The sequence below is a fragment of the Pinus tabuliformis genome, chromosome 8, assembly GCF_031772625.1.
Source record: "Pinus tabuliformis cultivar Carrire ecotype Pingquan chromosome 8, CPIR1, whole genome shotgun sequence".
Lineage (NCBI taxonomy): Eukaryota > Viridiplantae > Streptophyta > Pinopsida > Pinales > Pinaceae > Pinus > Pinus tabuliformis.
In genome coordinates, this window is record NC_142294.1 from 229,798,936 (window position 1) to 229,871,024 (window position 72,089).

Consider the following 72,089-nt stretch of genomic DNA (forward strand, 5'->3'; position numbering starts at 1 on the left):
TTATCCCCTTCATTTCGCTTCATTTCGACAAATCTCTTGTTCCACACATCGGGATAGGTTTTACTCCAATGATTTTTCTGAGCAATAAAAGATGAATTTGGGAAAACTGAGAGAGGTTTTTGTCCAAAATAAGCCAAGGAAGAAAAACCTCCTTCACTTTTTACACAGGTTTCATGGGTTTAGAGAATGTCAAAAATACAATTGCCTCGGGAGAATTGATGCACCTCTGAAGTGACCTTGGGAAAATCAAGTTTTCTCCTAGCTCGGTTGGCCAAATGACTTGCTTGATGAGTCAAATGATAACTAGACACAAATATATTTCCAATGAGCTATCATGAGCTCAATTTGGAGTTGCGAAAGGCATTCAAACTTTGACTATAACAGAACTCTGCCTTGAGTCAACCTCATTTGGCACATTTTGACCAGTCTTGGGAGATTTGATTTTTGATAGGGAAAATGAACTCAAAATTAAAACATTCCAGTTGGGTTGGAAAGTAGACTCAAATACATTTCCAACGAGCTATCTTGTACCCAATTTGGACACCAGGAAGGCCTCCAAAAGTCACCTGGAAAAAGGCACGGCGCACAGGGGAGGCGCGGCGCACTGGGAGAAAATTTCCAGTGTAAATTTACACTGGCGCGGCGCACTGGGAAGGCGCGGCGCATAGAGCTGCCAAGGCTGATTTTTTTAAAAAATTTGCTCCAAGATTGCCCCAAAATGCATGGATTTCCATTGGTACAAGTAGGTTGAACTTCTCTCATGGTTTTTCATCCAAGATTGATGGTTGTTGATGGTGTTTGATGAATGGTGAAGTGTGTTAAAGAAAACAAACCCTATCTCTTCAAAATTTTCCAAGGAGATTGCTGCTAGGGTTTTTTGTTGCAACTAAGTATCCCCTCACCTCATCACTCCCTAATCCCATACTCTCCTTACTTCCCTTATTCCCCAAGTTAACATACCCCCAAAATTCACTAAGCCCATGCTCCCAATTCCCAAATCACTTATTCCTAAGTTCTATTATCCCTATTCCTAAACCCTACCATTCCCTATCACTCTCCTTCTCTCATTTCACTTGTAAAATCCTCAAATCCCAATTCCCAAACATAGTCAAGTGACTGTCCTCACCTTCACTTGATTGAACCACATTTTTCCCACACTCCACTATACCCACTGTCCCTATTCATCACAGTCCCTTCCTACTTGGCACATATTTGGCATTGAAATAAAGGGTACCAAATTCTCTTTTTCAACAAGTTGCTAAACATACACCTTGCATGGACATTATGGAGACAGACACTAAAACATCATATGAACAAGACAGTCATTTCCACCACTGAACTGCATGCACCAAGAAGGCATCAAAAAGGAAAAAGAGGAAAAAAGAGCATGATCGACTCCGGATATTGGCCGAGGCAATCCTTGGCCCACCATAACACTTAATGAAGAAGCTCCAGCCCAAATTTCAAGAAATTTGGGGCAGTTTTGGTATTTTTGTAAATTTTTGTGCAAAAAACAGGGTTTTTCTCCCTGTGCGCCGCGCCACATGGCGCGCGCTTACAATAGGAGGCTCCAAATGCAAAAAAGTTTATAGTTTTGGATTTTCCATGGAAAATCATGACTTTTGGTGCATGGCCAAGAAGTTTGGGCCAATTTTGAGTCCTCAGGAGGTCAAAAACACCCAAAAAATGACCTCTCTGCCCCTAATTTCACACACAGGAAGCAGTCTTGGGAGATTGAAGTTTTGGAGGGGAAAATGGGCACCAAATTTAGAAATTCCAGGAAAGTAGACAGGCAGGGCTTTCCAACAAGCACACTTGGGCTCAATTTGGACTTCAGAAGGTGCCTCAAAACTAGCTCCAAAGTAGCGCGATGCATACAGTTTTGGGCGCGGCGCACAGAGACCCAAAGGCAAAAATCACTCCCGCTTCGGGAAATTTCGATTCGCAATTTTCTCCAAGTGGGCCCACTCATTTACGATATATTTTTCCCGGCATCAAAGGCAAAGTTTAAAAAACATTTTTGGCTTCTATCGAACAGCCACCCACAAAATCTACGCTCATATTTGCTTTTTTCTAATTGGTCGTCATAGAAAATTAAATGTAATTGCTGATGGTTGGCTCTTCACTTCCTGGGTTGATCGACCTTCTCATGGAAAATCTTATTTATTGTATTGAGAGTCATTTTGTAAAGGGTTGGAGTTTCTAGGAGCAGTGTGGAGGAAAAACCCAGCACTTGCATTGTACAGTTTTGGCAGAGATTTTAATGAAATAATGCAGCTCTGATTCCTGAGATTCCTATGGTATGAGTTTAGCAATTTGTTCTTCCTTCTGTTTCATATGTACCTTGTTATGTTTTACCATCCATTCATGATCATTTCTAATTGAATGCTTTTAAGTATGAGAGGTAGAATCCATGTTATTTGCTCTGCCTTGTGAAAGCATTCATGTTCTGTGTGTTTTCTTCTGTCTGAAAAGGATTTCATTTCATATGCCCTTTTCAGCCTCTCAACAGTCTTTCCACTCCATAATATTTCAAATTTGATTGCTAAACCTCCTGCCTATCTTGCCTCACGAAATATTCTGTATCGTTGATTTAATTTCTCAGCCCCTGTTATCCTTTGGTCCCATACAGCCCAGAAAATTCAGTCATTCAATCAATTACCTCTCTTTCATATCTATTTACTAGCCTAAAATCAGTTCTCATTTTAAATCATCTCAGACCATATTGTTTATTTTTTACTGAGTTGACCCAGAGAGAGCCCTCTCCTGTCCTCGTAGGGCTAGCTACGAGGCTGAGCGTGGTATGGTGTTATCCTGAATCTTGCTTTCCTTCAGCCTAAGGCAGATTTAGGCCCTAACACTTTCCACATAGTTAACAGGGGGTTTGAGGGGCACCTGTAACCCCACTTTATGGGGTCCAGGGTAGCGCCCCAGAAAATTTTGGTTTTGGACCCTATGTTAGGTTGGGCAGACCCACCTATGGTCTTGTGCATGATTTTTGCACATGTTTTTTTGGACGCGATGGTTTTCGGTCCATGGTATTGGATGCGATGGTTTTCAGTCCATAGTATTGGATGCTTTGGCATGTATAAATTTGTATTATAACATTGAAAGGAACATAATGATAAATCAAGCTCGTAGTCCCGGTTTTGGGATCTAGGGGAAAATCTCTGTGTATATGTGTTTTATGTGTTCTGCTCTTGCATTATTTATTTTCTGTGTTTTAGAATTCATATGTAGGTAATTTCTATACAGGGTTAAAACCTACATTTGGTATCGGAGCAGATTTGGCTTCAAGGGGACACCTTTGTTGCTGAGGGGTTTCGCTCGAGCCTGTGGTAGACCCTATTCAGTGGGAGATCTGCGAGATCGATTCTGGTGGTGAAAGAAGATGGCGAGCAGTGGAAAGATAGATATCGAGAAATTTAATGGTCAGAGTTTTGAGTTGTGGAAACTCAAGATGGAGGATCTGTTGGTGGATAAAGACCAATGGATCGCAGTAGATCCGGGTACTAAACCAACGGGAGTGTCCGATGAAGAATGGAAGAAGTTGGATCAGAAGGCAAAGAGCACAATACGATTGTGTTTCTCAGATTCAGTATTGCTGAATGTATCAGGGGAAGCTACAGCAAAGGCTTTCTAGGACAAGTTAGGGACTTTGTACCAATCTAAGTCTCTGGTGAATAAACTGTTCCTACGGAAAAAGCTATATAATCTGAGGATCAAATATGGAGACTTGGTGACAGAGCATCTGAACGCATTTAATATTGTGGTAATTCAGTTAGCATATATTGATATTAAAATTTTAGATGAAGATAAGTGCATCAGTTTGTTGTGTTCTCTACTAGATTCGTGGGATAGCCTGGTTATTGCAATAGGTAGCAATGCAACTGCCTTGCAGTTTGATGAAATAGTCTCAGCCTTGCTGACGGAGGAGATGAGAAGGAAAAATATGGAGAGCCAAAATGGTGATGCCTTGTCTGTACAAGGACAGTCCGAGAACAAAAACAAAAATAAGTCATCGAGTGGGAGATCTAAATCTAGAGGGAAATCTAAATCTCCAGGAAAACCTGTAAAGGTGGTGTGCTAGAAATGCGGAAAGGAAGGCCACTTCAAAAGGGACTGTAAATCTAAAGCTCCTGAAAAAGGAAATGGATCTAATGAGGCTCCTTCTGCAGAGGTGAAAACCACCTCAGATGAAGGTGGGGATGTGTACTTGGCTTCTTCAAGTACACATGTAGATCATGAGGCATGGTTGATTGACTCAGGTGCATCCTTTCACTTCACTCCCCATAGAGAGTGGTTCTGTGAGTATGAGAAATATGATGGTGGTGATGTCTTCTTGGGGGATGACAGGAAGGCTAGAATCATTGGTCATGGAAAAGTAAAGTTGAAGCTGCAAGGTGGAAGGGTTAGAACACTTCTGGGTGTTATGCATATTCCTGCATTAGCCAGAAATCTGATTTCTGTTAGTAAGTTGGATGATGTAGGTGTAAAAACAGTGTTCGAGAAGGATACCTACGAGATGGTTCGGGGAGCACTAGTATTGATGTGGGGAGTTCGGATTGGAACTCTATACAAGCTGCAAGGTAGCATTGTTGTTGATGGGTGCAACAGTTCCGTGGTTCCTGAAAGTGGAGCAGAAAATCTAGTGGTCTCTGGAGAAAAGACCATGTTGTGGCATCAAAGGCTTGGAAATATTGCAAAGAAGGTTCTTCGAATACTTCATAGTAAAGGTATGAGTAGTAGCTCTCCGGATTTTGATTTTTGTGAAAATTGTGTATACGGGAAGCAGAATCGGGTGAGTTTCCCTTGTGGTGGTAAGAGGGCGAAACATATATTAGAGCTTGTGCACAGTGATGTGTTTGGACCTATGAAGGTTCTATCACTGGGTAAGTCTGTGTACTATGTATCATTTATAGATGACTTCTCAAGGAATACATGGATATATTTCCTTAAGAAGAAATCTGAAGTCTTTGATAGGTTTAAAGAATTTAAAGCTCTAGTGGAAAACTAGACAAAGAAGAAGATAAAGGTGCTGAGGACAGATAATGGTGGAGAGTTTTGCAGTAAGGAATTTGAAAAATTCTGCAAGAAGTGTGGTATTGCACGGTAGAAGACTACTCCATATACACCTCAGCAAAATGGAGTTGCAGAAAGAATGAACAAGACATTGATGGAAAGGGCAAGAAGCATGCTCAGTGGTGCCGAGTTAGGACAGGAATTCTGGGCAGAGGCGGTGGATACTGTATGTTACCTGGTCAACAGGTCACCTTCATCAGCGTTGGAGGATAAGACTCCACAAGAGGTATGGACTAGTAAAAAACCCTCTCTTTCACATCTGAGGGTATTTGGATGTGATGCATATGTACATGTTCCAAAGGAGAAAATAACAAAGTTGGATAGTAAATCTGAAAAGTGCATCTTTATTGGATATAAGGATGGTTTAAAGGGTTATAAGCTTTGGAACCCAGTAACAAGGAAGGTTATGTACAGCCGAGATGTGGTGTTCAGAGAGGTGAAAGATGTTAATAAACATGAAGTCCAACCAAAGGAACCTGAGAAGATAGAGTTTGAGCGAAAGGAGTAAGAATCAGACTCTACAACAAAGGAGGAATCAGAAGATAAAGAGCCACAAACTGTGGATGTGAGAAGATCAGTTCAAGAAAGAAGACAACAAGAAAGGTATATTCCATCTACTTTCTGTTCAAATTTTGCTTTGTCTATTACTGATGATGATCCCAGAACTGTGAAGGAAGCAGTGGATTCAAAGGATGGAAAACTCTGGAAAGAGGCTATGGTTGATGAAATGGCATCTTTGCACAAAAATGAGGCTTGGGATCTGGTGGAGTTGTCGGCTCGAAGGAAACACATTGGTAGCAAATGGGTGTTCAAAAAGAAGACAAATGCAGAAGGAAAAGTGGAGAAATACAAAGCTCGATTGGTAGCAAAAGGTTATTCCCAGGTGCCGGGAATTGATTTTGGTGATATTTTTCCTCCTGTTTCCAAGGTAACTTCTATTAGATTACTTTTATTTGTTGTTGTTGCTTTTGATTTTGAGGTAGAACAGATGGATGTGAAGACAGCATTTCTTCACGGGGATTTGGAAGAGGAGATCTACATGAAGCAACCTGGAGGCTTTGCGGTGAAGGGTAAGAAAGAACTGGTATGTAAGTTAAAGAAGTCTCTATATGGGTTAAAACAGTGACCAAGGATGTGGTATCAGAAATTTGATACATTTATATGGGGACTTGGCTTCACCAGAAGCAAAGCAGATAACTGTGTGTATTTTAAATTAATTGGTGGCTGTGTTATTTATCTTGTCTTGTATGTGGATGATATGTTGTTGGCTGGAAATGACAAAAAAGTTATCTAGGATTTGAAGACCCAATTGTCCTCCAAATTCGACATGAAAGATCTTGGTGCTACAAACTATATTTTGGGCATGGAAATTAAAAGAGATCGGTCAAAGAGGAATCTTTAGTTAAACCAAAGGAAGTATGTCGAGCAATATTAGAGAGGTTTAATATGCAGATAGTAAACCAGTGAAGGTTCCTATTCCTGTAGGTGTGAGGTTATCTGTTGAACAGTGTCCCAAGACATAAGAAGAGGAAGAGGACATGTCCCGTGTTCCATATGCAAGTGCAGTCGGTAGCCTGACGTATGAAATGGTCTGTACTATACTAGACATTGCACATGCGGTGGGAGTATTGAGTAGGTTTATGTCAAAACCAGGGAAGGAGCACTGGACAGCAGTGAAGCGGGTTTTCAGGTATTTGCGTGGCACTAGTGATTATGGTTTGTGCTACCAAGGAAGACTAGGATTGGACAAAGTGTTGGATATTCATGGCTTTGTTGATGCAGACTGGGTTGGAGATCTGGATCAGAGAAGATCTACAAGTGGGTATGTGTTTAACCTATTTGGAGGTGCAGTCAGTTGGATGAGTAAGAAACAATCTGTAGTGGCACTGTCAACTACAGAGGCAGAATACATGGCAGCCACTCATGCAAGCAAGGAAGCAGTTTGGTTGCATAGATTGTGTTCAAGTATGGGGTTAGTACAGGAAGCTATAAGGATAGATTGTGATAGCAAAAGTGCAATTTTCTTGGCAAAGAACCCCGCATATCATTCAAAGACAAAGCACATTGATGTTCAGTATCACTTTGTGAGGGATATGATAGAAGACAAAAAGGTGTCGCTGGTAAAGGTGGACACTTTGAAGAATACTGTAGATGCATTGACAAAATCTGTGAGCTCTGAGAAGTTCTCTTGGTGTAGAGAGACAATGGGCATTTCAGGGCTGGAAAAATGACTAAGCTCTCTTGTGGCCCACTGTGGAAAGAAAACAACAAGTGGGAGAATGTTGTGTTGTGTTATATTCTTTCCACGTAGTTAAAAGGGGGTTTGAGGGGCACCCGTAACCCCACTTTATGGGATCCAGGGCAGCGCCCCAAAAAATTTTGGTTTTGGACCCTATGTTAGGTTGGGCAGACCCACCTATGGTTTTGTGCATGATTTTCGCATATGTTTTTTTTGGACGTGATGGTTTTCGGTCCATGGTATTAGACGCGACGGTTTTCGGTCCATGGTATTGAATGCTTCGGCATCTATAAATATGTATTATAACATTGAAAGGAACATAATGAAAAATCAAGCTGGTAGTCCCGGTTTTGGGATCCAAGGGAAAATCTCTGTGTATATGTGTTTTATGTGTTCTGCTCTCGCATTATTTATTTTTTGTTTTAGAATTCGTATGCAGGTAATTTATATACGGGGTTAAAACCTACAATGCACGCAATGGGGATCATAGCTTCCTAAGGGGGGAGGATTGATCTAAGTGGATATTGGTGGCCACCCACCTATTCTACCATGACCTCTAATCAGTTTCATCTGTTTCCTTGATTATTGCAGCGTTTACTATTTTTAGCAATTTTTCGGGTCCTCAACTTCTGGAACTGTTTTGACCCCCCTAAACGACATTTTTTTGAGGTCTGCAACAAGCCCATTGCCAAGGGTGAGGGTTTGCGGCAAATTTTGTAATACATGGAGAGATATTTCTATCGAAGTATCATATGCACCAAACAGAGATCATATGAACAAGTTACGACCTCGGGAAATTGGCTGCCCAACTAACCCCAATGGGGCCCATAAACTCTTGGTGTTTCATCTCCTGGGGTTAGGGTTTTGGTTGTTTATGGTTTTCATTCAATTTTCAATAATAAAAAGGCCCTTGATCCTCATAGTAAAATAGTTTAGAGGCATGTATCTGCCACATATCTTCTCAAAGAAAATCTACCATCAACCGCACTAGTTTATTTCCATTCTATATGTAAAAATATGTCAGTTCTTTACTATTAATGAAATGAAGTTTTATTTTTGTTGCAACTCTGTGTTCATGTTAATATCTGTATTTTTTTTCATTCCTGCATAAGTCCAGATCAATGGTATTAGAGTGGTCTTCTTTTTCTCTATTTTTCTTTTCATGTCTCGAACAAGGTCAGGGTATAAGGAGTTAGGGCTCGAACTAGTTGAACCTTTACAAGACCAGCCTCTCAAACTCTAATGGAATCCCATGGCAGAAGAAAAGAAAGACAAGGGAACAGGATATCCTTTCAAAATATTTCTCGAGGAATCCCTCAAGCAACAGAGGAACGCGATGATGGATAACTTTGCCCAAATCCTTCAACGACTACCCACAAGTGACGCATCTTCAAAGGTACAAGTTAACTTTGACAATCCCATATTTGAAGGACATATAGATGCAGATGCCAGAGATAGATCGTTAAATCTATTGGAAGGATATTTTTTGGTTCATGATTTTTCTAATCGGGAAAATATTACTTTTACACTACTCAAATCCACCCCCCATGTTAAGGACTCGTGGGAAACCTACTATGAACAAAAGGATGAGAGGGAATCCTCACTATTTTCTGTCGCATCCACTTGGAATTCTTTCTGAGATGCCATCAAGGAAAATATTACCCTGTCAGGAGCTATGAAGATAAATACATAAAGTGGACCATGTTGCAACAGGGAAGGGACCAAGATGTGCCAAAGTTCACAAATGTTTTTCATGCCCATCGCACGAAGCTAGGTATGAAGGATTTTGAGCGGCATTTGGTACTCAAGTATAATGGTTGTCTACACAAGTATATCCAAGACTAGGTGGATCTCCTAGACATCCCTTGCTTGCAACTGCTTATTGATACGCTCTCAAGATCGAGCAGAAATTTAAAAAGAAGAAGCGAGAATTTGGATCTGTGAATCTGAAGCAAGGGAAAGGCACCCCCAAAACGTAGAACAAAAAAGCCAAGTTTAGGCAACCCAAAACAACTTGTCAAAGTTGTAAGTAAAGAACAACACCACGAAGACAAAGAAGGACATAGGGAAATGGTGTGAGTTCCATAAGATCCCCACTCATAACACAACTGAGTGTCGAGCCAAGAAGTCACTGGTGGTCAAGATAAAGGCTTTCGAATCATATGCATGCTCCAACTCTGAGTCAGAAACTGACAAGGGGAATGACAAAGGGAAGTACATCATTGATCTGAAGCCTAGTGCCACTATTGCCACCACCAATATCCAGAAGATTGAGCCCAAAGATCTAGAGGAGGGGGAGCAGATTTTCCACTCACATATGTGTGTGAAGGGTTCTCTGTTGTAGTTCATTATCAATAGAAAAATCCTAAAGAACCTCATTTCAACAAAGGTCGTGAAGTGATCTGGACTATCGACCACACCACACTAGCAGTAGTACACCATCAAGTAGCTTCACCAAGGGTGAGATCTTCACATCAACCAACAGTTACACCTTCCTTACATCATCAATCCCTTCACATATGAGGTATTGTGTGATGTTTATCCTCTTGATGTTTGTGATGTATTATTATTCCAACCATACTTTTGGAAGCATCATGTTGTGTATGATTCTAGTCCTTGCACTATCATTGTTTCTTTGGTTCATCGGTTATACATGACACTGGAGGTAGCACCGCCTACCGCCATCTCTTTGATCTCTGCAAAGCAATGCAGTAAAATCATTTCCCAAACTAAGAAATTTGTCCTCCTTATGATTTTCCCTCGAGGCAAGAAGAAGATTGTGGCCACATCCACAGCCTCTAGACAGGGATCCTACGCATGACAGCAACATATGGGTAAGGTCGTGGAATAGTACAAGGACATATTCACCTCACCCACTAGGGTACCTTTACACTGTCAAGTCAAGCACTCCATTGATCTGACCCCGGGTGAACCACTTCCCAACGGGCCAATCTACCAACGCTCTATTCTAGAGAATGGTGAAATTAAGAGGCAGATTCAGGAGATGTTGCAGAAATGGCACATCAAGACAAGTTCATGACCCTGTGGGAGCCTAATCGTGTTGGTACAGAATAAATATGACACCTGGAGACTTTGTATTGTCTATTGGGCACTGAATAAGATCATTGTCTGGAATAGGTATCCAGTCCCCCGAATTGATGACCATTGGTACCAACCCAAGGGTGCAAAATATTTCAGCAAGATTGACTTGAATTCTGGTTATCACCAGGTACCAATTGAACCCTCTAATGTGTGGAAGACTGCCTTAAAATCCAAGAAGGACCTTTTTGTATGGCTAGTCATGCCTTTTGGGTTAATTAATGCCCCTGCAACCTTCATGTGGCTGATGGACAACATGTTGTGGCCTTTTACCAACTCGTTCATGGTAGTGTACCTGGACGACATCCTAATCTTCAGCCAGAGTTGGTAAAAGTACATACATCATATCTGACAGGTGCTCAAAATCCTACGACAACACAAATTGTGTGCCAATTTAGATAAATGCACTTTTGGTAGGACACGGGTTCAATATATGGGGTACATCATTAATGAGCATGGTGTGCATGTGGACCCAACAAAGATACAAATTATTCAAGATTGGTGGTGGGCTCCAGTATTACAGCAATGATGTTGCAACTCCTGGGACTCCCTTCTTTACTTTTATCAACCCGGTTGTTCGTAACAAACTTGGAAGCGACGATGCAGTATGCACAAGTACTAGCTCTTGCCGCAGGCTGTCACTTGATCAGCTGGCACAAGTTCGCTAGGAGCTTAAGCCAACTTCTATGAGCTCTTAGAAGAAGCTTTTAAATGTGATGGATGAAAGCTAACTCAAAAGAGGCTAGTCTACTTGTAGAAAGAAGCAGAAAGCTGAAAGGAAATGCAAACCCTAGCAAACCCTAGTTTTACTGACTAACCCTACTAGTGCAAGAAAAGAGATGAAAGTTGCGGAAATGGATGCCATTGACTCTTGGAAAGGTAAAATGTAGGTGAATAAGCTACTTCTAAAGGAAAATATGGAAGAAACATCTTTTTGTATTTTTTTTGAGTAATTTTGCAGAATTATTATGCATGTGCTTTAACTATTTTTGATTGTGCAGAGGTTGATTGGTGAAAGGAAATGGAGCAGGTTCTTGCAGGAGGTTGGGAAGGTGAGAAGAGGGCCTAAGGGGTCCCTGGCACCCTTCCAAAGAATTTCACAGCGATTAGATCTTAGAAAACTGCTCACGTGAACTTCTACAGGAAGTCTGCAGGGGTTCTACAGGATGTTCTACAGGAAGTTCTACAGGAACGGCCGAAAGAGGATTTTAGAGGATTGATGGAGGAAAAATGGTGGGGAAGTCAAAATTAAGGATGGAAAAGGTTGTTAAGAGGTGTGGAACTTGGTAAATGAAGCTCAGGAGTGATGAAGATAGTTGGATTTTCTCAAGGATGGAGAAAGCAATGTTGCACAAAAATATAGAAATTAGGGCAAATTGGGAAAGTGTGACAAATGAAGGGAAGGAATCTTGGATTAGGGGCTAGAACAGGTTGGATGATGGAGTAAGGGTAGTTAGGAATGTGTTACAGGTACTCTGCACACTATTTTCCAAAACTGATCAAACAAAGACTAGAAAAACCAGAGATCTATCTATTTTGACCTAATCTGACCTAAAAACCAGAAACATGATGAACATAAGTTTATAGACAGGAAATCATGCAAGATAGATATGGAAACTAAGCAAGAACATATCTAAACATGCAAGTGCAACTGGTATCAACTTTTCCAACTAAAAATCTAACACTAGCAATTGCATAGAAAGGCAAGAACAGTGTTTTTGTGGCAGTAAGTATGCCTTGGTCTCAGATCATGGTCCCAAGGAGGGAGAGATGAGATCAATGATTGCTTGATAGCCTTTTTGTAGATCTTTTCTGTTACCAAACTGTCAAATCAACCTAAAACATGAGAAACTATTTTAATCATCAAAAGCAACCTAAGTAACAAAGCAAGATCTTAACCTAAATAATAGAAATTTTTCTATGAATGCAGGGAAAACACATAAAAGTACACAAAGGAGGTACTGGCACTTGGGTTGGGCCCAACCCCAAGAGCTACAGCCTCCTAGGAAAGCTCAGAGTTGGTACAAAGTGAAATTCATCTCCTTTACTCAAAAAATAATAGTCATGTCACAAAACTGTTTACAGCAATAGCTCGAAAATGAGCTGAAATGTAGAGTTGCACTCAAGTGTGAAAAAGAACTGTTCAATAGCTAAACTACCAAGGCTTGAAGCCTTCCTACTTATGCAACATGAGGACTCCCAACAGTCCTCCTTAACTTTAGAAGCTTGGCTGCTCAAGACTGTAGTTAATCAGCCACTTCACAAAACCTGCTCAGCTGCCCCTTGAAATCAACTTTGGTGGGCTATTGAACTCTGAGCTGATGGTGGAGAACTTGAGGAAGGGATCATTTAGTGCAGTAGACACCCTTCCAACAAATCCTTAGCCTTGTTCCTTCGTATTTGGTTGTGAATTTGCTCATAAATGCTTGACCTTGGTCCAAAAGATGTCCAAAAATCTGCAATAAGCACGTATTAGACTTTGTGGTCAAGTGACTATTCTCATTCATTCAATTAACATAAATATATTCAAAAGCATGCATAAAACTATGAAGAATGGCAGATTAATCAAGAATAATAGGCAAAATGAGCCCATAAAGTTACCCATTTTTTGGGCTCATCAATTGGCTACCCCAACCACTCTAAGAGAGCTCTACAGCGTTCTCGGTCTTTTGGTCTGAATCCCAACATAAGGTGTTTGTTGAGTTGAAGCATCGCCTCTGCTCTACACAAGTTCTCACATTACCATACATATAATAGCCATTTTAAGTTGAGACAGACGCCTTTGACTATGCTATTGGTGCAGTTCCTACCCATCATGGGGCATCTGGTGGCATATCATAATGAGACACTTTCAGATACAGTCTTAAGTATCCCACTTATGAAAAAGATATGTACTCTATCGTACAAACTTGCCGACAATGGAAACATTACATTCTGGGGAAGGAAATGGTCATCCACACACACCACCGACCCCTGCAGTTGATACAGACACAAGGGAATTTGTAAAACAATTGCCATCAAAGATGGTCCACATATATGTAACAGTTCAATTTGATCATCAAGTACAAGAAATGCAGCATCATTAATTTGTAGATAGTCTCAGTCGACCACTAGTAATGGCCCTAGCTATTATGCTCAACGCTTTCGAACATGAGACTTCGGGGTAGCTACATCTTTACAAGAGTGATCCAAAATTCAGTAACACATGCCAGACGCTCTTGGAAGGCAATCAAGTTTCAAATTTTCACGTATAGGGCACATTGTTATGCCACCAGGGACACCTTTGTGTTCCTACAAGTGAGTGTGCCAAGATGACTTGGGAGGCGCACTCTAGTTGGGTCGCTGGAAATTTCGGAGTAGAGAAAACAGTGGTCATGCTGCAGAAGTATTTTTATTGGTCGTACCTTCGACAAGATTTTGGGAAGTACATCATATCCTACACTGCCTGCGTCATTTCCAAACCAATAATCAATAAGCAAGGCCTATATACTTCTATGTCGACTCCTACTTGACCTTAGAAATCCATCTCCATGGATTATATGTTGTGCCTTCCTTCTACTAAGCATGGCAATGACTGCATATTCGTGGTCATCAAAAGATTCTCAAAGATGGCCATTCTAGCGGCCTGCAAGAAGAGTATCGCAAATAAGCCATTTCTAAGATATTCATTGAATGAGTGTGAGTACATTTTGGGATCCCACATTCCATTATCTCATATCAGGATAGTAGGTTCCTGATTATGGGTCAATCCTCTTGTCGATGTTGCATACCAAGCTCACTAAGTCCATGGTCTTCCACCCCCACACTAATGGCCAGACGAAGGTCGTTAATAGGAAGATCATGCACATGTTGCACATGTACAACTCAAAGAATTCACGCACATGGGATGAAATCCTCCCCTATGTCCAGCACAACTACAATAGAGCTCTCCATAGCTCAACTAGCCACATCCCCTTTCAAGTGGGGTTGGGATTCCAACCACTTTGTCGCATTGATGTGGCCATACCATTTGGAGCTACTCAAGCAGAATCGGCTCATGTACAGTCTGAAGCTAACCGGGCCAACACCAGCATTGAGTGCATTCAACTCATCTACCAGTAGTCCATTACATATTGAACAGATCCAATGCTAAGTATAAGCAGTGTCATGATCAGCATTGAGTGCCACATAAGTTCCAAGTGGGCGACAAATTTTGGTTACATTTGCAGAAGGAGCGCCTCGCTGGACCCCCACTGTAAGCTTTTCCCACTCCGATATGGGTCATACACCATCACCAAGGCTATAGGGGACAATGCCTCGAGCTCAACATTCCACCGTGCCTTGGTCTGCACCCAGTATTCAATGTGGACTGGTTGCGACCATACTATCCTCCATTGTTGGACACATCTCACATTTCTGAGCAGCTGAAACCAATAGAGCTAAACCCATGCTGCATCAAACAACCCACAACTGATAAGATCATGGACACACAGATCAATAACACTTGGCAGCAGAATATCCATCTATATCAATTTGTCAAAGCAAGCCAACTCCTTCACCAGGTCAAGTGGTTCACTAGGGACCATGTGCAATAGAAATTTCCTCACCTCATGGAAGCTCTACACGCAATGGGGACCATTAATTCCTAAGGGGGGAGGACTAATATAAGTTGATATTGGTGGAAACCTGCCTATTCCACCTAGATCTCCAGTGAGTTTCATATTTCCTCGATTTTTGGATCATTTACTATTTTCAGTAGTTTTTCAGGTCTTGAACTACCAAAGCTATTTTGACCCCCTAAACAACATTTTGTTAATGTCTGCAGTAGTCCCGCATAGGTTTATGGAAAATATTGTAATACTTAGATATATATTTCCAATGAGGTATCATATGCACGAAATGGAGATCATATGACCAAGTTATGACCCCGGGAAGTTAGCTGCCCATCGGGGCCCACAAACTCTTGGTGTTTCATCTCTTGGGGTTAGGGTTTTGGTTGTTTATGGTTTTCCTTTGATGTTCAATAATAAAAAGGCCCTTGAACCTCATTTTAACATAGTTCAGAGGCATGTAGCCAACACATCTCTTCTCAAAGTTAAGCTACCATCACCTAAGATAGTTTATTTCCATTCTGTATGTAATCATATGTCAGTTCTTTGGTATTAATGCAATGAAGTTTTATTTCTGTTACATCTCAGTGTTCATGTTTATATTTATATTTTGTTGCGTTCCTGCATAAGTTTGGATCAATGGTATAAGAGAAGTCTTCTTTTTTCTTTGTTTTTCTTTGCATGTCCCCAACGAGGTCAGGGTATAAGGAGTTAGGGCTCGAACTGGTTGAACCTTTGCAACACCAGCCTCGCAAACCCCAATGGCCTCCCATGGAAAAAGAAAAAAAAGATGATGGAGTAGGAGATCCTTTCAAAATATTGTTCGAGGAAGCCCTCAAGTGATAGAGGAATGTAATGATGGATAAATTTGCTCAAATCCTTTGGTGGGCTACCCACAGGTGACGCATCTTTAACCAGTAACCACTCTAGGGTCACCACTCCTCTTAAGGTACAAGTTATCTTTAACATTCCCATATTTTAAGGACAGATAGATGCAGACACCGTAGATAGATGGTTAAATCAGTTAGAAGGATATTTTTTGATTCATGACTTTTCTAATCAAGAAAAGATTACTTTTTCACTCTTCAAAGTCGACCCCCATGTCAAGGACTGGTGGTAAACCTACTGTGAACAAAAGGACGAGAGGGAATCCTCACTGTTTTCAGGTACACCCACTTGGAATTCTTTCGGAGACACCATCAAGGAAAAATATTACCCAGTCGGGAACTACTATGATAAATACATAAACTGGACCACACTGGAGCAGGGAAGGGACCAAGATGTGTCAGAGTTCACAAATGGTTTTCATTCCCTTCACAGGAATTTGTGTATCAAGGATTTTGAGCGGTATTTGGTACTCAAGTACCACGTCTGTCTACACAAGTGCATCAAGGATGATATGGAGTTCCTGGACAAATCCTCACTTTGCACCGCCTATCGATACATAGTGAAGATTGAGCATAAATTTAAACAAAAGAGGTGAGACTTTGGATCTGTGAATCCAAAGCAAGGGAAAGGCGCCCCCAAACCATAGAGCAAAGGACAAAGCCAAGGTTGGGTTACCCAAAACAACTTGTCAAAGCCACAAGAAAATAACAACACCACGAAGACAAAGAAGGACACAGGGAAATGGTGTGAGCTCCATAAGAGCCCCGCTCACAACACAAGTGAGTGTCGAGCCAAGCAGTCATTGGTGGCCAAGTTGAAGGCTTCTAAATCAGATGCATGCTTCGACTCTTAGTCAGGAACTGACAAGGGGAATGTAAAAGGTAAGAATATCATTGATGCGGAGCCTATTTCCACCATTGCCACCACCAAGATCCAGAAGATTGAGCCTGAAGATCTAGAGGAGAGGGAGCAACTTTTCCACTCACAAATGTGGGTGAAGTGTTCTCCACTATAGTTCATTGTTGACAATGGAAGCCAAAAGAATCTCATTTCAATAGAGGTCATGAAGCAATTGGGCTTACCGACCACACCACACCTATAGTCGTACACCATCGGATGGCTTCACCAGGGGCGAGATCTTCGCGTCAACCAAAAGTGTCGCCTTACCTACTGCATCAAGCCCTTCACATATGAGGAACTATGTGATGTTTCTCCACTTGAAGTTTGTGATGTATTATAAGGTCAACCATACTTTTGGAAGCGCCATGTTGTGTATGAGGCTAGGCCTCGCACTGTCATTATTTCTTTGGGCAATAATTCATATAAGATATCGGAGGTAGCACAGCCTATTATCATCTCTTTGATCTCTTCGAAGCAATGCAGTAAGACCATTTCCCAGTCCGGGAAATTTGTCTTCCTTATGATTTTCCCTAAAGGCAAGAAAAAGACTATGGTCACATCCACAACCTCCAGACAGGGCTCCTTCGCACGACGGCAGCAAATGGACAAGATTTTGTTATAGTACAGGGACATATTCACCTCGCCCACAGGGGTACCCTTACACTATTAGGTCAAGCATTCCATAAATCTGACCTTAGGTGCACTGTTGTTCAACAGGTCAATCTACTGACACTCTGTTCTAGAGAATGATGAAATTAAGAGGCAGATTCAGAAGCTGTTGCAAAAAGGGCACGTCAAGCCAAGTTCATCACCCTGTGGGAGTCCAAACATGTTGGTACAGAAGAAAGATGACACCTAGAGACTCTATATTGACTATCGAGCGTTGAATAAGATCATTGTCCAGAATAGGTATCCAATCCCTCAGATTAATGACCTTCTGGATCAGTTCAAGGGGGCCAATTATTTCAGCAATATTGACTTGAATTCTAGTTATCACCAGGTACCAATTGAGCCCTCCAATGTGTGAAATATTGCCTTCAAATCCAAGGAGGGACTTTTCGAATGGCTAGCTATGCCTTTTGGGTTACTAATGCCCCCGCAAACTTCATGCCACTGATGGATGACATCTTGTGGGCTTTTACCAACTCGTTCGTGGTAATGTACCTATTGAGAAATCTAGGACATTAAGCTTAAGTGATTCTCTTCTATTAGTGACTTCTTGTGAATGATTTTTACTTCTCAGATTATGATCTTCTTTTACTTATGTTAGTGTTAACACTCCATAGTTTTCCTAGGTTGAAAAGGAAATAGCAAAGGTAACCACAATCCACTTTTAAAGCTGGGATCTAGCCCTTCCATCTTCAAAGAGGGCTCTTTCTATATGATTTTAATTTTGTTGTTTAGATCTTAGGCTAGATATGAAAGGTCAAGATAAAAAAATTCAAAGTTTTGGTTTTAGAATGAAAGAAAAGTCCATTGGGCATGGAGTCATAAAAATATTCAGTAATCAATCGCAAATAAACAGAGTATTTGAATAGGGAAAGGTAGGCAAACTCTCCTAGATCTCATCAATTAGGTGTGGTATGGATAAGATGAATATAAGATGAGAATCAATTAAATATAAAACATACTTAAAGGAATTTCATATTTTATCTCAGAAGGAACATTAAGGGTGTTTAAACAAGCCTGAGTAGAGTACTGTAAGTAAATTCAGCTCGTAATTTTCTTGTAACAATCAAGAAAGAACATCCATTTGAAAACTTAGAAGGAAAAACAAATTGACAAAGAGGAAAACATCACCATTTATCTAACACAAGCATCCTGAAACAATATTGCCTCTGTATTTTTGAATTGATTACTTCAAAATAAAGTCCACAACTTACAATCAAAGAAATATCTTTTCCTTTTACATAATCCAACTCTTTCTAATTCTTTTTACAAAATACTTATAGATTTTGTCTTGAAATAATTTGGACTTCAAATAAATTTAATTACAAAATAATATCTACCAGAATGTTGAAAAATGTGCAACAAGAAATGTTAAATTTAGAATGTGCTAAAAATAGGACTCCTAAAAATAGCATGTCTAAAAATAGCAGTTTGACCAGTGAGGTCATTGGCCACCTTAGGTGAGATGTGAAACTGCTCAAAATAGAAAGTTATAAAAATAGCATTTCTGTGTCCCTTCCTATTTATAGCAGTCCCTGGTCTATCTATAGGAAGTAAAATCAAATTTGGTCTTAACAGCAGTTTAAAATACTAATTAATTATTCTCCATGAGTTAATTAGTTAAGGAAAAGCAAACTGAAGTCTTTGTGTGAACATGCAGTAATTTCTTCACTGATTGAGGAATTAAGGATGAGTTATATATTGAGAGGATCAGTTGACTTAGTTTAAACTAGTCAAGTTCAGTTAGATTAATTTAACAGGCTGTTAAATTAATGAGATATAGTTTTTTGATGCTTGCATGCATGTGACAACTATTATTTCAGATAACTGTGTATTCACTCATGGATAATTGATGCATGTCAGTTCTATCAGAGACCCAGTTGAGATCAGATGTGGGACAGTGTACTATCAGATGCTTGGATCTTCCTAGTGAATATTCCTTGCATGCAAGTGGAACTAGTGTCCTCAAGGATTGCGTAGTTGGACCTGAGGTTGACAACAGGTGTGATTAGATCAATATACATGTGTTTTGTAATTGAATTCCAATCAAAACTGCACAAGGAAATAGGGGATTGGACCAGAGGAGCAGCCTTTATATACAGGGCTAGATTGGTTCATGATATACATCATCAGAGTACATAGAGAGCAGGATAGCTATTAAGCTGATTCTTTTTGTATGTTGTTGAGGATTTCCACTTGATTGATAATACAGTGTTGGGGTTTTATGCTGGTGCTTTCCCCAGTGATATATTCTGTGTTATGTGATTGATTCCTTCTTATCAGTTATATGTGTTCATGCTTGATGTTGCTCATGGTTGACTAGCTTCCGCAAAGTGTATGGTAGATGTAAATCTAGTATTATTCTTTAGTACATTTCATATATTAGTTGGATCTGTAGATGAAATTTCTACATGATATCAGTGAGCTAGCTGATTTGTAGAGAAAATTCTACACAGAAGACGTAGATATTTAAAAAATAGAACTAAATGATAGTAATCCTGGACTAATTCAGATGTTTTGTTCACACTTTGAGGAGTAGTGTTGTTGACTGTAGCTACATTTTTGCTTATTCTATTTGACTTCTCCTAACCTGTGGGATTTCTGTTTGATTTTACTCAATGAGCTCCAACAGTTTATCCCATCTTTCTTCACTGGGAATAGACAAATTTACCATATTTCGAAATCTTTCTTCCACTTATGTGTATGTTTGAAAAGTTGGTTTATTGAGAAACAAATGATGGATTTCATGCTGAATGAAGAGGTCATATTATAGGCCTTCCATGAAAGCTTATCCACTTATTATTACTATCACTTTAGTGAATTTGGATGTATCCGCAGCTATATTGGTCCTGGTAGTTCTCTAATGGAATCAATTTTCCATTAGAAGTTCTCAAAGGTGGAACCCCTCTCTCCTGCAACAAATTAAATTTTATGTTAAATCCTTTTACTTGTAGATCTAACTCGTTGCACTTGTTTTCAAGTGGTATCATCAAGATCTTCTTTGTTGAGTAAGCTTGAAATTTTTCTACACTTCTGCTAAATATGCATTGTTAGCTTTGATCTTATTTTCCTCCATGCTTTTCAATGATGCTAACAATCTTTCATTTTATTGGTTGGTTAATGATAAATCTCCTAGATATTTCACTAACTTTTCAGAAGAATCTGCAGTGGATGTTTCTGCCTTTTCTGTTGAGATCGTTGTTGTTGTTTGTTGTATTGTCTATTGTGTTGATGTACCTATAACTACCAACATTTCTTTTTCTTTCAAAAGTGCCTCCATGTATGTCTCCATTTTCTGAATTTGAATGTTATGTTCAACTATCAACTTGAACAAATTTTATTTGTCTACCTCCAGCTAAGTAATTTCTTTAGTATGTGGGTGCTTTTTGGCTGGAAGCTTGAGCTGCTTTCTCAGAACTTGAATATCATCATTCTTGTTTTTAATCATCTCCTCAACTACTTTGATGTCACTAGGATCATATCCTAGTTTAATCACCAAACCTTCAAGAGCTTTGGTTTTGGTGTCTTTGGCCAAGGATGATATTCGCTCTATCTTTAGCTATGAATGCATTTTGTTTAGAGAGGCATGCAACTTGGAGGTTTCCATGGTTGAACTTGTTAATGTTGAGCATATCATTTCACCAGCCTTTTTGTGCAAGTCAATCTGATCGATTGCATGAATTGTCTTGGTATCAAAAGAAAAGATAGAAGCTTTGTAGTCTTCTACACCTTTAGGGACTAGAATTGTAGGTTCTAAGAAGGCTAATTGGAACTATCCCTTCTTTGTTTCAAGTGAAAACAACAATCTGTGCTTAGTAGTACAATTATGCTTCCAAATTTATGAGTATGTTGTAGCCTTCAATGCTTCATTCTTCTTCTTAATCTATTTATATCTGGAAAAAATGTTATGATGTGTTACAATATGGGATGTAGAAGATACGAGTGACTATGTTGTTGATTATGTTGTCTCTTCAATGTGTGAAAAGGAAGTGGGGGGAAGACCTGTTAAAATAATTGTAGCTTTCTCCTATGAGCCATTTTATTCTGATGATTCCTCTTGAGTATTTGTCTGAGTATCATTTTTAGTATCAGACTTAGTATTTTCCTTAGGATCTATTTTCTTTCTTCTCTTGAGAACACGAAAGTCATCATCTTGAGACCCTGAATCTGTAGGAGACATACTTTCCCTTGATCTCTTAGCTTCTTAGTCCTTTGAAATAGGAGTTTGTCGAGATGTTTGGTTGACAATTTTCTCTTCAGCCTCTTGTAGTGTATTCTTTGTCCACTCCTCTTGATTGGAATATTGCTCTATTTCTGGTCTAGGTGTATGTGCATAAGGTGTGGTCTTCTACTCAACTCTTAATTTTGAAATTATCCCTAATGGATCATAATATCATGTAAAACTCATCTTGAATTTCATTTGCTTCAGTAAATCATTTACCTCCTTTATTGTTGCTCTGGTGTTGACGATGTAAGGATCAATGTGTGCCTTTAATATAAAGTGTGCCTTCTGCTTTCTTGACACAAAATGCAGGCCATCCATATTCAACCTTTTCCCGATATATTTCAAGGCAAAGGTTCTTACCGATACAAAAACTAGCAACCTATAGGAAGGGAGTTCACATCCATAGATTTGAGTTTCTGTATAATTCTTTTAAAGATACCAATCTCCAACCTTGGCTTGTTTTGTAAGATGTCAAACTCTTTTTATTTCTAGTGAAATCCTTGGTATAACATTGCTCCTAATAATACATAAGGATACATGCAAAAATTGATCTATAAAATTACTAAATGAATATACCAATGAACTCTTTCTCACCAAGGAAGTCCAATGGATGACTAATAATGGTATGCCCTGTACATCCACCTTCTGCAATTGAAATTTGAACATGTCTGCTTGATAAAACAACATCAAATATACAAGGACTGACTGGTGTTTGAATGCACCTTCAGCAATAAACTTCAGAAACTGATCATGAATAACATTTGATAGATATTGATTATAGTTGAAAATGACTGATGGCTTCTAACCAATTGAGAACACTGACAAAAATCATAACACTACTTCATCTACCCATTGATCTGTGGGATAACCTAATAGGCAAGTAACCATAGAAATAACTTGCCTTGACATTTCAAGGAAAATAGAAGCAGAATATGGGGGATTATTTTTGGGTAACTCAGAATTTTCAAGCATAAAAGACTCAAAAATATGGGCTTGTTGAGAGAAAGTAATCTTCTGGTATATTTCCATGAGTGAATAAATGGAAAATGGATGTAAGAGAGCTTGAGGATTAATCTGAAGAGCTTGGCAGATAGCTTCCAATGTAATTGCGAATAAGATTTCATTATTTTGGGCAATTACAGCCTTCTGGCTAGGGAGATACCTGAGATGACACCATGTAACAAATTCTTAGAAGACATGAGTTTGGGGAAATTTGAATTGAGGTAAGAACGACTCCCAGATACTGAACTCATCACTAATATCTAAGAATTTTTTATTTGCCAAGTTATGAAGCTCATACAAGTCGAACTCACACTTGGTTTCCGCTATTTTATATTATGTGTCGACCAAAGAAAATTCATCTAAGTTATAAACAAGAGGTAATAAAAGACTTTCAACAACCATTTTCACCTTTCCTTTTGTGAGACGACATCTTTGACTGTAATGGAGGCTAAGGAAATAGTGTTCCCATATTGCAATTAATCGATTATGGAAGGGGTATGTTGTTGCAGAGAGCTCTGGTGCAGCTGAAAATCTTCGAGTCAAAACTTGCACAGATCAAACGAATGGAAAAAGGGACTAATGTAGGGTGATGCAGTGTTTTTTAAAGCGAGGGGGGGTGATTAACAGAAATATTACCCTTTTTGGAACATTTCATTAAAAGAATTAAACATTGGTGGGATTCATTAATGGCCAATGTCCATATGACTATTGTTGGGAAGATTCAACGACAAATAGTAATGTGACATGGATGAATGAGTGCATGACAGGTGGCTTGTCGTGAATGGAGTTGGAGCAAGCAAGAGTGGGTGGTGGTTTTCAAGCGGTTGCAAATGGTAAGCGATAAAGGAGGGGAGGGTCCTGAAGTCACCGTGGAGTTGCCACATGGGTTTCAGCGTTTTCATAAAACCATACTTTGGACCCCCCCTGTTAAGTTCCGAAATCTCAGGGGGGAAGGGGTTCGAACTGTATAATTTCCCACTATAGATCAACAAATTATACAAGTATACTATTGTATTGCATGCCTCAGCCCACAAATGAAGTGGTAGGCTTTGGTCATGAAACATCGCTCGAGCTGCTCCCACAATCAATCTGTTCTTCCTTTTGGCCACCCCATTCTGTTGTGGGTTATGGGTTGCCGTCAACTCTCATTTAATTCCTTCTGCAGCGCAGAAGTCCTTAAACTGTTGGGAGACATACTCTCCACCATTGTCGCTACGCAAGGCTTTTATTTTCTTTCCAGATTCTTTCTCTGCCAAGGCTTTAAACTCACAAAACCTCAAGAAGGTCTCATCCTTCTTTTGCATAAAGTAGATCCAGCATCTACGAGAAAAATCATCAATAAAAATAACATAGTACCTTTGTTTAGCGGTGGAGGCTGTAGAGAATGGTCCACAAACATATGTGTGAACTCGCTCCAGGATTGCTCCAGCTCTACTGTCTCGATCCTGAAAGGAAGATTTCGCATACTTACCCAAGGCACAACCTTTGCATGTATTTGTCTGCTCCAGTTGTCCCTTTGGAATTCCGGTAGAAATCTGTTGCATGATCTTCAAGGCTCCATGGTGCAAGTGGCCCAATCTTCTATGCCATATCTTGCCAACATCTTGGCTTTGCACTGCCTCTGCTTTGGAACTCAGTGCAGCACAGTCATCTACCTCCAGCTTGTAGATATTCTTAACTCGAATCCCAATCCTCTTGGTCTGTCCAGTACCGATATGCCTCAGGAATACCTTTCCTTTACTAAAGACTACATCATAGCCTTTATCTTCTAGCATAGCGACAAACACAAGATTCTTCTTTAGACCCAGTACACACTTTACATCAGTTAGGGTGAGAGGAGCTCCATGCTCCCTCTGAAACACAACCGTACCTTCACCTGAAACACGGTACTTTCCATCATCGCCCATCTCGATCCACATCTGGAGATCCTTCTCCTCCAGGGTACTAAAAAGTTTCTTGTTGCCGAACATGTGGAAAGAAGCTCCATTGTCTAGGTACCAAACACATCCCACCATGGATGAAACCACGCATGCAATGAGAGATAAACCCAACTCAAACTGTGAGGCCAGTTCCTCACCATCTGATCCCTTTGAGGATTCCTTCTTGGATTTCTTCTGTGGACAATTCGTAGCATAATGGCCCACCTCATGACAATGAAATCATCGCACTTTCAGTTTGTCAAACTTCTTCCCACCATGGGAAGAACTAGATTTGGAATGGGACGTCTTCTCTTTCCCCTTCCTCGCCTTACTCGCTAAGGCTATATTTTCCTCATCATCTTGCTTTGATGAGGATCCATCTCTGGTGCTTCTTCTTATCTCCTCCAGCATCAAATCTGACCAAAGTTGTTCCCAATCGGGTAGTTTCTCTCTTCCATTTACCGAGTCTTGGTAGCTATGCCAACTCTTAAGAAGACTAAGGAGAGATAGACTCACCATGTGATCATCGGTTGTCGTGATCCCTACACTTCCAAGCTCATCCCTACAGGTGGTGAGCTTGTTCAGATATGTAGAGATCATGTCGCCCTTTTCACACCTGATTTTCTGAAGCTTGTCTTTCAGCACCAACTTCCTCTGATTTTTGTTGTTCTGATATAGATCTTTCAATGTTTTCCACATCAAAAACGGTGTCTCCTTCCCATGGAGGCTCAAGACAATGTGGTCTCGAACTGCCTCCAGGAGGATTCTCCTCGCTCTAGCCACACATTTCTTCCATTCCGCCAATTCTATGGCATTAGCTGCTGTCGGCTTGGGGACTTCTTGATTAATGAAGTCCTTTAGACTGTTTTCCTCTAATATTGCTTCCATGCGATCCTTCCAAGCTATATAATTTGAGCTGCCATCAAGAGCATACTCGAGTCTTAAACCGCTGAATGCCATTAGTGAAATTGAGATGTGATAAGAACTCGATTTCTATAATCAGGAACTTCAAACTTCAAATTTCTCCATTCTTTGTATATTGTTCGTCGCTTTGATCACCTTTGCTCTGATACCATGTAGAATTTCCCACTGCAGATCAACAGATTATGCAATATACTAAAGCAAATAGTAGATCTACTTCTACAACAAACTTGCGGAAGCTTAATTGAATATGAGAAAGATCAAATAGAACACATATAACTGAGAATGAGAAATCAATCACACATGAACACAAAAGAATACTCTGAGGAAAGCCTCAGCTAAAAACCCCAATCTTTGTATTATCATACAAGTGGAAATGTGTTCAGATTACACAGAGCATCAGCTCACAAGCTATCCTGCTCTCAGTACAATCCAACAATACAACTCACAGACTGAATAGGCACAAGATATGCCTTCCCTCAGCCCTCCAAGCCTCCTATTTCCTTACGCAGTTTTCCTTGGGGTCCAATGCTGCCACCTATGGGAATTGGCCTCATCACACACTCATCAAGCCCAAAAGTAACTGCGCAATCTCCAAGGAATGAATTCCTTTTGCATGCAAGAGATATCCTCCATGGAATATTCCTACAACTGATAGTACATTGCCCCATCATTTGATCTCAACTGGGTCTCTGTCTGAACTGACATGCATGAGTTATTTATGAGAGAATATTCAGTTATCTGAAGTGCAGTAGTTACACGCATGCATGCATTAACTAATTAAACTCACAATCAGTTCAACAAACTATTTGAACTAATCTAACTGGACTTAACTCAGTTAACTGAGCTAACTAATTACAACTCAAAGTACAACTCATCCTGATCTCCTTTAATCAAGGGATAACTTCCTCAATCAATGGAGAAACTGTTGCATGTCTTCACATAGACTTCATGTTTGATTTTCTACAACTAATTAACTCAAGATGAATTAATTAATTATTTTGCAAACAGCTGCTAAGATCAAATTCGAATTTTAATTCTCAATTTTAGTTTAGGAACTAACTAAAATTGGAATGTATCCCGAAATGCTATTTATAGCAATGCTAATTTTAGCACTTCTATTTTTAACATTTCTTGTTGCTATTTTCAACACGAACATCGTCCTCCATCATTGATCCTGGTAGGGACAATCTCGTCCATTCAATTACACAAGCGCTTTATCGAAAGGCAACAAAACATCACATCTCCTTCTATTTACAACTTTAATCAAATCTTTTTGATAATTAACCAAAATTAAGCATAATAAAAAACTTAAGGCGACATTTTAACTAGTATGCCCTTTGGGGATTTTTTATTTTTATTTTCTTTCTCCCCTTTTATTCATTATTTTTTTATGTTTTTCTATTTTTCTTTTTTCCTTTCTTTTCTTTTCTATTTTTTCTTATTTTTCTTTTGTTTCTTTTTCTTATTTTTTCTTTCAAAAGCTAAAAAAAACTTAAAGTAAAAAATAAGTTTACAACATCCCGTTGGGATAAATATCTAGATAATCATACCTTGATCACTATATTTATAGGAACCTAACAATGGCTCCAATGGGGATGGCATCCTCCCTATGAGGTGCCAAGAACACCATAGACTAGTAGCCTTATCCATTGGGTACTTATTTGACCCTCAATCAATTGAAACTAACTTGATTGAATGAAAATTCATTACATATGGTAGAAACTCATTAAAAACTTAGGGCCTTCACTACCGACTTCAATATCTGATGGCAGCCACCCACACCTGTAGTACTTGAAAAGATAAAATGATATATACAGTGTTGTGTTTGAAACCAACTGAACTTAGGTGAAGTAATGTTTGAGTAACTTGCCATTGACAGGTCCTCCAGCAAGTAATTCCCTTGTTAGATCCTTCAACAGAAATGCATTGGTCCCATGGAAAGCTTCAATATTGTAAGGCCCTTTCCATAAATTTTCAAATTTTCCATGTTTTCCCTTTTCCTCATTTCTGGCATCCCATTTTAACATAAGATCATCACGCTAAAAATCATCAGCTTTCACCCTCCTGTCATGAATAATTTTGATCTCATCCTAGATTAGCTAAGTTTCGTTGTAAACTTCTTCTCTGGTATGTTGCAATTGTACCATTTGATTTATCCTTCTCTACACATCATTTGTTTCTACCACTAATTCCTGCAATAGTTTCAACACTCGAATTCCAAGGTAAGTAGGGAAAAATGCATCAACTCCATAAACCAATTGCAAAGGTGACATTCCAATTGAGTTCTTAGTACTTACCCTATCAGCCCATAGAGCATTTATTAACTTATTGTGCCAAGATTTTTTACTCTCCTGTAACAACTTCTTTATTATATTTACCAAGCTCTTGTTAGAAGACTCTGCTAACCCATTTCCTTGAGGATAATACGTAGTAGAATGTCCTAGCACTATATGATATTTATTGCAGAAATAAGCCATATTTTTAGATTTAAATGCAATGGCATTATCAGTGATGATCTTATGAGGACAGCCAAACCTAGGAAGAATATTACCTTCCATGAATTGGATGATTACTGAGTTTGTTGCCTGCCAAGTTGGAACTGCTTATATCCATTTGGTGAATTAATCTGTGGCTGTTAGAATCCACTTGTGTTGGGCCAAAGAACTTGGATGAATCTCCCCAATAAAATCAAAAAGCCACTGCTAAAAAGGTGCTTTTGGTGAAATAGGCTTAAAAGGAAAAGGTAAGAGTTTCTTCTTCCCTTCAAAGATATAACATTGATGATAAGTAGAAACCGTTTGTGTACATCAGAAAACAAAGTAGGCCAATAGAAACCATCTCTCAAGATTTTATTTGTTGTAGTCATCCAAAAAATATGCCCTCCATAGTCACCTTTATGAAACTCTTCCATTATCTTATATGCCTCATCCTCTAACAAATAGTTCAATAAAATTCCTCCAGCAGCCTTCCAATATAAATTCTGATCTAGAATGCAGAATTTGAAAGCCTTTAATTTGAGAAACCTTGCTTTAGTCTTTGTTAGACCAGGTGGAGCTTGTAAATGCTGCAAAACATAAATAATATATGTATATCAGGGGGAAGCAACAAAGTTTTCTGAAACCTGTTGGACAGACTCTTCTTCATCATCTTGAGCAGCATTAAAATTGATATCCAATGCATGCAAATTTTATTCAGCCATCAGTTTGGCTAATCTATGGCCCTTAATATCTTCCGTGGACTTAATTTCAATATCATATTCCAGAATAACAGCTATCCACTTACCTCTCTTCCCTTCTGGATCATTTTGAGTAAGGATTTCTTTTCAATTATATTATATTTCAAGGCTTTTACCAAGGCAAAAGATTGCTTTTCCATAACATTATATTTCAAAGAAGCATCTCTTAATCCCTACTGAAAAAAGATATGGGATGCTCATGATTCTATCGGTTTTTCTGCATTAGCATTGTTGCAATAGTGTGCTCCTAGGAAAACGGAAAAATCATGAAATCTTTGGTGTAGTCGGGATTTTCCAATATAGGAGCATGAGTTAAGGCTGAATTTACCTCATTGAATGACCTTTTTTCTTCAGCATTGCATTTTATTTCATTATCCTTTCTCAACATGTTAGTGATAGCTCTCAAAATTTCAGCCAAATTCGAAATAAACCTCCTCAGAAAATTTATCCTACCAATGAAAGACTACGCTTCCTTTTTGTTTCTTGGGGGATCAATTTTTATGATAGCCTCAATTCTACTTGGCTCAATTCTGATACCATTTTTGGAAATTATATGACCTAGTAGTTTACCCCCTTCCAGACTGAAAAGAGACTTTTTAGGATTCAAAGAAATACCAAATTTTCTACATTTCTCAAAGACAATTTTCAAATGAAACAAATTATCTTCATCAGTTTTAGAAAACACAATGATGTCATCGAGATATATCACAACAAATATGTCCTTTTAATCTAAAAACTGATATCCATTTCTCTCTGAAAAGTTGCCCCTGCATTCATAAGCCCAAAAGGCATCTTCACATACATGAAAGTTCCCCATGGTGTTGTGAAGGTTGTTTTGTCTTGATCATATGGATGTACTAAAATCTTCTTGTAACCAAAGAAACCATCAAGTAAAGCAATTCTTTTAGAACCAACTACCCACTGTAAAATTTGATCCATCTTCAGCAAGGGGTAATTGTATTTGAGAGAAACCTTATTGAGGTTCTGGAAATCTACACATAGCCTTATTTCTCCAGTCTTTTTCCTCACTGGTACTATATGTGATAACCATTTAGAAAATCTCAAAGGTACAATAATCTTGGCATAAAAAAACTTCCTTACCTCTTTCTCAATTAAGGGCAGCAGAACAGGGTTCACTCTCCTTAGCTTTTGTTTGAAAGGTTTTTGATCTTCTTTGATAGGAATAGTATGATGAATGATACTTGTGTCATAGGCTTTCAAGTCCTTGTATCCCCATGCAAAAACATCAGAGTATTCTCTCGACAAATAAATGTATTTATGCTTCTCTTCCGGAGGTAAAGACTGAGAAAGCTTCCCAATCTTTGGTTTGTCTTTAGTCCTTATGTTACAATCCTCCACTTCAATTCCAGTAGGTTGCATTTTGGGCTTTTGAGCCACATCATTGAAATCAAATAATTCTTCAAGTGGTACCAAACCTCTTGGTATCACATTGTCCTTTAACTGCAGGATTTCAAGCTCTGTTTCATGTTCATCAGAGTTCTCACTAATCTGTTTCATGTTCATCATAGTTCTCACTAATCTGTTTCAAAATATTTTCATGTCTATTATCATAAACACTATTTTCTACATCAATATGCAAAATTTCAAACTCCCACTTTAATTGCAAAAAATTATCTAATTGTTTGTAAATGTCAAACAATTGCCAGTACCTTATGTTATCCGAGACAACAGGCCTATGTTTTACCTCAGTCTCATATTTCTTATTTGAGTGGAAAAGAATATTACATGTACTTGCTGAGGTAGCCAATGCATCAGCAAATACATTCTGATTTCTAGGAACCAAAGACAACTGATATTCTGGAAAGCACTGCAAAAAACCTAAAACAACATTCTTGTATGCCCTCAACCTGGGGTGTTTGGCGAATACTAACTGTTAATTTGATTAATGATGATTTTTGAATCTCCATGGACCGAAATCCTTTTGGCTCTTAGCCTTTTCAATAGCTGCAACCCCAAGATAAGTGCCTCATATTCGACAACATTGTTGGTACATTGGAAGGCAAGCTTGTAGGAATACTTCTTTGACCTACCTAATTTTGTGCCTAAGATCCATACACCAGCCCCAAATCCTTCCTTGTTGACTACCCCATAAAAATACATATGTCAAAGGCCTTCATCATTATCATTGTTTGATACAGTCTTTAACTTCAAATTTCTTTCTTTTTCTGATTCACTTTCCATGTCTTGAATTTCTTCTTCCAAATATATGTCATTATATAAAATGAAAGAATACATCTCTGAATGTACAAAATAGAGTGGGTAATTATTGGGTTTGCCTTGAGTCTCCATGTACAATCTCCTTTGTTGCCCGAAAAAAAAGAATAGTTGCATATGTCATATCCATTTGCAATGTGTCTTGCAACTTTGCTCCCCAAGACCTTGACAAGAGACTTCCATATTTTGGAGGGATATCATCCACAACAATATCCGTAACTATAGTTTTTTCTGGGATTTTGGTAAGGGTCACTCACAAATCCTTTATCAAACCTAAATATCTCACCCTGCTTGAATCAAAAGAGAAAAGGTCTTTATATGGTCTAGTTATATCTAATCTGGTTTTCTCCATAATTACTTTTGGCATAAGATTATGTGAAGCACTCGAATCCAACATGGCATTGGGCAAAATGAAATCATGAATGTTAAGGCTAACATAAAACATTGGCATTACCATCTTGTCAATTTCCTTCAACTTCTGGTCCAAACAGCAATCTAGGTTGATCATCACTTATATTTACGGTGTTTACTCCTTCTTCTATCTTTAGTTCCTTTATAACTTAACTTCTATATACATCCTTTTTCATTGATTCAGTGAATGGAACATAAATTTTAACCTTTGAAAACTCATTTTCAATGTTAAAAGAAGTTTGAGGCTTTTCTACCTCTTTCACATTTGTATCTTGCCTTTGAGGGGCTTCCTTTGGAGGATCAACCTTTGTTTGACTTGTAGAAGGTGTATCAGTTTGGATATTTTTAGGAGGATTTGTTGTAGCTTTTTTATTTCTCAGATTATATTGTTTATGCACTTCCATAATGGCATTTTGATAACCCTTTTTGTAATCCTCTAATTCTGTAGGCATCACATCTTGTTGTGATAACAAGAACAAATCTTGTTCTTTTTTTGTCAAGAAAACATTATATGTTTCTCCTTCGCCAAAAAGGTTTATCTGATTCTCTTCTCATTCTTTTGTTATCTTATATTCTTCCTCAGCATAATTTTCCCTAAAATGAGGTCTAATTTGTTGTTGATTTGTTGGGTTTCTTGGTTCTCTTTGCTTGATTTGGGGTTGTTGTCTTCTGAAATTTGGATTCTTGATTTGAGGACCCTCTTGTGGTTCTTTTAGTGTAGCTCTATTTGTCAAAGTCATTCTCTCCATCATTCTCTCCATAGTTTTAACCAAAGTGCCTAGTTTTACATCTAATGATGAAGAAGGTTCTTCTTTAATAGTCACTCTCTTCTCAGACCTCAACTTAGCTTTCTTGGCCAGCAGATTGGCCTCTACACTAACAACATTCTTTTGCATCTCCTCTAAAGTAGTTGGATTTCTTTCTCTCAACTGATAGGTCATGTTGGCATCAAAATGATATGGATATCAAAGTAAGGCCAACCCTGGTGGGGGATTTATTTTTGTTGGAATATAATTACAAAGGTTATTGAATCTATTTGAATAATCTTGAACTGGCTCTCCTGAAGCTCTCCTTAAACTTTCATGCTCTGCAAGAATCTGAAGTGGGTTCCTTTTAACCTCCCAACAAGAAATAAAAACTTGGTTAAATTTCTGTAAATTAGCAATACTACCTCCTGCCAATCCCCAATACCATTTTCTCACTTCACTTGTCAAACTTTGAGAAAACAACCTTATTCGAACATCATCATCATCAACCTCTTCTAAGTCTGCAAAATCAATCATCTTATCAATGTGTTGTTGAGATGTAGTAAGCCTAGTGCCATCGAATTGGGGTATGCATTGTGAATAATTCGTTGGCATAACATTTAGTGGTTGTTGCATAATCAAAGGGGCATAATGGGTTCCCATGATTGGAATATGAGAGGCAGATGAAATTATAGTTGTCTAATGCTAGAGGTGGAAAAGGTGGTGGGGTTGTGATATGTTGAGTTGTTATAAAAGGAGTATGGATAACATATGTAATAAGAACAGTAGAAATAGGAGGAATCAAAGGGGAGGTCAATGATGGAGTAGAAGAAGAAATGACAATCTGTTGAACTACGAATGGTTTTTCAGCAGCCTAATTCAACTGAGTTACCAAATTTTCAAGATTTTCAAATCGTTGTAAGATATTTTATTAGATTCTAAAATAACGTGCTTTAGTGTTGAGATGTATGGTTTCAATTTGGTTTCATCAAAGATTGTTTCATAGACAAAGCTTTCTAATTTGGTTCTCAAAAGACTATGTTCAAAAGGAAAATCAGACTCAGTATCCTTAACTATTAGAAATATTTCAGGGAGTAAGATCTCAGCACAGAACTTTTTCTCACTTGATTTTTTCAAGGTTATTTTTCCTAATCAAACTCTCAGGATCATTCACAACTTTAGGAGGATCAGGATCTAGATGCAACCTTATGTAAATCTTTCTAGGAGCCAGATTTCCAAGGCAACTTGTCACAACTAATTTTAAAACACAACTTTTGGGTGACTCAATTCAGCCTAATGATTTCTACCTCATTTTCACCCACAGGAAATAGGTTTAAGCTTTTGAAATCAATGTTTACCAAGGAAGGTTTATATTTTAATCCCCAATATGGTCAACATAGTGTTAGCACTCCGTATTTTTCCTAGGCTGAAAAGGTAACCACAAACCACTTTTGAAGATGGGATCTATCCCTTCCAACTTCAGAGAGGGCTCTCTGTGTATGATTTTAATTTTGTTGTTTAGATCTTAGGCTAGATATGAAAGGTCAAGATAAGATTTTTTCAAATTTTTGGTTTTAGAATGAAATAAAAGTCCATTGGGCATGGAGTCATAAAAAAATTCAGTAATCAATCACAAATAAACAGAGTAGCTAAACATGGCAAGGTAGGAAAACTCTTGGATCTTGTGAATTATGTGGTATGGATAAGATGAATATAAGATGAGAATCAATTAAATATAAAGCGTACTTAAACAAATTCTATATTTAATCTCAGTTGTTTAAACAAGCCAGAGAAGAGTACTATAAGTAAATTCATCTCGTAATCTTCTTGTAATTATCAAGAAATAACATCCATGTGGAAACTTAGAAGGAAAAAAAAATGACAAAGAGGAAAACATCACCATTTATCTAACACAAGAATCCTGAAAAAGATATTGCCTCTGTATTTCTGAGTCAATTACTTCAAAATAAAGTCCAAAGCTTACAATCAAAGACACATATTTTCCTTTTACATAATCCAACCCTTTCTAATTCTTTTTACAAAATACTTATAGAGTCCATCCTTAACTAATTCAGACTTCAAATAAATTTAATTACAAAATAATATCTACCAGAAGATGTAGATATTTCAAAAATAGAACTAAATTATAGCAATCGTAGACTAATTCGAATGTTCTGTTCACACTTTGAGGAGTGTTGTTGTTGACTGTAACTACATTTATGATTCTTCTGTTGACTTCTCTTAACCTGTAGGATTTTTGTTTGTTTTACTCAATGATCTCCAACAGTTTATCCCACCTTTCTTCACTAGGAATAAAGAAATTTATCACATTTTGAAATCTTTCATCCACTTTTGTGTATGTTTGAAAAGTTGGTTTATTAAGAAACAGATGATGGATTTCATGTTGAATGAAGAGATCATATTATAAGTGTTAAATGAAATCTTCCCCACTTATTATTCCTATCACTTTGGTGAATTTGGATATATCTGCAGCTATATTACACAACTAGTCATGGTAGTTCTCTAATGGAATCATTTTTTCATTAGAAGTTCTCAAAGGTGGAAGCCCTCTCTCCTACAACAAATTAAATTTTTTGTTAAATCCTTTTAGCTACATTTATTATTCTTCTGTTGACTTCTCTTAACCTGTAGGATTTTTGTGTGATTTTACTCAATGATCTCCAACAGTTTATCCCATCTTTCTTCACTGGGAATAGAGAAATTTATCATATTTCGTAATCTTTCATCCACTTTTGTGTATGTTTGAAAAGTTGGTTTATTAAGAAATAGATCATGGATTTCATGTTGAATGAAGAGATCATATTATAGGCATTACATGAAAGCTTGACCACTTATTATTCCTATCACATTGGCAAATTTGGATGTATCTGTAGCTATATTACACAACTAGTCCTGGTAGGTCTCTAATGGAATCAATTTTCCATTAGAAGTTTTCAAAGGTGGAAACCCTATCTCCTGCAACAAGTTAATCTTTTTGTTAAATCCTTTTACTCAGAATTTTTAGGTAGAAAAGACTCAAAAATATGGGCTCGTTGAGAGAAAGTAAGCTTCTTGTATATTTCCATGAGTGAATCAATGGAAAATGGATGTAAGGGAGCTTGTGGATTAATCTGAAGAGCTTGGCATATAGCTTCTGGTGTACTTGTGAATAAGATTTCATTATTTTGGGCAATTATAGCCTTCTGGCTAGGGAGATACGTGAGATGACACCATGTAACAAATTCTTAGAAGACATGAGTTTGGGCATAAATGAATTGAGGTAAGAATGACTCCCAGATACTCAATTCATCATTGTTATCTAAGAATTTTTTATTTGCCCAATTATGAAGCTCATACAAGTTGAACTCACGTTGGGTTTCCACTATTTTATATTGTGTGTTGACCAAAGGAAATTCATCTAAGTTATAAGAAGGAGGTTATATACAACTTTCAACAACCATTTTCACCTTTCCTTTGTGAGATGACATCTTTGACTGTAATGGAGGCTAAGGAAATAGTGTTACTAGACTGCAATTCATCTATTATGGAATGGGAATGTTGTTGCAGAGAGCTCTGGTGCGCTTGAAAATCTTCGAGTTAAAACCTACATAGATCAAATGAATGGCAAAAGGGACTAATGCAGGGTGATGCGGGGTTTTTTAAAGCAAGAGGGGGTGATTAACAGAAACATTACCATTTTTGGAGCGTTTCATTAAAAGAATTAAACTTTGGCGGGAGTTATTAATGGCCAATGTCCATATGATTATTTGTGGGAATATCCAAAGACAAACGGTAATGTGATGTGGGTGGATGAGTGGACGACAATTGGCGTGTCATGAATGGAGCAGGAGCAGGCAGGATCGAGCGGTGGCTTTTGAGGGGGGTGAAAATGGTAAGCGGTAAAGGAGGGGAGGGCCTTGAAGTCACTGTGGAGCCGTCACGTGGGTTTTAGCAGTTTCCACAAAACCATATTTCAGACCACCCACCCCCCTAAGCTCCGGGCAGGGACGATATTGTCCATTCAATCACATAAGCGCTTTATCAAAAGGTGAAAAAACATCACATCTCTATTTATTTATAACTTTAATCAAAATTAAGCATAATAAAAACTTAAGGCGACATTTTAACTAACACACCCTTTGGGAATTTTTTATTTTTATTTTCTTTCTCCCCTTTTATTCATTCTTTTTCTACTTTTATGTTTCTTCTATTTTTATTTTTTCATTTCTTTTCTTTTCTATTTTTCTTGATAGAACAACATCAAATATACAAGGATTTATTATTGTTTGAATGCACCTTCAACAATAAACTTCAGAAACTGTTCATGAATAATGTTTGATAAATATTGACTATAGTTGAAAAAGACTGATGGCCTCTAACCAATTGAGAACACTAAAAAAATCCTAACACTACTTCATCTACCCATTGATCTGTGGGATAACATAATAGGCAAGTAACCATAGAAATAACTTGCCTTCACATTTCAGGGAAAATAGAAGCAGAATATGGGGGATTATTTATGGGTAACTCGAAATTTTCAAGCAAAAAAGACTCAAAAATATGGGCTCTTTGAGAGAAAGTAAGCTTCTGGTATATTTCCATGAGTGAATCAGTGGAAGATGGATGTAATGGAGCTTGAGGATTAATTTGAAGAGCTTGGCAGATAGCTTTCAATGTAATTGCAAATAAGATTTAATTATTTTGGGCAATTACAGCCTTCTAGCTAGGGAGATACCTGAGATGACACCATGTAACAAATTCTTGGAAGACATGAGTTTGGGGAAAATGAATTGAGGTAAGAATGACTCCTAGATACTCAACTCATCATTGTTATCTAAGAATTTTTTATTTTCCTAGTTATGAAGCTCATACAAGTCGAACTCATACTTGGTTTCCGTTATTTTATGTTATGTGTTGACCAAAGGAAATTCATCGAAGTTATAAACAGGAGGTAATATAAGACTTTCAACAACTATTTTTGACTTTCCTTTGTGAGAAGACATATTTGACTATAATGGAGGCTAAGGAAATAGTGTTTCCATAATGCAATTGATCAATTATGGAAGGGAATGTTGTTGCAGAGAGCTTTGGTGCACTTGAAAATATTTGGGTCAAAACCTACACAGATCAAATGAATGGAAAAAGTTACTAATGCATAGTGATGCGGGGTTTTTTAAAGAGAGATGGGGCTAATTAATGGAAACATTACCATTTTTGGAGCATTTCGTTAAAACAATTAAACGTTGGTAGGATTCATTAATGGCCAACGTCCGCATGACTATTGGCGGGAAGATTCAACAACAAACGGTAATGTGACATGGGCGAATGAGTGGATGACAGATGGCATTCCGTGAATGGAGTCGGAGCAGGTGGGAGTGAGCGGTGTTTTTCGGGCGGGGTGAAATGGTAAGCGGTAAAGGATGGGAGGGCCTTGAAGTTAATGTGGAGCTCCCACATGGGTTTCGGCAGTTGGCAGTTTCCACAAAACCATATTTCAGACCCCCCCCCCAACCTCATCAAGTTCCGAAAACTTGGGGGGGGGGGGCAAACATCACCCTTCGTCGTTGATCCAGGCAAAGACGATCTCATCCATTCAATTGCACAAGCATTTTATCGAAAGGCGAAAAAACATCGCATCTCCTTTTATTTAACTCTATAATCAAATCTTTTTATAATTAATCAAAATTAAGAATAATAAAAAACTTACACCGGCATTTTAACTAGTGCACCCTTTGGGGATTTTTTTAGTTTTATTTTCTTTCTCCCCTTTTATTCATTCTTTTTTTGTGTTTTTGTTTTTTCGTTTTTTCTTTTCTATTTTTTCTCATTTTTATTTTCTTTCTTTTTTTATTATTTTTTCTTTCAAAAGCTAAAAGCAACTTAAAGTAAAAAAAAAATATAAAATAAAAATACAACATCATGTTGGGATAAATAGCTAGATAATCATACCTTGATCACTATATTTATAAGACCCTAACAATGGCTCTAATGGGGATGGCATCCTCCCTGTGAGGTGCCAATAACACCGTAGACTAGTAGCCTTATCCATTGGGTGCTTGTTTGACCCTCAATCAACTGAAACTGACTTAACTAACTGAAACTTCATTACATATGGTAGAAACTCATTAGAAACTTTCACTCTGTTCTTCAATTTTTAATGGCAACCATCCACACCAGCAATACTTGAAAAGATAAAATGATATATACAGTGTTGTGTTTGAAACTAGCTAAACTTAGGAGAAGTAATGTTTGAGTAACCTGTCATTGATAGGTCCTCCAACAAGTAATTCCCCTATTACATCCTTCAACAGAAATGCATTGGTCCCATGGAAAGCTTCAATATTCTAAGGCCCTTTCCATAAACTGTTAAATTTTCCATGTTTCCCCTTTTCCTCATTTCTGACATCCCATTTGAACACAAGGTTATCAAGCTAAAAATCATCAGCTTCCACCCTCCTATCATGAATCCTTTTGATATTATCCTGGATTACCTAAGTGTTATTGTAGACTTCTTCTCTGGTCTGTTGCAATTGTACCATTTGATTTATCCATCTTTGCACATCATTTATTTCTACCTCTAATTCTTGCAATAATTTCAACACTGGAATTCCTAGGGAAGTAGGGAAAACTACATCAACTCCATAAACCAATTGGAAAGGTGACATTCCAATTGACTTCTTAGTACTTACCCTATCAACCCATAGATAATTTATCAACTTTTTGTGCCAAGACTTTTTGTTCTCCTGTAACAACTTCTTTATTATATTGACCAAGCTCTTGTTAGAAGACTCTGCTAACCCATTTCCTTAAGGATAATATGCATTAGAATGTCCTAACACTATATGATATTTATTGCATAAATCAACCATATTTTTAGATTTAAATGCAACATCATTATCAGTGATGATCTTATGAGGACAGCCAAACCTAGAAAGAATATTACCTTCCATGAATTGGATAATTATTGAGTTTGTGGCATGCATAGTTGGAACTTCTTCTATCCTTTTGGTGAAGTAATATGTGGCTGTTAGAATCCACATGTCTTGGGCCGAATAACTTGGATTAATCTCCCCAATAAAATCCAAACCCTACTTCTAAAAAGGTACTTCTACTGAAATAGGATTCAAAGGCAAAGGCAAGAGTTTCTTCTTCCCTTCAAAAATCTGATACTGATCACAAGTAGAAACCCTTTTGTGCACATCACCAAACAAAGTAGGCTAGTAGAAACTAGCTCTCAATATTTTATTTGTCGTAGTCTTCCTAAAATTATGCCCTCCACAGTCACCTTTATGAAACTCTTCCATTATCTTATATGCCTCATCCTCTAAGAAAAAGTTCAATAAAATTCCTCCAACATCCTTCCAAATTAAAGCCTGATCTAGAATGAGGAATTTGAAAACATTTAATTTGAGAAACCTTGCTTAAGTATTTGTGAGACCAAGTGGAGCTTGTAAATGTTGAAAAACATAAATAATATATGTATAACAGGGGGAAGCAATAAAGTTTTCTGATACATGTTAGACAAACTCTTCTTCATCATCTTGAGCAACAATAAAATTGATATCCAATGCATGCAAATTTTATTCAACCATCAATTTGGCTAATCCACGACCCTTAATAAGTCTTGTGGGCTTAATTTCAATATCATATTTCAAAATAACAGCTATCCACTTACCTCTCTTCCCTTCTGGATCATTTTGAGTAAGGATGTCTTTTAATATTGCATTGGGAACAAAAGCAATATGAGAATGAAATATACACACTCTAAAATCCTTCAAGGCTTTTACCAAGGAAAAAGATTGCATTTCCATAATATTGTATTTCAAATAAGCATCTCTTAATCCATACTAAAAAAAAAAAACAAACAAACAAACAAAACAAAACAAAACAAACAAACAAACAAAAATAAACAAAAAAACAAAACAAAACAAAACAAAAAAACAAAAAACAAAAAAACAAAAAACAAAAAACAAAAACAAAATACAAAACAAAATACAAAACAAAAAAAACAAAACAAAAACAAAAAACAAAACAAAAACAAAAACAAAAAACAAAAATCAAAAAAACAAAACAAAACTATGGGCTTCTCATGATTCTCTCGATTTTTCTGCATTAGTACTGCTGCAATAGTGTGCTTCAAGGCAAACAAAAAAATCATGAAATCTTTGGTGTAGTCAGGGAAGCAACAAAGTTTTCTTATACACTCTAAAATCCTTCAAGGCTTTTACCAAGGAAAAAGATCGCTTTTCCATAATATTATATTTCAAATAAGCATCTCTTAATCCCTACTGGAAAGAAAAAAAAACAAAACAAAAACAAAAATAAAAAAACTATGGGCTTCTCGTGATTCTCTCGGTTTTTTTGCATTAGTACTGCTGCAATAGTGTGCTTCGAGGCAAATGAAAAAATCATGGAATCTTTGGTGTAGTGGGGATTTGCCAAAAGAGGAGCATGAGTCAAGGCTGACTTTACCTCACTTAATGACCTATTTGCTTCAGCATTCCACTTCATTTCACTATCCTTTCTCAACATGTTAGTGATAGCTCTCAAAATTTCAACCAAATTTAGAATAAACCTCCTCAGAAAATTTATCCTGTCAATGAAAGACTGCACTTCTTTTTTGTTTCTTGGGGGATCCATTTTCATGATAAACTAAATTCTACTTGGGTCAATTCTGATACCATCTTTGGAAATTATATGACCTAGCAGTTTACCTTCTTACAAACTGAAAAGAGACTTTTTAGGATTCAAAGAAATACCAAATTTTCTACATTTCTCAAAGACAGTTTTCAAATGAAACAAATGATCTTCATCGGTTTTAGAAAACACAGTGATGCCATCAAGATATATCACAATAAATTTGTCCTTTTCATCTGCAAAAGAAATATCCATTGCTCTCTGAAAATTTTCCCCTGCATTCATAAGCCCGAAAGGCATCTTCACATACATGAAAGTTCCCCATGGTGTTGTGAAGGTTGTTTTGTCTTGATCATCTGGATGTACTAAAATCTGGTTGTAACCAGAGAAGCCATCAAGTAAAGAAATTATTTTAGAACCAACTACCCGCTGTAAAATTTGATCCATCTTCAGCATGGGGTAATTGACTTTGAGATAAACCTTATTGAGGTTCCAGAAATTTACACATAGCCTTATTTCTCTAGTCTTTTTCCTCACTGGTACTGTATTTGAGAACCATTTATAAAATCTCAAAGGTACAATAATACTGGAATCAAAAAGCTTCCTTACCTCTTTCTCAATTAAGGGAAGCAAAATAGGGTTCACTCTCCTTAGATTTTGTTTGAAAGGTTACTAATCTTCTTTGAAAGGAATAGTATGTTGAATGATACTTGTGTCATAGGCCTTCAAGTCCTTGTATCCCCATGCAAAAACATCAGTGTATTCTCTCAACGAATCATCGTATTTCCGCTTCTATTTCAGAGGTAAAGACTTAGAAAGCTTCACAATCTTTGGTTTGTCTTTATTCCCTATGTTACAATCCTTCACTTTAGTTCTAGTAGGTTGCATTTTTGGCTTTTGGGTCACATCATTGAAATCAAATAATTCTTCAAGTGGTACCAAATCTCTTGGTATCAAATTGTCCTTTAACTGCAGGATTTCAAGATCTATTTCATGTTCATCAGAGTTCTCACTGATCTATGTCAAAATAGTTTCCTGTCTATTATCATCAACACTATTTTCTTCATCATTATGCAAATTTTCAAACTCCCCCTTTAACTGCAAATAATTATCTAAGTGTTTGTCATTGTCAAACACTTACGAATACCTTATGTTATATGGGACATCAGGCATATGTTTTACCTCAATCTCATATTTCTTATTTGGGTGGAAAGGAATATTACATGTACTTGCTGAGGTAGCCAATGCATCAGCAAAAACATTCTAATTTCTAGGAATCAAAGACAACTGATATTCTAGAAAGCACTACAAAAAATCTAAAACAACATTCATGTATGCCCTCAACCTAGGGTGTTTGTCCGAATACTCACCTTTAATTTGATTAATGATGAGTTCTGAATCTCTATGGAACGAAATCCTTTTGGCTCCTGACCTTTTCAATAGTTGCAACCCCAAAATAAGTGCCTCATATTCGGCAACTTTGTTGGTACATTGGAAGGCAAGTTTGTAGGAATACTTCTTTGACCTGCCTGATTTTGTGTCTAAGGTTGATACATCAGCCACGACTCCTTCCTTGTTGATTTCCCCATCAAAATACATATGCAAAAAACCTTGATCATTATCATTTTTTGATTCAGTCTTTAACTTCACATCACTTGTTTTTTCTTATTCACTTTTCATGTCTTGAATTTCTTCTTCCAAACACATGTCATTTTATAAAATGAACAAATCCATGTCTAAATGTACAAAATAGAGTGGGTAATTATTGGGTTTGTCTTAAGTGTCCCTGTACAATCTCCTTTTTTGCCCGAAAACGAGAATATCCATTTGCAATGTGCCTTGCAACTTTACTCCCCAAGACCTTGACAAGAGCATTCCATATTTTGGAGGGATATCAACCACAACAATACCCATTACTATACTTTTTTCTGGGACTTGGGTAAGGGTCACTCACAAATCCTTTATCAAACCTAAACATCTCACCCTACTTGAATCAAAAGAGAAAAGGTCTTTATATGGTCTGGTTATATCTAATTCGGGTTTCTCCATAATTACTTTTGGCATAAGATTATGCGAAGCACCCGAATCCAACATGGCATTGTGCAAAATGAAATCATGAATGTTAAGGCTAACGTAAAATGGTGGCACATTACCATCTTGTCAATTTCCTTCAATTTCTAGTCCAAATGACAATCTAGGTTGATCATCACTTATATTTACAGTATTTGTTCCTTCTTCTATCTTTAGTTCCTTTATCACTTGACTTCTGTATACATCCTTTTTCATTAATTCAGTCAATGGAACATAAATTTTAACCTTTGACAACTCATTTTCAATGTTAAAAGAAGTTAGAGGCTTTTCTACCTCTTTCACATTTATATCTTGCCTTTGAGGGGCTTCCTTTGGAGGATCAACCTTTGTTTGACTTGTAGAAGGTGTATCAGTTTGGATATTTTTAGGAGGATTTGCTGCAGCTTTTTAATTTCTCAGATTATATTTTTTATGCACTTCCATAATGGCATTTTGATAGCCCTTTTTTTAATCCTGTGATTTTGTAGGCATCACATTTTGTTGTGATAACAATAACAAATCTTGTTCCTCTTGGTCAAGAAAACATTATTTGTTTCTCCTTCACCAAAAAGGTTGATCTAGTTCTCTTCTGGCTCTTCTGCTATCTCATATTATTCCTGATCCAAAAATGGATCCTGGATAAACCTCTAAGTCTAAAAGACTTCATGCAAGAGGTAAAAGGTGCCAAATGGCACAAAGCCTTTGTAAATCAGAGGAAAATGAAAGTCATAGGCTGCTCTCAGAAATAGTCTCATTGCATACATCTTCTCATTCTGAATCCAACGCAACTTGAATGGGTGAAAACGGACTTCAGATGAAGAAGTTATCATGAAAAGAAGCTCCCCTTGTTCTTTGAGAAAAGAGGCTAAAAATATGAGAAAAGAGCGAAATAAGGCATATCGGAGGTTTAAACAGTGGTTGAACAAGAGCCGTTGGATCTAGCTGATCAACAGTCCATATCTGATCGGTAATCGTAATCGGCGGTGGCAGTCAGCAGACATTGGCGACATAAAAGGCAATGGGACCAGGCCGATGCGATACCGCAATCACCGATATCGGCGATTCGCAATCGGCGCTAGCATAGACCATAATATATGGAAAGGCCTCAGGCTTATGTGATATGAGATTGCGACAAGTCACATCACAATATCGCGTCGACACAACACATTGGAGCGGGGCCACATATGTTATATATATGCGATGCGATCAGCCAGACCCGATGGACATATAGGCGCTATCTCATCAGATTTGAGATCCGCCATATGCCATTTTTAATGTATTTTCTCATGCTTCATTTATTAAATGAAATGCGATGGATAAAGCGTCGATGAGATAAACCGGACCCAAAAGGGTTCGTGAATGGAAATATATATGATTTCAAGTCCGGTAAGCGGGATTTTCAACGTCTTTTAATGTATTTCGAAATACAAAGGAATCAGCCATTTTCGATATGTGATAGCAATTTCAGGTGGACCCGATAGGGATATAAAGTTTGGTTATGAATGTTTCAAGTCTGGATGAACAGTGTTCTACGGATTCTTCCATGTTTTGCAACGTGTTCCTGTGTTAACGGAAAACGACTGTTTCAAAGGATTGCAAGCGTTGATTGCCCCTTCGTTACGGTATAGGTGGCATCCATCCCCGAGGGCATTTAGAAATTATTGCTAATGCTCAGAGAAGGGATTTGAGTAGACCAAAGTGGGAAGACAGAGAGCCCGAGAGGGACAATGAACAGGCAGCGCTGATTTGGCTTTAAAAGCTACAGGAACAACAGAACGAGGAAACTATTGGTTGTTGAGGGTGTTGTTGGGGTTTCTGTTGCTGAAAGCCAAGCCAAAGCAGGAAGCTAAGGCAAAAGAGGCAGCATAGAAGCCAAAGAGGCAATGCAGAATCCAAAGAGGCAGCGCAGAAGCAAAAGACAGCCAAGGGAGTCACTTGGAGTTCAAGTGAAAAGCCTAGAGAGAGAGTTGTAACCTGATAGAAGGCAGAAAGAAGCCAGAGCCAAGAGCCAAGAGCCAAGAATCAGAGCCAAAGAGCCAGAGTCAGAGCCAAGAGCCAGAACCAAGAGCCAAAGAGCTAGAGTCAGAGCCAAGAGCCAGAACCAAGAGCCAAGAGCCAGGGGATAGCATGGTGTTTGAACCCACTGTTTATGTGTAGAATAGCAGGAGTTGAGCCAAAGAGCTTGTAAAAAGACTTATACCATAATCCCAGAGAGCCTAGTCGAGTTGACTAGAGCTCACGGAGATGTAGCCCAAGAGTTGTGGGTGAACTCCTAATTAATTTGTTGTCTTATGTGTTTGTTTTTACTGCTGCATTATTCACTGTTATATGCATATATATATATATATATATATATATATATATATATATATATATATATATATATATATATATATATATATATATATAGTAATCAGATTTACATATCAGCACAAACAGCAGATTTTTAAAGCATATAATCAGTTTAAGACAAACATAAGCATACACTCTATTGTCAAGCATTTCTTATTTCCGCATTGGTTAATCAAATAGACTTGGGAATATTCAAGCTTTGGAAGTGGGAGAAGTTCTTGTAAGTTAGACAAGAAGCCTTTAGTGCCCCATTTTCAGATCAATTCCTCAGTATAATTTTCCCTAAAAGGAGGTCTAATTTTTTGTTGATCTATTGTGTTTCTTCGTTCTCTTTCCTTGATTTGGGGTTGTTATCTTCTGAAATTTCGATTCCTAATTTGAGGACCCCCTTGTGGTTCTTTTAGTGCGGCTCTATCTGTCAAATTCATTCTCTTCGTCATTCCCTCCATTGTTTTAACCAAAGTGTCCATTTTTACATCTAATGAAGAAGAAGGTTATTCTTTAACAGTCACTCTCTTTTCAGACCTCAACTTGGCTTTCTTAGCCAACAGATTGCACTCTACACTAATAACATTCTTTTGCATCTCCTCTAAAGTAGTTGGATTTCTTTCTCTCAACTGATACGCCATGTCAGCATCAAAACCATATGGATATTGAAGTAAGGACAACCCTGGTGGGGGCTTTATTTCTGTTGGAATAGAATTATAAAGGTTATTGAATCTATCTGAATAATATTGAACTGGCTCTCCTGGAGCTCTCCTTAAACTTTCATATTCTGCAAGAATCTGAAGTGGATTCCTTTTAACGTCCCAATGAGAAAGAAAAACTTGATGAAATTGTTGCAAATTAACAATATTGCCTGCTACCAATCCCCTATAACATTTTCCCACTTCACCTGTCAAACTTTGAGCAAAAAAACTTATCCGAACATCATCATCATCAACCTCTCCTAGGTTTGCAAATCATTAATATTATCAATGTGTTGTTGAGATGTAGTAGGCTCGGTGCCATCGAATTGGGGTATACGTTGTGAATAATTCAGTGGAATAACATTTAGTGGTTGTTGTAAAACCAAAGGGGCATAATAGGTTACCATGATTGGAATATGAGAGGTAGATGAAATTGTAGTTGTGCTTGATGCTAGAGGTGGCAAAGGTGGTGGGGTTGTGATCTATTGAGTTTTTATAAAAGGAGTATGGATAACATATGTAATAGGGACAGTAGAAAAAGGAGGAATCAAAGGGGAGGTCAATGATGGAGTAGAAGAAGAAATGACAGCATGTTGAACTATGAATGGTTTTTTAGCAGCCTGATTCAACTGAGTTACCAAATTTTCAAGCTTTTCAAACTGTTGTAAGATATCTTTATCAGATTCTAAAATAACAGGATTTTGTGTTGAGATGTATGGTTTAAATTTGGTTTCATAAAATACTGTTTTGAGGACAAAGATTTATAATTTGGTTCTCAAAAGAATATATTCAAAAGGAAAATCAAACTCAATATCCTCGATTGTTAGAAATATTTTAGGGAGTGAGTGAGATCTCGACATAGGACTATTGCTCATTTGACTTTCATCAAGGTTATTTTTCCTAATCAAATTCTCAAGATAATTCACAACTTTAGGAGGATCAGGATCTGGATGTGACCTTATGTAAACCTTTCTAGGAGCCAGATTTCCAAGGGAGCTTCTCACAGCGAATTTTTAAACACAACTTTTGGGTGAAAATTTCAGCTTAATGATTTATACCTCACTGTCACTCACAGGAAATAGGTTTAAGCTTTTGAAATCAATGTTTACCAGGGAAGGTTTAGCTTTTAGTCCCCAGTATGGTCGCCAGAATGTTAGCACTTCGCAGTTTTCCTAGGTTGAAAGGGAAACTTGAAAGATAACCACAAACCACTTTTAAAGTTAGGATCTAGCCCTTCTAACTTTAGAGAGGGCTCTCTATGTATGATTTTAATTTTTTTGTTTAGATCTTAGGCTAGATATGAAAGGTCAAGATAATATTTTTGAAAGTTTCCGTTGTAGAATGAAATAAAAAATCCCATTGGGCATAGAGTCATAAAAATCTTCAGTAATCGATCACAAATAAATAAAGTAGTTGAACAGGGCAAGGTAGGAAAACTCGTGGATCTCATGAATTATGTGTGGTATGGATAAGATGAATATAAGATGAGAATCAATTAAATATAAAGCATACTTAAATGAATTTTATATTTAATCTCGGAAGGAAAAGATTAAGATTGTTTAAACAAGCTAGAGCAGAGTACTTTAAGTAAATTTAGCGTGTAATCTTCTTGTAATTATCAAGAAATAACATCCATGTGAAAACTTAGAAGGAAAAACAAATTGACAAAGAGAAAAACATCACCATTTATCTAACACAAGAATCCTGAAAAAATATTGCCTCTGTATTTTTTAATTGACTACTTCAAAATAAAGTCCACAACTTACAATCAAAGAAAGATCTTTTCCTTTTACAAAATCCAACCCTTTCTAATTATTTTTACGAAATACTAATAGAGTATGTCCTTAACTAATTTGGACTTCAAATAAATTTAATTACAAATAATATCTACCAGAAGATGTAGATATTTCAAAAATAGAACTAAATGTTAACAATCCTGGACTAATTCAGATGTTTTGTTCAAACTTTGAGGAGTGTTATTGTTGATTGTAGCTAGATTTTTGCTTATTTTGTTTGACTTCTTATAACTTGTAGGATTTCTGTTTGATTTTACTCAACAAGCTCCAACAATTTATCCCATCTTTCTTCACTAGGAATAGAGAAATTTACCATATTTCGAAATCTTTCATCCACTTTTGTGTATGTTTGAAAAGTTGGTTTATTGAGAAATAGAGGATGGATTTCATGTTGAATGAAGAGGTCATATTGTAGGCCTTCCATGAAAGCTTCTCCACTTATTATTCCTGTCATTTTGGTAAATTTGGATGTATCTGCGATTATATTACACAACTAGTCTTGTTAGTTCTCTAATGGAATCAATTTGCCATTAGAAGTTCTCAAAGGTGGAAGCCCTTTCTCTGCAACAAATTAATTTTATTTTTTAATCTTTTTACTTGTAGTTCTAACTCTTTGCACTTGTTTTCAAGCTGTATCATCAGGTTCTTCTTTGTTAGAACTCTTTTCACTTCCATGAATATGCTTGTTTTGTCTTGATTTGAAGTTCTTCGAGCTCATCCTTGGTCTTGGAGTTCAGCGTCTTGATATTTTCTGTGCTTCTGCGGGCATGTGTTAAATTTCAACCTTTGTTTGTTCAACTGTTTCTTTGACATTTTGTACTAGTTCCTCCTGCTCAAATATAATCTAGAATGATGACCACAACTCTGTGATATTTGCATTAATGTTATGCCATATGCTTTGCTTGGCCTCTGCCAACATTTGTGTTGTTAATGATTGATTTTCATACTTTCTAAGCTGTTGAGTAAGCTTGAAATTTTTCTGCACTTATGTTAAATATGCATTGTCAACTTTGATCTTATTTTCCTCCATTCTTTTCAATGATTCTAACAATCTTTCATTTTCTTGGTTGGTTAATGATAAATCTCCCAGAGCTTTCACTAACTTTTCAGAAGAATCTGCAGTGGATGTTTCTACCCTTTCTGTTGAGGTCGTTGATGTTGTTTGTTGTACTATGTGTTGTGTTGATGTACCTATAGCTATTAGCATTTATTTTTCTTTCAAAAGTGCCTCCATGTATGTCTCCATTTTTTGAATTTCAATGTTCAGTTCAAATATCAACTTGAAATATTTTCTTTCTCTACCTCCAGCTGAGTGATTTCTTTCGTCTATGGGTGGTATGTGGGTGCTCTGTGGTTGGGAGCTTGAGATGCTTTTTCAGAACTTGAATATCAACATTCTTGTTTTTAATTATCTCCTCAGCTACTTTGATGTCATTAGGATCGTATCCTAGTTTAATTACCAAATCATCAAGAGCTTTGGTTCTAGTGTCTTTGGCCAAGGATGACATTCACTCTATCTTTAGCTGTAAATGCATGTTGTTCAGAAAGGCCAACAACTTGGAGGCTTGCATGGATGAACTTATTAATGTTGAGTATATCATTTCACCAACCTATTTATGCAAGTCAATCTGATCGATTGCATGAATCTTCTTGGTATCAAAAGAAAAGACAGAGGCTTTGTAGTCTTCTACACCTCTAGGGACTCGAACTGTAGGTTCTAAGAAGGCTAATTGGAACTGTCCCTTCTCTGTGTCAAGTGCAGAAAAAAATTTGTGCTGAGTTTTGAAATATGGAAACAAGAATATTCCAATTTAATTTGTCCTTGAATTAAATTGTGAATTAAAATCGAATTTAGTCTTAACAGCTACTTGGAAATAATTAATTTATTTATTTTAAATTAATTAGTTGGAGAAAATCAAGTTGGAAGTATTTCTGAAGTCATGCAAGAGTTATCCCTTAAATTAAGGAGATAAGATTGAGTTATATTTGAGTTGTAATTAGTTAACTCAGTTTACTGAGTTAAGTCCAGTTAAATTAGTTCCAAACTGTTTGAGGAACTAATAGTGAGTTAACAGTCAGTTGATGCATTAATGCACTCAACTAGTGCTACTCTAGTTAACTGAAGATTCCCTCATCAGAAACTCATGCATGTCTATTCTGAGAAAGACCCAGTTGAGATTAATGTTCAAGGACAGTGTACTATCAGTTGCATGTGTTTTCTCATGGAGAAAACTCATGCATTCAGTCAAGGATTTATCCTTGAGTATTGTGCAGTTTTGAAGGCAGTGTTGGGCAACGCATCCCCCCACAGCAGGGTTTTGGGGCCTAAAGCCCGAGTTTTGGTCAATGTAATGTAAAGACCCCGCGAAATGCGGGCGCAGAGCGTGAGAGTCTAGGATGAGTCATAGGGTTGTCCGCCCTAAAATAATGTAATTTAATGTAAAGTTGTGTCGGCCTACCCATGGTCCATGGACCATGGGATTGTATAAATAGAGCAAGGCTCTAAGTGTAAAGATAGCTTTTAAAAAGAAAGTAATAGATAGATGTGAAGGCATGGTTAGAAGATAGAAGTGGATCTGAAGTGTATTGGATCGTAGTAGGAGGTAGAGGCTCTGCAGCTGAGTGTGCAGAGGCCTAGTAGAGTCCGCAGCTGAGTGTGCAGACCCCTGCAGCTGAGTGCGCAGGGTGGAGTCAGGTCTGTATTGAACTGAACTTGAAAAGGATTATTAATAAAGCTAAGTCGATTCGGCATATTGTGCATCTATTTCGTAGACATATATTTTGGTGTTATGCGTTAATGGTATTTTTTTATTTATATGAGTGCACTTGTATGAATGCTTATGTATGAAAACCTTCTAATTAATTAGCAAATAGAACCTAATTAAGGGAGACTGGTCGCACTGCGGCTAGAGCTGCGCGAAGGTAGTACCACAGGACGCAAGGAGCTCGCTGGTGCGCGTAACCTAGTAAGCGCGAAGGTTGAACCATGTCCCTATTGCCACATATCAGACATCCCCAGGGTGCAGAAACATGGTTCCAGCACCCTCCCATACTACTTTGGGTGAGACCTCAGTCCGCGCTCCGCGGACTATTGCCGAAAGGGCCAGTAGTACCGGGATTTGCTTGGCTAAATCACTTCTGAACCTGGGTCAAGCCCCACGTAGCCAACAAATGGTTCTGTTGCTGGGACCGGGATCTTCCTAAGGGATGTTTGATGTCGTGCCACTAGAACCCAACAAAGAAGGAAATTGAAGAGTGTTTGGACAAGAAGATTCATGATTTCGCGACACAGAAAGACAGAACTCCGCAAGTATCTGAGAAAAAGTGGCTGGATCACTACGTGTATACGGAAATCCACGAGATTTTCTTTGCATCCTTTCCTTCTAAACTATGTGAATGGGTTGCGACGTTAGCCGACAGCCAGGGAAGGTGTAAGCTCGACAAACCAATAGTGTGGACTCCGGAATTAGTGCGCAAACTAGAGGCATCATAAGATAAGATCGCACGGGTTGTGGACCATTGGCTTGACCGGATAATAGGGGGATCTATCATTGAGTTCGCGGTAGACATGACCATGAGCTACAGAATGACACTTCCTCAACGAGCCGCGAGGTAAGTATATTAAGTCTTTAAATACTTGGATTAATATGCTATTGTGTGAAAAGAGGATCATGAGAATACATTAATGTTTGGGACAACGTGGAGTGGAAAGATCTACAAAAGCAGTGAAGAATTAGGAAATAGTCCCTTAATTTCACCTTCCTGAGAGAGCAAGGAAGAGCTCGCTAAGGTCTGTCATGCAGAAAGAGTCAATTTTGCGGACAAAACCGACCTCCCTAGAAGCTAATGCTTTCTAGTGACAAACAAAACAATCAAGCACTATCTTTCCCTAAATATGCATTTAAAATAAAAGCAACCAGGTGTTTAAGGCTTACCTTTAGTCCAACGCTTGTTTGTTGTAGTCCAGCCTCTCTGATCCAGATGAGCTCCTTCTCCTTGAAGCCTGCATTCACTAACAAGCAAACGATTACATAGCACCTGAATAACTCATATAATAAAACATATTCATCATAAAGACCAAGGAGTTTATGAAACAAATTATATATAACAACTTGTTGAGAAAAATGAACTTAATTGTATTAATTGGAAACAAAAGAAACCATTACAACCAGTGCCTTGGTGTTGTGCAGGTCCCTCCCAGGGTCCAGCAAGAGTTCTCCTTTACTTTGATCAGCTCACCCACTTCCAAATGAAGCTAAGAAAGGATTGGAATCTCTCCTCTCAAGCTCTAAAAGGGAGTCCTAATTTCAGCAGCATCTACCCTTAGGAATGTTCAGCTTTCAACCTCCCCTCCCTCTGGCCCAATGCCTGTATTTATAATGCTTTGGAGGAAGTTAAACAGGTCCACCATCAATGGGATAAGCCCCTCTTTCAAAGGGATAACTCCACTCTTGATGGGATAAGTTCCTCTTTCATTGGGATGCATGAACCATCTGGAGGCGCTCAATCCACGTCAAACCATCTTCTAGAATGCTCTAGAATCGACCACAAGTAAGTTTTTTGAAGTAAAACTTGCGCCTTTTGACCTTTACAGGAGTACGCACCCACCCCTTTACAGACAGAGCATACAAGTACGCAGGTATTATGAACTTGAGGTGCGTACACATAGGTAAGAGTAAGAGAAACTGCGTAACCAGAGTTATATTGATTTTTAAAGACTTTCTCTCTTTTTTGGAGTTTGACATGAGGAGCAGAGGTATAAGACTTGCCAAGGAGGACAGTATGGTTGTTGATGGAGCCATACTGACTGCAAATAGTCATGGTGACAAATTTTAGTGTAACAGATTGCCCCCTAAAGTGCGAAGCCTGTAGTAGATTAGGGTTTCATATCATCTAGGAAGGGTGAAGTACTTTATCATTTCAAGGATTATCTTGTGGAGAGCCCAGTCGGAACTTGCAAATATTCAACACAAAATACATATATGAGATCATATCATCGCTGAGGTAGGCATTCCCATACTCAGATCAAAAACTTTAACTAACAAAATAACTACTGCTCTGATACAGGAATGATTTCGCAGTACATCATAATCATAGACTCATGTAGACACAGTATGGACGCAGCCATCTGTTTATAGTTAGTCTACTATATAATGAATACAAAACTCCTCGCAGCCTGGATGGCAGAAACTAGATCCAGGGTCTTCATTTCTACTTCCCGAAATAGTACGATTCTATCCATGCGAATAAATGAGTTGATGTCGAACATGGTAGAAACCACTTGATTACCAGTCAATGATGTAAACTGTTAACAAGTGTGAGAGAGACCACCAGTGATGTCAATGGTTCTCAAAGTACCCAGTACAATCCATGAGATGTGAATGAGTGTGTTGATGTCGAACATGTCACGGAATCCTTCGATCGAAAGTCAATGATGTAAACTGTCGTCGAAGGCGAGAAATCTGCCATTGATGCATGCGGATTTCAAGGTACTGACGCTTTCTAGATCATCTTTCTAGATAATGTGCTGATGTCGATAGAAAGCGATCCGTCGTAGGCAAGCCCACAACACGAAATCATAAATCAAGTTGAAGAAATGTAGCTGTAAGGACTGACTCAGGGATGGTCAAGATGGATGACAGGTATTTTGCAGATGAATGTTTTATTTGCAGTGACCTCTTGAACACATAACGACACAACAGATGGCTTGGTGACAATTGACCCAAAGTTAATACCCAGAACCCGGCTGAAGACTTTCAATGTGGTTTGATCAACTGTGAGGCAAAGGATTTCCCAACCCAGGTGAATGAAAAGTGTCGTGTTCAAGAGTGGTGATAAGGTTTCTCTGAGACAAAGGATAACAAATAGGCTCATTTTTCTCTCTTTTCCCCCACCATTTCTGGCAAGTACCTCTTTATTTTTTACAAGCTTGAGGAGGATAACATTTGCTTGATTATAAGCTCATCCTTTGGATGAGTCCAACTTAGTTTAGATTCGAACCCTAAGAAGGAGTGGTCCGTTCCTGTTTGTAATCGAACGGGTCCTTTACTGTGAAATTTTAACGAGTCCAGTATAGGAGAAACTCGGCGTTTTTCAATTTTAGAGAGTCTGAAAAAACTTAAGAAGACTCCAGAGTTGACCTTTTTCGTAAATTTGTGTCTCCCAAGCCCGAAAAAGTGTAAAATAATACTTGAGAGAACCGCTTGATCTTTACGACCAAGGAGTACTTTCATGATTAGTGTCTCTGACCTGAAAAGTAAAAAGCGATCAAAGATACATCGTTTTATTTCCAATATCGAATTTGAAACGACAAAAATCCGGCAATCTTTTCATGTTTTTATGGTCAGAAAAGGGCTATAAGAGGACCGTCTTTTAATTCCATTTTAACGAGTGTAAAAGAAACGCTCGGCAATTTTTTCATGTTTTAGGAGTCAGAAAAGGGCTTAAAGATGACTCTGATGTTTTTGTTTGTAAAAAATGACAATTTTCCCTGAAAATCCTTCATCCTTCACAAAAACCAACACATTACTCATACCTGTTGACAATAGATAAAAATACTTTGAAAAATACCTTTTCATGGTGAAAAATAAAAAAATTTACCATTTATTTACCCAAAAAACCTATAAAAAGGGCTTTTACCAATTCATTTTTACCATTTTACTGTTGAGGAGAGAAAAAGGGCTTTTGGCAAGAAACTTCCCGTGGACATTGCGGAGAATCCGACTGTCGAAACCGAACGCCGTCTCTTTCAGGTATTCTACAACATCCTCCTCTTCACTTTCATCCATTTGGAATTCGTTTTTAGGCCCTACTTTCATTTTTTGGAGGCTTTGGGGTTTCAAGATCCGCCTTTCGGGGTACGCAGGTGCTCCACTGGTGACCCGCGTACCCCGACATTTTCTCAGTTGGGAAAATGCCGGGTGTACGCACCTTGCCTTAAGGGAACCCACGTACCCGCGCTATGTTCCTAAAGGCGGGGTGCGTACCCCGCAAAACGAGTTTTCAAACCCCAATTTCTTCAAAATGGACCAAAATTTTTTGATTTTATGGAATCTAACAGATGTTTTTTGGTGTGTAGATTGCCCACCATGCTTGATTGGCGCGAGAGAGAGTACGAAGATGTTGATTTGGCCACCATTAATCATCAACCGTCAATTGATTCTTTGAAGGCATGCGGCCTTTATAAATACTGGGCCATACCTGGCATGAGGGCCCAAGTGAGATTTCTAGAGTGGCTGGTAGAAAGGTGGAATGTTCAGGACCAATGTTTTTATATCGGCGGGCACCAGCTCGAGATAGAACCCTCAGATATTTATTTTCTCACTGGTTTGCCCAAGAGAGGCAAACACTTGACTCTGTTCGGGACTAGGCCGGGTGGCCAGTCCATCGCTAGTCTCCGACTAGAGTGGTGTAACACTCAGAACCAGGAGAAGGGGATAGAGATCAAAACTATATCCCGTCCTGAACTTATGGTGATTGCCTTCACAGTTACCAGACTTTGCGGGGCTGCCGCTTTGCACATTGCCACTGGGTCCCAGATGCGGATGGCGATTGATTGCTATCGAGGTACCATTTTTAACTGGTGTGATGTTGTGTTGGCCAATGTAAAAGGCCAACTAACTAGAGCCAAAAACGGGCAGCTGAAGACTTTTGGTTATGGGCCTTTAGTTGTGAGTTTTGGCTTAGAGAGGGTTCCGATGCTGATCCCACAGCAACTCACTGTTGGTGTTGGGCTTCCTCGAGAGCCCAAATTGATGCGATGGGTTGCGGTTATGGCCCGTCATCCTGATGAGGGAACGGAGGTTGTTCGATTTACTGAGGAGTACTTTCACTGGTTAGAGGACTAGGTCTTTTCCATACAGGATTTTCCTTATGCCGGAGTAGATTTTCGTGGAGATCCGGACATGATTCTTCCACCAGGAGAACAATGGGATGACACAGGTAACTTCATTTTCCACAAGTTTTTAAACTATCTATTTTTTTTTTTTTTATATCGTCTCAAAACTGATAGTAATAATTTTTCAAAATGCAAATGTAGGCCCATGTCGTCCAGCCAATCTCTGGCCTTTCGAGAGGAGACTACCAGTTGCAGCGGCACCGGCCCCACAGGACGAGGCCACAGAGACTTTAGGTGAGTTGGAGCATGACCTAGAGCATCTTACAGCAGACATACCGGAGACTACCATAGATGATATTCCTATCAGGCTTCAGCGCTTTGTAGTCGGGGTCCCAGGACCTTTTAGGAGGTTCTTGTGTAGGGTAGCTCGTGCAGTGGTGTCATATAGAGATCATCACCAGTGATTGGATGGTCGTTTTTGTAGACACATGTGACATTTTGGTTTTTTGTACTTATCATTTTTGCCGATCATAAGGTGTTTTTCAACCTATGATCGAAGACGATGTATTTTTTGACACACTCCTATCTATATATATCATTATTACCGGCTTATTTTGTAAATCATGTTATGGAATGGTTTTAAATTTACATGTATGATTATTGCAAATGTCTATTTAACATTCGAGAAGCAATTGCATCTGCCAATGTATTTAAAGACCTTGGAATATGTTGATATTCAATGTAATCAAACTCACGTTCCAAGAGACGCACTCTCAAAAATAACCTTAATAACACTGGATTTCTAATGGCATACACTCTATTAAGCTGTAATACAACGAGTTCAGAATCTAACCTCACTATCAAACTCTGAATCCCAAATGAAATAGATTCAGACAATAACTCAATCATTGCACTGTATTCGGCAATGTTGTTTGTTGTTTGACCGAGGCTCACCCCATGCATAGAAACTAACTCGTCAGAGGGCGAATAGATAACCCAAGCTGCGGAAGAGATATTCCGTGTACTACGACAATCACCATCAGCAAAACCAATGTATGTTTGGAGAGGCATCGACATCTGCATCATCAAGAGTAAAACCAAGATAAGCTAGAATAACGACGAAAACACACTTTCTAAGCTAAGCACACTGTCTAAACTAACAAACACACCAACTAGAAAGACAAACTAACCTAACTAAAATCTCCATACCCATCTTTTAAGCATAATACCTCTTTAGGTAAAGTCCATTTCTGGGTTTACCCAAAGAGTCCCTGTCAAAGTCTACCAGCTCATAGGCCCCTTTGGCAAGCTTTCGCTTGACAATATAGGGCCCATGCCACATAGGAACGAATTTTCCAGAACCTAATTTATCATTAGCTTGATCATATAATAACACTAGGTCTCCTTCTGAAAAATTTTGAGGGGTCACATTTCGATCATACTGAGCTTTCATCCGTTTTGTGTGAGTCTCGATTGCCAATGCAGCATTACGTCGATTCCCATCTAATTGAGCTAAGTATAATAAACACTTCTCCTCTTCGGAAGTAGGTGGAAGCAACTCGATGGCCATTTGTAGTGACGGGATTTCGCATTCAATCGGTAGCACAGCTTCCAAACCATAAACTAGTTGGAAAGGAGTGAACCCTATTGATGTTTTCACTGAGGTTCGGTACGCCCAAAGCGCTGAAAATAACATGTTGTGCCAATTCGACCGATGAATACCAATGATTCGTCGGATCATGATAACTAAAACTTTGTTGATGGACTCAACCAGACCATTTTCTTGTGGATAATAAGGAGTTGAACTATCGTGACACAAACCAAGCTGGCCTGTAAGTTCTGTCATCATAACGTTTCGAAAATGGCGCCCATGGTCAGTGATTATCGCTTGTGGAACACCAAACCTAGCAATTATGTGATTGAATACGAAAATTGCAGTTGTCTTGCCATCTGCCTCGAATGTAGGCATCGCCTCGGCCCACTTAGTAAAAAAATCTACCGCAAGGATGATATACGCATGCCCCCCGGCCGAGTGAGGGTTACATGTAATAAAATCGATACCCCATTTGGCAAAAGGACCAACGGCAATTATAGGGTGGAGAGGAGCAGGTGGAGCGCGCATCTTTCAATCAAACACCTGACAGTTGTGGCATTTTCAGACCGCAGTAATACAATCTTTAAACAAGGACGGCCAGAAGTAGCCAGCGCGCAATATCTTTTGGGCTGTGGCATACCCAGACATATGACCGCCACACGCTCCAGAGTGACAGTCATTTAGAACCCTTTCTGCCTCTATACAGAAGACACATTTGTGTGGGTTCAACCGAATACGATAATGCCTACACCTCATGAATATTGCTCGTAAATGGACAAGGTGATCAGCTCGATGTAGTGAATGAGCGGGAAAATCATCGAGATACGGTTGCACAATGTGTTTGATGTCATGAAACGCATAAGACATCGCCCTTTGAAAAGTTGCTCCGGCGTTCTTAAGCCCAAAAGGTAATTTGCAGTAAGCAAATGTCCCCCATGGACAAATGAAAGTCGTTTTTGGTTGATCGGCAGGTAGAATATTGATTTGATTGTAACCGGAAAAACCGTCCATAAAGGAAAATATTTCACTGCCGGCACAATCATCAATGATTTGATCGATATAGGGCGTTGGGTAGTTGTCCTTTGGACAAGCTCGATTAATGTCCCTATAATCGATGCATATTCTTATTGTTCCCTGTTTTTTGTTAACCGGAACAATATTCGATACCCAATCCGTTAACGGGATCGGATAAATGAAACCTGCTTTCAACAGCTTTTCAACTTCTGCTTTAATTGCAGCAGCTTTTCGTGGGTGAATCTGACGCAAACGTTGCCGGACGGGTTTAGCATCCGGGTAAGTCTTGATCTCATGAACAACAATTGCGGGATCAATTCCTGGCATTTCCTCGTAGGACCAGGCAAACACGTCGCGGAATTCTTGAAATAGGGCCTTGTATGTCTGAATTTCGTCATCTGTACATGAGGCACCTATATGAATGTTTTCAACAATCCCAGGCTTAACTGAAATGTCAATGGGAATAGTATGAGAAATATTTCCCAAATTCAACTCTGAATCAGGATGTTTCATGGGATTCTGAGCCTCTTTGACATATTCAGCCGTAAAAACTGATGAGAAATCATTTTCAAAATGATCATCCTCGGGTAAAAACGAAGATCTATGATGGAGATCGTCCCATGGTAAGTCATCTATACACAGGACTTCACGAAGTTGTTCGTCAGATGACACAACTTCGGGAAACGCTATTAACTCCGAGGTTGATGTGAAAAGTGATTCATCACAGACCACATTCATTTGGTCGACATCTGTACATGAGGCACCTATATGAATGTTTTCAACAATCCCGAGCTTAACTGAAATGTCAATGGGAATAGTACAAGAAATATTTCCCAAATTCAACTCTGAATCAGGATGTTTCATGGGATTCTGAGCCTCTTTGACATATTCAGCCATAAAAACTGATGAGAAATCATTTTCAAAACGATCATCCTCGGGTAAAAACAAAGATCTATGATGGAGATCGTCCCATGGTAAGTCATCTATACACAGGACTTCACGAAGTTGTTCGTCAGATGACACAACTTCGACAAACGCTATTAACTCCGAGGTTGATGTGAAAAGTGATTCCTTCACACGGACCACATTCATTAATGTCCCTATAATCGATGCATATTCTTATTGTTCCCTGTTTTTTGTTAACCGGAACAATATTCGATACCCAATCCGTTAACGGGATCGGATAAATGAAACCTGCTTTCAACAGCTTTTCAACTTCTGCTTTAATTGCAGCAGCTTTTCGTGGGTGAATCTGACGCAAACGTTGTCGGACGGGTTTAGCATCCGGGTAAGTCTTGATCTCATGAACAACAATTGCGGGATCAATTCCTGGCATTTCCTCGTAGGACCAGGCAAACACGTCGCAGAATTCTTGAAATAGGGCCTTGTATGTCTGAATTTCGTCATTTGTACATGAGGCACCTATATGAATGTTTTCAACAATCCCGGGCTTAACTGAAATGTCAATGGGAATAGTACGAGAAATATTTCCCAAATTCAACTCTGAATTAGGATGTTTCATGGGATTCTGAGCCTCTTTGACATATTCAGCCGTAAAAACTGATGAGAAATCATTTTCAAAACGATCATCCTCGGGTAAAAACGAAGATCTATGATGGAGATCGTCCCATGGTAAGTCATCTATACACAGGACTTCACGAAGTTGTTCATCAGATGACACAACTTCGGGAAACGCTATTAACTCCGAGGTTGATGTGAAAAGTGATTCCTCACAGACCACATTCATTTGGTCGACATCTGTACATGAGGCACCTATATGAATGTTTTCAACAATCCCGAGCTTAACTGAAATGTCAATGGGAATAGTACGAGAAATATTTCCCAAATTCAACTCTGAATCAGGATGTTTCATGGGATTCTGAGCCTCTTTGACATATTCAGCCGTAAAAACTGATGAGAAATCATTTTCAAAACGATCATCCTCGGGTAAAAACAAAGATCTATGATGGAGATCGTCCCATGGTAAGTCATCTATACACAGGACTTCACGAAGTTGTTCGTCAGATGACACAACTTCGACAAACGCTATTAACTCCGAGGTTGATGTGAAAAGTGATTCCTCACGGACCACATTCATTCACGGACCACATTCATTAATGTCCCTATAATCGATGCATATTCTTATTGTTCCCTGTTTTTTGTTAACCGGAACAATATTCGATACCCAATCCGTTAATGGGATCGGATAAATGAAACCTGCTTTCAACAGCTTTTCAACTTCTGCTTTAATTGCAGCAGCTTTTCGTGGGTGAATCTGACGCAAACGTTGCCAGACGGGTTTAGCATCCGGGTAAGTCTTGATCTCATGAACAACAATTGCGGGATCAATTCCTGGCATTTCCTCGTAGGACCAGGCAAACACGTCGCAGAATTCTTGAAATAGGGCCTTGTATGTCTGAATTTTGTCATCTGTACATGAGGCACCTATATGAATGTTTTCAACAATCCCGGGCTTAACTGAAATGTCAATGGGAATAGTACGAGAAATAATTCCCAAATTCAACTCTGAATCAGGATGTTTCATGGGATTTTGAGCCTCTTTGACATACTCAGCCGTAAAATCTGATGAGAAATCATTTTCAAAATGATCATCCTCGGGTAAAAACGAAGATCTATGATGGAGATCGTCCCATGGTAAGTCATCTATACACAGGACTTCACGAAGTTGTTCGTCAGATGACACAACTTCGGGAAACGCTATTAACTCCGAGGTTGATGTGAAAAGTGATTCCGCACGGCTTCATAGGCAATTTCATATGGACTCAACGGCATAGAATTACCAAATGAGTCTATTTCAGATTCAGAAGGAACGATCCAAGGATCGTCGTAATAAATAGTATCTGACATAATCATATGAATGGTTGCAAATGAATATGATGCGCTGAGCGGAGGAAAAGGAAAAGTTCCCAGTAAACCGGCATCTTTAACTAATCCTACACCAACATCCTTATATGGGATAGTCGTTTTACCGACATGCTGGATACTCTCTGAAGAGGTTGGGTCGGATGAAAAGTAAGTCAGCTGGTCTATTGTTACGATCTTTCCATTATGTGGAAACTTTATTACTCGGAAGACCGATGAAACGACCACTGTCATAGCGTAAGTCCAACTTCGAGCCAAGAGAAGGTTGTAGTCTAGAGGGGCATCAACCACCTCCACATCTAGACTAACGGTTTTTCCTTCAACCCCTATAGGCATATCCTGTAGAATGCCAAAAGGACGGAACCCACGGCCATCAAAGGCCTTAAGAATTGTCAGGGATTGATTTAGTGAAGGAGAACCAAGCGATCTCCAACACTGCATCGACATAATACACATGGAAGCTGCCTCATCAATTACAGTCCGATGAATAGGCCTGTTTTTGACTATCACTGGGATCTGGAAAGCCATTTGATGAGGTAAACGCGGTGTACTACTTTCTAGATCAAAGATTATTAGATTCAGGTCCTGAACATCAACAGCTCCTATAGCTGACAAAAGTAATTTGCGTTGTGCTGGGCATGATTGCAGCACTTCCAAAGCCGACATTGCTGAGGGTGAAACAGCTAAGTACTCAACAATGTTGTAATTCTGGGCCGCTCTCGCATGTGGATTGAAAGCAGACCTTCGAAGTACACCCTTGGCGGGTGGTTTGATTACTAAGTCTGGGTTAGGCTTCTCGATCTATAGTGGATCGGAACCAGGAGCTGAGGTTGATGGATTAGAATGAGAAGATTCTGCTTCTTTGCCATCAACAGGACTTTTACTACCATAATCTTGCGATCGAGTCGCAATCCTTACATGAGACATCATCAATATGGGTTCTTCAGTGGCACTTGAGGAAGAACCTATCATTTTGCTATCTTTCGGAAACAGATCCTTCAAGACAGCAGGAATTTGGGAACCCTTGACGATTTTCGCAACCTCTGCTCGATGAGGGCAGTCTCTTGTAAAGTGTTCTTCTTCACAAATAAGACATGGATAACGAGGCTTGCGCTTTTCATCATTGGATTCTGCCTTTTCAGTTTTCTCCTTTGGAGTTTTGTCTGCTTTATTCTTCTTCTTGCCTTTCTTCTTCCCACCGGATTTTGATTTAGCCGTAGATGACTCTACAGCGTGAATATCAGCGGAGAGTTCAGCAGAAGAATCTCCTGTCGGGGAGTCTGGTAAGGTTATAATAGGAGAAGAATTCTTGGAAGACTTCTTCTTGCTTTTAGTATTCACCGTACCAATCATGCCATCAGCAGCATGAGACCCTGACGGAGCAGCAGCGATTTGATTTGACTTAGGAAGATCTGGGATCTTTTCGTGTAACGTACCTGACTGAGTATAAACTAAGTCAAGGTACTGTGCTTGAGCAATCACTTGCTCCTCAGTAACTACTCCGGCCTTAGCTATGTCTTCAGTAATCTTTGGTAACAATGATTTAACAAACCATTCAGCTAAGATTTGGTCCGGGATAAAAACTTTCACTAACCGCCTTCGACGTCTCCATTCATGAATGTGATCGGAAATATAAGTGGACGTCGATTGTTTTAATGAAGCTAGTAACTCCGTGCCATTATCATATCTGACCGGCAACTGAAAATGAGTTAAAAACGAAGTATCTAACTAGCTTAAATTATAAAAAGAGGCCCGTGGTAACTCAATGTACCACTTGGCCGCGAGACCAATGAGAGTGCGCTGAAAAAGACGCAAGCGGATCGAATCATCCGAGATGGAATTTGAGGCACACCAAAGGTGGTAAGTCATCACATGATTCGACGGGTCCTCTCCAGACTTACCCTCGAACTTGGGAATGTCACTGGGCAACTTATTCGGCATTGGCGGCCAAAACGGAAGATAATTGATTGGATCGTTCGTTAGGCGCAACAAGTCTGGTAAATCCAAAGTTGCGATAAACGGCAGTTGCCGATTAGGATCCCTAAAACTCTGGGTCATTATACCAGCCCCAGGAGGAGGATATCCAGGATAACTAGGAATAGGAATCGCATTCGGGATATTGTATCCTCCTGGAAAACCAGGATTAACCGGACCGTACTGGGGTTGTTGTGATTGTTGATAAGTGTACCCAGGATACGGTTGATACTGGTAAACTGGCTGTTGGACAGCAAGACCGAATTGGTATTGTCCCTGGTACGGTTGATAAGTGAATTGTGGTTGCCTTGTGACAACCGTACTTAAACCAGGTTGTCCTACAGGCATCTGAACCATAGTTTGAATCGTGGATCCAGACGATGGTAAAGATGTCTGAGGAGTAGTTACAGGGACAGTAGAAACCGGAGCTGTCGATACTCCAGAAGTAAGTGTGGTAGATGGAACAGATGTTGCGGCAGTTGCAGCAGTCGTTTGAGATGGAGTACGAGGCGAAATAGGCCCAGACTGAGAAACTACCGAAGGTACAGAAGTTTGAATATTAGACTGGACTGGTTGCTGGGGTGAACCAGAAACTAAGGGTTGTCCAGTTTGAGATGACAATTGTACACTTGGCTGCAGCACCTGTTGAACTTGTGATGGATCCCACACTATGTTTATTCCGGGGTATTGACTCATAACAGGTTGAGGATATTGAGATCCATAACCGGGTTGAGGGTAGGATTGATAATTGAAAGGCACATTTCCCGTACCTTGAACATAAGATTGACCTTGGGGTGGTTGGAAACTTTGACTCTAGTACTGACCTTGGGGTAGATACCCTTGAGGCATGTACTGATACTGGGGTTGACCTTAAGCTATAAATTGATACTGGGGTTGACCTTGGGGTACATATTGAGTCTGGGATTGACCTTGAGGAATGTAATGTACCGTAGGCACGTACTGTCCTTGAGGTTGCCCCCCAGATGCAAATTGTGTACCTTGAGGTTGCCCCCCAGGCGTTAATTGAGGCTGCCCCCCAGGCGGTAACTGGCCACCTTGAGGTTGAGAGGCGAGAATAGAACCTGACATCATAAGGATGTCTTCTACACTCAACGGCTTTGCACCATTGCTTCCAGTGAACATCCTTTGTTCAATGGGTTGAGGAGATGCTCCCGAAAAAGTACCAGCAAGTGACTGATACCCAGAGGGAACAGAAGGACCGCCGTACAAAAAAGATTCACGCGATTGAGTAAACATGGACGACTGACCTGACATATTTACGGGAGTATAAATACCCCTAGGTGGATAAGAAACACGAGGTGGCGAAAAACTTAAACCTGAGTTGTCCAAATAATTAGTTAAAGAAAGATACCAAGTAGTACTTCTAGGTGGACTGTAAAAAATTGATTCACGCTCCCTTAGATCAATAGTAGGTTGATCTTCAGGGATAGGGATGCCTATTTCTTCTTCTGGAGCAAGTTCTTCAATAACTATCAAACCAGAAGGAAGATTCTCGGTAATGACTCTTTCTACCCTAGGTGAATCAGGAGCACTATAAGTGGGAGAGACTAACCCCGATGTTGGAGTAACAGGTTCAGATATCTCAGGTTCTTCGGCTATATCACTAGTAGATGAAAAACTACCAGCAAGCTCGGAAACCGAAACAGCTTCAGGATTATAACCTGTTTCTAGACTTTGGTAATCAGGATGAACAACCAACGAAGACTCTCATTCTTCAGGTGACCCTACTTTACTGCCACTAGGAGTTACAAGGACTTTCAAACCTTTGTAATGGCCCGGGACTTCTTCAGGAGGTTGGCCCCGAAGTCTACGGGACTTCCTCAACAAATCAGCCACGGTTACAACCTCGGGAGACTGGCCCCGAAGTCTACGGGACTGTCTTGGTAATTCAGCCACAGCTAAAAACTTTTAACTACTGCACACGCAAACAAAGTAAAATCTCAAAGAAAACCGCCTAAAGTCTCTAAAGAACCAAACAAATTCGAATCACACGCCTAAAGAATCTAGGGCATCAAACCAAACACAAACAGTAACCTTCCGGACCGAAAACACTAGTTGGTGATGAAATCCAACATCGCCGAATTCAGTACAGAAGTGGCGGGTGGAACAGTTACCCCGGCAACCTGCTTAATGAATAGACTGGACCAAGTTCCTCCACTTTAACCGTCTCGAGTGAAGTGAACCCCTCAAAAAATCCAAGTGAGTCTAGCCGACGTCTGCTTCAGGTACAGTGGGATCTTCCCTCCACCGTCACCTTAGGAAGAATCCTAAAGATAATAGTCACTAAGGTCACCAACAGCAACAAATATACCTGGGGGAACAGTCTACGATCCGACAGCACGCAAGGGCAGAGTAACAAGCTCAATCCCCTTGCCGGCTCCTTGACAACAATCCAAGGTTTACCGACAAGTGACCCCAGGCTCCTCGACAATGGTTAATCCGAGGTTTACCGTTTGTAGTACGTGCGTATCTGGCGTCGTTCCCAATGAAGGAGGATTGATTCCCTCACTGGTTCGGACACGATCTCGTGCTTCTCCTTTAAGAGGAGCTTTCCCAGAGTACAAATGTAACAGTTGGATTTATCCTACCACAAGATAAGCTACTTGTTTGGTTTTGCTGTCTTGGAGAGTTAATTACTCTCCTACTCCAAGACACTAGCCTGATCTATATTGGTGTTTCAGAGCCCTAGTAAATAAAAAGTTACTAAGTTGGTTTTACTTTAAGCGTTAATTTTTATGTCTTTTCTTTAGGACAAAAGGTAGCGGAGATGAAACTGATGGTATGTAGACTCGACTCAAATCCACTAAAAAGATGCACCTAGGATGAAACAAAACAATATTTCCTTTTCAATGAATTCCCTAGCTAAGAGAGTTGGAGAATGCAAAACTTATAAAGACAACTTTCTTGGCAATGAAAATCAAAGAAACAATCTCTTTTATATTTTCCAAAGTACACAATACATGACCACTAATTATTTCACGAAAACTTCCTTTCTCTTTTCAAAGACTTCAAACGCTACTAAAACAAACTTTCCTCAAAAGAGATTTTGTATTTTTTCTATTTAACAAAGCATGTAAAACTACTTAAAAAATCAATCTTAAGATCTATAACAATCAAATCAATCTAAGATCTATGAAAACGAAAACCAATTTTAAGATCTATGCAAATCTAAGAGAAATTCACCTAAAAGCAAATCTAATGAGGTAAAAGCCTACAAAATATAATTCCAGGATGTTTTACTCAGTTACAACCCAACCAAGGACTAATTCATGCAGAATCATAAACTAGTCAAAAACAAAATAAAAAGTTTTTGTTCTTTTTCTTAAGAATGAAATTCACAGCTTAACCAACAAGCCTTCTCGAAATTCCGCAAAGAGACAACACAAAGGTAGGTTTCTCACAAAGGTGGATTTTACGAAAGGTCCGACTCCTAAGAAGACTGAAAATACCAAGGAGATCCAAGGTTTTTACAACTTCCAAAGCCAAAGTCACTACAAGACCAATGCAAAAATCAAACCTAGGGCTAGAATCTCTTTGAACTTCACTAAAACCCTTGACGCTAATGAAACAAGCTTAGATGAAAACTTTTGACAAGTAAACAGTGGATTTGGGCAGCAAAAACAAGCTATAAACAAAATCTAACAGGAGAAAAAGGAAAAAATGGAAATTTTCTAGGCTTTTGACAGGGTACGCAGGCAGCCTATTTGCACAGGTGCGGCCACGCTCTATGTCCAAAGCAGAAGTGCGTACAGGTACGCACTGTGCTTAACGCAGAGGGTGCGTACTGCTCTCAAAATCAAGAAAAATAAAAACTAACTCAACCCTAAGCTATTCCACCCAAATTCACAGTCAATCAGTCAAAAACTAGAAAGAAATCAGATTTTCTCAAATCAAAGTATCAATCACAAGAGAAGTCAATCAAATCCATGGATTCCCCAGCGGAGTCGCCATTTTGTCAAGCGGAAAGAGTCAATTTTGCGGACAAAACCGACCTCCCTAGAAGCTAACGCTTTCTAGTGACAAACAAAACAATCAAGCACTATCTTTCCCTAAATATGCATTTAAAATAAAAGCAACCAGGTGTTTAAGGCTTACCTTTAGTCCAACGCTTGTTTGTTGTAGTCCAGCCTCTCTGATCCAGATGAGCTCCTTCTCCTTGAAGCCTACATTCACTAACAAGCAAACGATTACATAGCACCTGAATAACTCATATAATAAAACATATTCATCATAAAGACCAAGGAGTTTATGAAACAAATTATATATAACAACTTGTTGAGAAAAATGAACTTAATTGTATTAATTGGAAACAAAAGAAACCATTACAACCAGTGCCTTGGTGTTGTGCAGGTGCCTCCCAGGGTCCAGCAAGAGTTCTCCTTTACTTTGATCAGCTCACCCACTTCCAAATGAAGCTAAGAAAGGATTGGAATCTCTCCTCTCAAGCTCTAAAAGGGAGTCCTAATTTCAGCAGCATCTACCCTTAGGAATGTTCAGCTTTCAACCTCCCCTCCCTCTGGCCCAATGCCTGTATTTATAATGCTTTGGAGGAAGTTAAACAGGTCCACCATCAATGGGATAAGCCCCTCTTTCAAAGGGATAGCTCCACTCTTGATGGGATAAGTTCCTCTTTCATTGGGATGCATGAACCATCTGGAGGCGCTCAATCCACGTCAAACCATCTTCTAGAATGCTCTAGAATTGACCACAAGTAAGTTTTTTGAAGTAAAACTTGTGCCTTTTGACCTTTACAGGAGTATGCACCCACCCCTTTACAGACAGAGCGTACAAGTACACAGGTATTATGAACTTGAGGTGCGTACACGCAGGTAAGAGTAAGAGAAACTGCGTAACTAGAGTTATATTGATTTTTAAAGACTTTCTCTCTTTTTTGGAGTTTGACATGAGGAGCAGAGGTATAAGACTTGCCAAGGAGGACAGTATGGTTGTTGATGGTGCCATACTGACTGCAAATAGTCATGGTGACAAATTTTAGTGTAACAAGGTCTCTCCAAGAAGCGCGGTCAGTTTGATAAGGCATTGTATTCGGCAATTATCACCTGCACCCACGCCCCACCCGCTTCACCTCCCTCACCTCCATCTCCACCCACTCCACCTCCACCACCTCCACAGATTAGTATGACGAACGCGACCAAACTACCAGTATTCAGAGGGGTAGGGAATGAAGATATGAACCAATTCTGGTTCGTGGTAAGGGCAGTATGGGAAGCGCAAGGTGTCACGAACGACAATATTAAGAAGGCTACATTGGTAAGCACGCTACAGGATCATGCATTGACATGGTATATCAAGCACTCTAACGACCACCCGAACGCAGGAATAGCGGAAATCCAAATCGCACTAAACAGGGAATTCAGCAGGCCAAAGTCAGAAACACAATCAATCATCGGGTTTAAAGAGATCGTGATGCTTCCAGGTGAGACCCCCTGGGATCTGGACCAAAGACTGAAGAGTATGATCCGCGAGGCCAATATGACGCTAACGGATGCACAACATCGTGCATGGTTTGTGGGATCCCTGACACCGCACTTAAGGACGGCGCTATCACAACAGAAACTTTCCACCCAAGCCAAAGCGTTGGAAATGGCGATGAGGTTGCATGAGACGTCGATACAAGACCCTGGGTTGGGGGTTCAACAAATCCACGCGCAACTACAGAATCTATGCCTCGAAATGTAGATTTTGAAGCAGGATAGGGCACCACAGCCAGAGGCGCGCAAGGAAGTATGGTGCATAAAATGCAAAGGCCGGGGCCATGACAAGGACCATTGTCCAGTATTCGTGAACTACTTGGCAGGAGGGGAACCAATGCCATTGAGACCAGAGGCATGGGTAGGGCCAAGTGCGACACCCGCATTATGGTGAGCGATTTGTCAAATACGAGGAAAACACACGATGGATAATTGTCATTTGTTGTAGAATTATACACAGACTCCCCACTGGTGGTTTTGTAATTTCTGCAGGTCAATAGGCCACGACGAGCACACTTGTCACAGCTACGAGCTAATGATGGATCAGACCCCAGCCTATAGGATGCAGATAGAAACGCGAGCCCTTGACCCAACTGCGAGGATGGCACGTGCTGGATTTCAGGGGCTAGGTCGAGGACGAGGAGGAATGGGACCAGAAAGGGGTTGGGGACAGTTAATTTGTTACAATTGCGAAGGACCAGGGCACTATGCCCACGATTGCACCAACCCAACGAGGATCTCCTATTCGTATTGTGCTCAGTTTGATCATGAAACAGTAGATTGTCCTATGTTGATAACAAATATGCACAAGAAAGGGGTATTCCAGCCTCTTCTGATTCAGAATATACAAATGATGAGGTTTGAACCACGCGAAGAAGACCCGAATGTAAACATGATGCTCAGAAGCGGTGCGACCACGGGAGAGGATAAGGGGAAGCAGCCAGAGAAAGATACATGGGTTCGCAAGGCTCCTCCAAAGGAACCTGAGTTTGACTTAGAGTGCGTGAAGGAGACGTTCATGGAAGCTAAGAAGAGCTTCACGGAGGCCTCCACTTCAGGTATTAAGGATCAACCAGAGCCAGGAATGAATCCTTCAATGCTTACTACCTTTTTGGAGACATGCATGAAACTGTTGCGCGACAACAAAGTAGTTAAGGGACTACAGGAGCTAATCACCAGGTGCGTGGGGTCAGGAGAACCGTGCGTAATCTGGAAATTAGGGAAGCATGCATTGCACACCGGGAGGGAAATGAGAATGATTGCGCAGATTGGTGAGTATGAAATGGAACACTATATCTGGGTTCAGACACGAATGTGTTACCAAAGCAAACATGGGAACGCATGGGTAGGCCCGCATTACAGTGGTCCCCTATTCAATTACGAATGGCGAACCAACAGAAGATTTTGCCCATGGGGAGGTTACAAGGGGTAACAATTGATATCGAAGGCGTGAGCACGCAGACGGACTTTGAAGTGATAGAGATTGTTGATGACAGCAATCCCTATCCCGTGTTGTTAGGAATAGACTATGCCATCGATATGAATGGAGTCATCAACCTGAAGAAGTGGAAGATGATATTCGAGAAAAAGTCACTACGTGTAGTAGTCCCGCTAGACCCAGCCGAAGGAGCGTGCTACATTGAACCAGTGCATGATGATGAAAGTGACAATGATCTTGATTGTATTTACAAGGTAACGGCGTGAGACCAGGATTGGGTGAATCCAACTGCAGATGGGAGAATCTCGTGGGAGCATGAAAGCTCCTACACTTCGGATTCAGATCAAGAAGTAGAGCGCCGGAAAAATTGATTGCACAAAGTGACAACGTTGAATTACAACATGATGATTAGATCACTGTGTTGCATGACAACAGAGGCACGAGAGCCATCGACATATGATGGATTGACAGTGGTGGATGAATTCTTGAGCAAATTTGAAAGCGACGTACCAAAACAGCAGCAGTTCAATGCGTTGAAATGGGCATTGCGCGCAACACCCACACGATGGTGGAGTACACATCAAGGCAAGTTTGAGGACTGGTGCAGATGTAGAAGGATGATGTGCCTGCAGTTTAGAAGACCCCAGCTTCAACCAAGAGTTGGGCAGCCAGGACAGAGCAACTTGCACGCTCACCTATGTCGATGGGTACAGATATGTGTTGTGCAATCCACACGAACATACCCCAAACTAGGGATCGAAAATCAGAACAGAACGCAGCAGTAGGAAAAGCGACGCGCACCACAAACATTCCACGCAGAAGCATTCAAGAAGGTATGCAGAATCCTGAACAGGGTTCACCAGGTGAGATGAACTGATTAGGACCTGCGCGTACCAGCGGTTGGATGGGCCTATAGGGCCATGTGCAAAGACATGATCACGGAAAGGATTCCAACGCTGAAGAGCATAGACAAGACCATAAGAGTAGAGAGGAATCCTAATGCAACAGCTCCTACAGTTGGGACAGTACGCGAGGAACCGAATGAAGGAATTATGCGGTTATAGGAAGCCATGTAGCAAGGGAATATTAAACTTCACAAACTCGAAGAAGATCGGGTATGACTGAGGAAGAAAAGTAGGTTAATGGACAAAGAAATCAACAAACTAGAAACCGAAGTCGCGCAAGATAAATTAAGAATGACAGGACAAGATATGAGCGGCGATACTACTGCATTAGAATATTTCCGCTGAGAATTTATGGTTCTGCTACCATGGCCGCGACCACTCCTTACCAAACAAAGTAACTGGGGGAGTGCACCACATAAGGAAGAATGTGCGGCGCTGACTGTCGCGAGGGAAATTGAGGAGTGCCCGCGGACTAAGCGGGAAACTGAGTTGAAGCCTCGCACAGGTGGTGCGACTACCTGACTATCCGTAGGGAGCACAATCTTAGCACTCCAAGCAGTGGAAAGAGAGCGCGGGACTATAAAAGAGTCTGTAGGGGAGCTGCGCGATAAGGGGGTTGCAAGCAGGGTCAGTATGTCATAGGGGTCACGCTCGCGCATAGGGGGATGCGCTGTTGCACAGGTAGGCTGGGAGGTGACCGTTGGTGTCACTGTTCATGACAAGAGGTCCAATTTAAGACAAAAAGAATTGGGCAGTGGGCAATTAAGACACGAAGTCAGAACTAGATTTGGGACGATCTGCTGCCAAGAATGCATTAATGACTCAAAAATGGGGGGAACGGTCAAATTCAAATTCGAAAGACACTATAAAACTACCAAGGCTGGCCACGAGACAACACTTGTTTGTTTGAGATTTGAGCTGTTACAGAGAGCCCACAGTGTTGAGCACCAAGCGGTGTTTGAGCCTCCAAAGTCGCAAACAACTACAGACAGCTCGAACAAGATGACAACTACTAGGAGAGGTGTGGGTTTTGTCGAAAGTACCACCGAGGAAGCCGCACAGAGCCCTTCGCTGCAAGTGGGGGAGGAACCAGAAATTCCAAAATCACCCTGGATGCCGAGGCCCAAGACGGATCCACAGGCAGTGGGACCAATCCGCATGTCCCCGCGAAATCCACGGTTTGGTAAACTTTCTATGGAAGACAAGGGAAAGACTGTTAACCTT